The sequence below is a fragment of the Epinephelus lanceolatus genome, chromosome 8, assembly GCF_041903045.1.
Source record: "Epinephelus lanceolatus isolate andai-2023 chromosome 8, ASM4190304v1, whole genome shotgun sequence".
Taxonomy (NCBI): Eukaryota; Metazoa; Chordata; class Actinopteri; order Perciformes; family Serranidae; genus Epinephelus; species Epinephelus lanceolatus.
In genome coordinates, this window is record NC_135741.1 from 6,120,453 (window position 1) to 6,192,541 (window position 72,089).

Genomic DNA, 72,089 nt, shown 5'->3' on the forward strand with positions numbered 1-72,089 from the left:
TGTGGTACAATAAGAGTTATGTCAATGAAGGCTCTGGGGAATAGTGATAGAAATATTATACCATTTTACAGACCAAACTAATTTAATTTAGAAAATGGTCAATATTAAAATCCAAATAAAATACACTAGTCCATACCATACCATGACTTAGTCATACCAAAAAATTAGAAGAAAAAACACCAACATTGGTCCACAGGGGGCGCCACAGTGATCAGTCACATTTTAGCCATTTTTAAGCATTTTTCTGTTGTTATAGCGCCACCCAGTTGCCAATTAGAGTTAAATTTCTCCAGTCACCTTGAGGCGTCCTGTTCTACATATCTACCAAGTTTAGTAAAAATCCATATGGTGCTTAGGCCTAGATAAGAAATGAGCTCTCTAGCGCCCCCATTTTGTTTGATGGGGTCAATAATGGAGGGGTCCCCTCAGATTATGTGTGGTCATATGCCTACAAAGTTGCGTGGTGATGGGTGAAACCCTTGAGATGTTATACACCTTTATGTGATGAGCCACGCCCTCCGCAATATTCATTGCCTTATAGAAGCTCAGTTTTAGTAAGTTTTCCAACTTTTGCCAAGAGGGAACTTTAGATATTGGTCCCTAGATTATGTTCACCCAGTTTCATGCAGATCGCGCAAACTTCCTAGGAAGAGATCCATTTGAAGTGTTTTTTTTTTTAAATTCAAAATGGCGGAAAATCTATATAACTGGAAGTTATAAGTTCTTGAGGCAGATGTGTTCCTCGTGAGGAGAGGCATCTCTGTGCAAAGTTTCATGTCTCTACGACATACGGGGCATGAGATATGCCCATTCAAAGTTTGACATTTCAATCGGTTGCTATAGCGCCCCCCTTTGGCCAATTGATGTAATATTGCTTCATTGGCATCCTCCCATGACCCTCTACCACTGTGCCAAATTTCACATGGATTGACCAAGTCAGTGAGGAGAAAAACATGGAACAGACACACACACAGACACACAGAGTTATCGTCATTATATAGTAAGATAAACCACAATCCACACACTACAATACACATATGCCACAGTACATCCACTACAATAGACATGCCACTATACACATACCACAGTACATATACTAAAGAACACGTACCACAATACACCAAAACATTTACACTGATAAAAGTAAAAAAGTTTGAGCGCATTCAGCTCAGAGTGGCTACAGCTCTGGTTTGCTTTTAACCAGCATTCGACTTTTGTTTTGAAGGATTTTAAATCTGTATTTAGTTTGATTTCAGTTGCCTTTCATGCTGCTCCTTGTTACTCTATTACTGTCTTGTCTTAGAATAAATCTGGAATGCTGTAGCTGTGATATGTAGGCTCGTCACTTATTTATTTTTTAATTTAAATGAGTAAATCTTCTGTACAAATAACCACCATTTTTCTTTGTTCTCAGGTTTATGGTGCAGCTGCATGTCATCAGAGACACAAGTCCACTTACACTGTGAGTGGTGGCTCAGTCGCCCACGCTTTGTTTACCTTATGACCTTCCTAGTGTGATGACCCCACTGTTGTGCACCTTAAAGGAATGCGTCACCCACAGAATGAACATTTGTATGTAAATTATTCACTGCATCTTACCTTGAATTTGTTACGAAACCTTTGTTTTTCTCGCATGCCTTCATTGTGAACGAAGAATCCAAAAACAGAGAGAATTCCTGTTGAATTGAAGTAAAAGGGGTCCGCATTTAAATATCCATTTACAAACTCTCACACAACCTGTGCAGTATAATCCAAGTCTCATTTATCCAGTCAGATGCTCAGCACTTCCCAAACACATGGATTTTTTGCTTGGTATCATAAAGTCTGCCACAATAGGATTCCAATTCGACTCAAGTCAGGGGCCCGTGACTTCTATGAGACAAAATCAGTAAATATTCTCATTGTCTGGGAATTTCAAAATAAAGGTGCATCTTGCAGACAATGATATGAATTGATGCTTTCACTTTGCATTGATGATCACTGAATGAATATATCAGTCCAGATCGATGTATCACTACCCTCCTAAGGAGCAGCGCGCCTGAGCAAGCATGTATTTTAACTCTGCTTGTACATTTCATTGCTCACTACTCGTTCCTGCTGAAGACTGTTTATGCGGAAGGGATTTAAGTAGCAAGGTTCTAGTGAAAATGCATGTGTTCAGAAGTACTGAGCATATGACTGAATAAATGAGACTTGCATTATTTTGGATGAGTCATGTCAGAGTCTGTTAACAGATGTTTCAATATAGTTTTGTTGTTGTTAAACGTGAACTCCTTTTACTTGAATTCCTGACGACCGTTCGTCTTTTTTGGATTCTTCGTGCACCGTGGAGGCCTGAGAGAAAAACAAAGTTTTCTTGACAAGTCAAAAACCACACAGGGTAAGTTACTGATATACAAATGGTCATTTTGCAAGGGAAGTATTCTTTAAAGGGAAACCCAAAAGTACCGGCACTGTTTTGTGTCATCAGTGTGTTTGCGATGGCACCAGGAAGCTGTTGGTCACCATGCGTCTTCTCCTCTTTGTCCTACTAACCTTCCTGTTTTCTCTTCTCCGTTCTGAATCCCCCTTTCCTCCATCCACCCACACCAGACTATAGTGAGTATGGCTGCTTACGACACACACACACACACACACAGATGTGTACATTAAGTCTTAGGATGACAAGTTTGTTTTGTAGGGAATGCATCTATTGTTTTTATGGGAAGGGTTCTGACTTCCTGTATTTGTGTATGTGCGTGCATTGTAGCCTCCACCAGCACAGTATGGAGGCAGACACACTGTGACTCTGATTCCTGGAGATGGAATCGGACCAGAGCTGGCTCACCACGTGTGTGAACTATTCCGGTGAGAATTCACAGACACAGAGTGTTTGAATGAAGTCAGTGACCAGCTCACACAGTGCAGTCACTAAATGACTCGGCTCCATCATACTGAAGTGATCTCCATCTGTGTTTCAATATCAGGTTCTGCTGTGTGCCAGTGGACTTTGAGGTTGTCAATGTGGACTCATCTATGGCGTCAGAAGATGACATCAATAACGCCATCATGGCTATCAGGCGCAATGGAGTTGCACTCAAAGGTTATTTTTTCATTTGTGTGGGTGTGTTTGAAACATGCTCCTAAAAAGGGCTGGGGATATCTGTAAATGTTCGTGTACATCAGAAAATAATCACAGTGACCACAGCAAACTTGCAAGTGTGGCTGAAGATTAAAAGAATAAAAAAGGATTAAAAATCTTTGACCGTGACATTTAATCATGGTACTCTAATTGCAGATGACATAAAAAAAACTTTAGTGCATGAATATTTATTAAAACAAAAAAAAAAGAAGCTAAGTTAGGATTTCAGCACTGACTAAAAGCTGTGTCTTTGTCTACTTTCTTCATTTTAGAGCACGCCATGTGAAATGACTTTTCTCTGAATACTTATTTGTCTGTCTGTTGTCTCTCATCTCGTCTCTTAACTGTGTGCGTAGCTCAGTCACTGACTTGAGTCGTAATGCTTACTGAAATCATATCAGAATGGACAGATTTGATTGGCTGAGCTGCATCACGTGAGATGAATAATGGCACATGCAATGTTGCGCCAGTTGAAACAGAAACACTCCGTCAAAGTTTAATAATTATCAATAATTTATCAGTTATATGTCTGAGTCTGGACCCGGGGAACAGAGAGGGATGGCAGATAAACCATGGGGATGGCACCTTCTGGTGATGTCTCCAATTTAATTGTTAAATTGTTTATCCAGGTAACATTGAGACCAACCACAACCTGCCACCATCGTACAAGTCCAGAAACAACCTGCTCCGGTAAGTCTTTCACTATCTTTCGTTATCTCATCTTAAAGTTATGAGTGTTAAACATAAATGGTGGCGTTGATATGCAGCAGTGGAGTTACAGTGTTCAATCCTGAGCTTCAGGTCTTTGTGTTTGTCCTCCTTTTCACATCTGTCTCCATTTTCCTGTCTCTCTGTCCATCTTATCTATCCTTCCCTCCTCCTCATCCTCTCTCTGCAGCACTACTCTGGATCTCTATGCCAACGTGATGCACTGCCAGTCTCTACCAGGAGTGAGGACACGCCACAGAAACATTGACATCATGATCATCAGGGAGAACACAGAGGGAGAGTACAGCAGCCTGGAGCATGAGGTGCGTGTTCATCATCACTTTGATGGTGAAATACACGAATCATACCAAATCTAGCCTCCATGCATCTCCACACTTTCTCTCTGTCTGTCTCTGCAGAATGTACCGGGCGTTGTTGAATGTCTGAAGATCATCACCAAGACCAAATCTTTACGCATCGCTGACTACGCATTCAGGACTGCTCGGGCCAAAGGACGCAGACGAGTCACTGCCGTACACAAAGCTAACATCATGTCAGTTTCTGATGGCTCAAAGGTCCCGACTGTTTTTATTTACCTGTTTCTCAAACGTGACACATTTTGATGTGTATGTTTTTGTTGGAGCAGGAAGTTGGCGGACGGCCTCTTCCTGGAGTGCTGTAAGGAGGTTGCCAGCGGTTACCCTGAAATCACCTTCGACAGCATGATTGTGGACAACACCACCATGCAGGTAGCTTCAGCTGGGGTCAGGCCGGTGTCAGATTTATTAAACTGGTTTGATATAAAGAGCCGGACCAGACCAGTATACTGAATTTTGCGTACTTGACTCAGCAGCTGCTCCTGAGTGGAACATGACGACAGCGTGTCCTCACAGCAAACGCGCATGTGATTAATATCACGTTACATCATGTAACATCAGAGCTCTTACATCATGTAACCAAACCACGTAGGCCTATCAGCTGCGCGCTGGAGATCAGACTGGATGTGTAAATTACTTGCTGTCTTCCTACATTTGTTACTTTTCCTTTTATAAGAGAAAACACACATTTTATTTTGTGATAACTACTGGGACTTACATACAATTATAGCCAAGAGCATGTAGCCTAGCTTGGTATTAGCGCTCTGGCGATCTATCTCCAGTCAGCCTCCACCTTATGTTGGTTTTTGTCATGGAATAAGAAGGTATCATGTACTTTATTGCTCAATCCAACTTCATGATACAGCCGTTCCTCGTCCATTGTGGTGCTTCCAAAGCAAGCGACAGGTAGCATATAAATAGAAACAGGCCCTCTGACAAACGTTCAGCTCTAAACGGCACACTGCATCGCTTGCAGCCAGTTAGGACATCTCTTTTGTCTGCTTCAAACAAACACGGCATGCACAGCTCTGCCCCTGCCGCCTCTACTGAAACTTGATCTCCTTAATGTTGCCCTGCTGTGGTCACAGCTGTCAAACACTGCTGTCTCTGTTAGTCCGTTTATAAACATTCACAATAATTTATTAATCACATTGTCATATTGTTTATTACTTCAGAAGAATTTCCAGCAATCACCAATGCTTATTACCAATGCTTACAGGTTGGATTTAATGCTGTGATGCTGTCAACTCAGGTTGCTAATGTAGACTACTTTTTAATTTGCCTGGAGGTGTCATAATGAAAAATGTCAGTTCAGCTTAAGCTTGTACACCTTACCAGACCAGCAAAACCGGATATCAACTCAATATCAACTGTCTGTACACTGCCATACTGCTCATCTCTCTTTGTGGTGTTCAAATCATCATCATCATCGTCCTGTTCAGTGCTTCACATTTCTGTGGATATATTAAATGTGATGGTTACAGCTGGAGGCTAACACGGATCATGTTTAAAATATAAAGACTTTCTACTGTTGCATCATAAATTTATTGCACTAACAAACTTCTGGGTTCAGTCTCTTGTTGACTCTTAGTTGAGGAAACAACATTTTTGAAGTAAAAATGTTCTGAGATGTTGTATCTACTTGTGTGTTAGTTGGTTTCCAGGCCCCAGCAGTTCGATGTGATGGTCATGCCCAACCTGTATGGCAACGTCGTGAGCAATGTGTGTGCCGGGCTGGTTGGGGGACCGGGACTGGTGCCGGGAGCCAACTACGGAGAGGACTACGCCGTGTTTGAGACGGTGAGTGGATTCATGTTAAACAAGGCGTAAAGAGACAACAGAGAGAGAGAGAGGCAAAGAGAGGCTCAGAGATGATACACTAAGGGTCTCAAACTTCATTCATTGATTTTTTTGGCTCCCAGGGTGGCGCATAAGGTTGTAAATCCAAATGGGCAGTATAAAAGAAGTGGATGGATCCTGTGGTTCTGAAAAATGAAGCCGACGCTGAAGTGCCATAAAGCTGCATTATTTCAAATGGCCAGCAGGGAGCGACTCCACTGGTTGTAAAAAGAAGTTTGATTGTATAGAAGTCTACAACAGTAGACCCTTACCCTACAACATTTTCCTAATAAGTTTATTGTCTCAATTGCTAGTTTCAAGTCTCCTTCAACACAACACTGACATACTATCACTTGTTCAGTTGATATGGTGACATGTTAGGTGACAGTTGCTTATCTACACAACCAGCAAACAAGGAGCATCATTAACGTTGAGTCAAGTTTTTGGCCAATTGATGTAAGTCCAATATTCACTCTCCTTTTAGCTATGTTTTTGGTCTCCACCAACTCCCAAAGGAAGTATCTGTTTCTTTAGCTGCTAAATGCTTCATTATGTTCATCAGCTCATCTCTAACTGGATCTGCTTGCTGTATGGTGCTGAGCAGGTAGTGTACAGTGGGTGTGGGTTTATCTTTCTTTACCTCCAGCAGCATCTGATAAGTGCAAACAGAAACAGGAAAGTAGCACGCCAGAGAAGTTGCTAAAATGCTCTCTGAGAAGAGGGTGTGTGTTCCTTCACATTACACATGATGAAAAATAACCATTTATAAACTTTGAAGTATTTTCTAAAGAATTGTAAACAATCAGAAGCTTACTTTTTTCAACATGCTGCTCGTGAAAGTAAAAGCCAATCCCAGATTCACTCTTATTTGCATTTTATCAGTGCTGTGTCTCTTGGATATCTGCTGCTTACAGTCTGGCACATGCTTGCTACCTTTTTATAAAGCCCTGACCTCACCTGAGTGCTTTGGGGCTACGCACCACCCATACACGTCCCAAGCGCAGAAAGTAAGAAGAAAATAAGAAAATACAGGCAGAAGGTAGAATCTGCATAAAAATACAGCACCACACACTGAGAGTGGATCATAAGTGAAGATTGAGAGGGATTACCTCTGTATAAGTCTATACAATCCTGCATAGTATATCTTTAGCGCTGATACATCCCTACATGTTCTCCTATTTATGTGCTCTGTCTTTCTCAACATGTTCCTCTATGTGCAGGGCACCAGGAACACAGGGAAGAGCATTGCTAACCGCAACACAGCAAACCCCACAGCCATGCTGCTGGCCTCTTGCCTGCTGCTGGATCACCTGAAGCTCCACGCCTACGCCGGCATGATCCGCAGAGCCATACTCTCCACCGTAACTGAGACTCGGGTACGATCACATCACACAATAACATCTGACTGATGACAGGTCACCAATAGATAAATAAATAATAGAGAATATTCTGCTCACACTGTGTCCTCCAGCTGCACACTGCTGACCTGGGAGGCCAAGGCTCCACCTCTGAAGTGGTGCAGTCCATCATGAAGGCTGTTCAGAGCACCGGGCCACGGACACTGAGCATCTAGAACAAACACACATTGGTGCAGCAGTGATGTGTACATTAGTGTGCCTCTCTCCAGTAGGTCTTCTATGCAATTTCATAATAATAGTTGTTTAACAGTCATACTTAAATGAAACTGTACACACAGTCTATGCAGCTGTTTTTATCTTAAGAGTTTCCTCACCTCCTGATAGTTTTTTTTAAAGTTGTTTGAGCGTTTACATCTGAACAATTCCTGAACTGACTATCGTACTGTTTACTGTGTGAAATATTACAACACAATAATACCTAACATAACACCCAATCTATTCCATGTTTGTTAGTTTTGTTAATTTATTTATTATTAAGTGAAACCAGTTATTCTTTGTGCATTTAACTTATTTTGAACTAAACACAGCTGTTGTTTGTTAAGTGTAACACAGCTGTCTTATTACTGAATGTATCAGACACTAATAAAGCTAATAAAGCTCATGTGTCTGTAGTTCATTGTTCTGTTTCCAAAATTATAATGTGCTGAAACCCAAATGTATTTACGCATGCAGCACTAGCTCGTCCAGACCACAGGGAGGCCACATTGTCTTGTGTAATCAGTTCATTCAGTTTGTTGTGACTGAGCAAAATTGTACTAGTTGTGTTTTAATTAGTAGCAGTAATAATAATAACTTTACTTGTAATATTTTTAACCTTTCATGCAAAGGTGAAGCCTAAAGTGTTTCAGGGTTAAAAATGATATTCAAAACTGAAAATAAATAATAACAACAAGCAAAATGTTGATAACAATACCATAGAACTATCCGTGGAATGTAAGTACATAAACTTCAGTATTGTATTTCAGTACAGTTTTGACGCACTTGTACTTTGCTTGAGTAATTATGAGTAATAATTTTTAATTATCATTCATATTTTAAAATGAAATCAATATCAATATGTTAATAGGATTACCCCTTATTAAAGGTATTTTAAAAATTTCTTTAAAATTAAAGTTTCTTTAAAAAAAAAAAAAAAAAAGCCAAAGCAGTTTTCTGTTATAAGATCCAAGGTGAAGGTATTCCACTCTTTATGTTTATCTGCTGCTCCCCAACACTATTAAGTAGATTTTCCTCACTAAGAACCAATGTGCCACAGACAGACTGAGGAAGTCAGACAGTACTGTGCTTTGTTGGTTTTGGACTTATCCTGGACTTTTTGTATCATTTAATCTCTTCATGATACTGTTAAATATTTTCGGTGCCTCTGCAGTAAAAGTGAATCTATGCGTGTGTTTGTATTGTCCACATATGGAGGCCCATTTCCGCCAATGTGATCCTATCGGTCATTACAATTAAAAACTTTTGCTGAATGACTTAATATCTCAAAATAAGTATCTCAAAACAATGACTTAGTATCACAACATAGTAAGAAACTTTCTCAAAATAATAAGCTAGTATTTTGAGATATTACGTCAATATTTGAGAAAGCTTCTCATTATTTTGAGATACTAAGTCATTATTTCAAGATAAGTCATTATTTTAAGAAACTTTCTCAAGTTGCGATACTAAATCATTTTGTAATACTAAGTCATTACTTTAAGATATTAAGTCATTATTCTGTGATACGAAGTCATTATTTTTAGATACTAAGTTGTTATTTTTAGATGAGTCATTATTTACAAATACTAAGTCATTATTTTTAGATACTAAGTTATTTAGAGATACTAAGTCATTGTTTTTATTTAGAGATACTAAGTCATTATTTACTGATACTAAGTCATTATTTAGAGATACTAAGTCATTATGTTTAGATACTAAGTTGTTATTTAGAGATACTAAGTCATTATTTACTGATACTAAGTCATTATTTAGAGAAACTAAATCATTATTTAGAGATACTAAGTCATTATTTACAAATACTAAGTCATTATTTACAAATAATAAGTCATTATTTTTAGATACTTTGTTATTTAGAGATACTAAGTCATTATTTACTGATACTAAGTCATTATTTTTAGATACTAAGTTGTTATTTAGAGATACTAAGTCATTATTTACAAATACTAAGTCATTATTTTTAGATACTAAGTTGTTATTTAGAGATACTAAGTCATTATTTACTGATACTAAGTCATTATTTAGAGATACTAAATCATTATTTAGAGATACTAAGTCATTATTTACTGATACTAAGTCATTATTTAGAGATACTAAATCATCATTTAGAGATACTAAGTCATTATTTACAAATACTAAGTCATTATTTTTAGATACTAAGTTGTTATTTAGAGATACTAAGTCATTATTTACAAACACTAAGTCATTATTTTTAGATACTAAGTTGTTATTTAGAGATACTAAGTCATTATTCACTGATACTAAGTCATTATTCACTGATACTAAGTCATATTTTTAGATACTAAGTTGTTATTTAGAGATACTAAATCATTATTTAGAGATACTAAGTCATTATTTACTGATACTAAGTCATTATTTAGAGATACTAAATCATCATTTAGAGATACTAAGTCATTATTTACTAATACTAAGTCAATATTTAGAGATACCAAGTCATATTTACACATACTAAGTCAATATTTAGAGATACTGTCATTATTTACTAATACTAAGTCATATTTACACATACTAAGTCATTATTCACTGATACTAAGTCATTTAGAGACACTAAGTCATTATTTACTGATACTAAGTCATTATCTAGAGATACTAAATCATTATTTAGAGATAATGGGTCTGATTCATGAAACATGAGCAGAAGGAATTTGTGTGTAAACTGTTTACAGACGGAAATTTACATGCATGTCCACATTCATCAATATTTTAGTGGCTCCGATCTTTCCGTAGCTACTGACAAAATCTACTCCTGCTCCTGACCACTCGTAGTGCTTGTGTAAATTTAGTAAAGCACATAAATATTGCTTGTCACTATTGGAAATTACAATTTTAATTTGTATTGCGCTCTGTTATGTACACAATACACAGATGCCTTTGAAACACGTAATCTAAACATGACGAAATATGAAAAAATATAACATGCTAGTATTTTGAGATATTACGTGAATATTTGAGAAAGCTTCTCATTATTTTGAGATACTAAGTCATTATTTCAAGATGAGTCATTATTTTAAAAAACTTTATCAAGTTGCGATACTAAATCATTTTGTAATACTAAGTCATTACTTTAAGATACTAAGTCATTTTTCTGACACACTAAGTCATTATTCTGTGATGTGAACACATACATTTAGTTAAATTAGTAGGCAATTATCAGGTTTAAGATCCAGATTAGGTTCATGATTGTGAATTATCTATGTAAATCGACTGGGTTTGATGTTGACTCCAGTGGAGGCATGTCGCTCCCCCCAATTATGCCAGCGATACGCTCGTCTGCAGCAGATAGTTGTGACTGTGAGCCTCCTCCTCCTGTGGCTGCTGTATTTTTTTTTGTGTGTGCTTATGCGTTTCTTTGCCTCCAGTTTCATATCAAACCATTTACGCTTCACCTCTGACATGGTTCTTTGTACTACGGAGACAACATTAACAGCATCTGTTACCTCCCTCCAGGCCTTCGCTTTGCCTGTCCCTGTCACACCACTACTAACTGAAGAAAATAAAATGTTTTTTCTTAAGTCCACTTCACCCAAAATTATTTCAATCTCCACTTCGGAAAAAATTCTTTTTCTTTCTCTCTCTTTCTTTGTTTGCACCATGACTGACAGGTCAACTGGATGCACGTACACCTCCTTTTATGGTGTCCATTGGCTATTCATGGGCGGGGATTTATGCTAATTGCTGATTACCGGGAGCGCGCTGTCAATTTATGATGGATTGGGATTCATGATCATACACATGTTTACGATCAAATCTGAGTTTCCTGCGGCTTACCTGAATCCGGAGTACATTTTTAGTAGCGTAGGCTTTTATGTGCAAATCTGCACACAGATTTACTCACTTTTCATGAATGAGACCCAGTATCTTTAAATAATGACTTAGTATCAGTAAATAATGACTTAGTAAGTCATTATTTAAATATACTAAGTCATTATTTAGAGATACTAAGTCATTATTTAAAGATACTAAGTCATTATTTACGAAGTCATTATTTAGAGATAGTAAGTCATTATTTAGAGATACTAAGCCATTATTTAAAGATACTAAGTCATTATTTACGAAGTCATTATTTAGAGATAGTAAGCCATTATTTAAAGATACTAAGTCATTATTTAGAGATACTAAGTCATTATTTAGAGATAGTAAGCCATTATTTAAATATACTAAGCCATTATTTAAATATACTAAGCCATTATTTTGATGGTAGTCATTACTTTAAGAAAGTTTAAGATTATTTTGAGATATTAATTCATTATTTTCTGGAGGATTATTATTATACTGACTTCCAGGATGTTATATATTTATTAATCACACTGGCTGAAATGGGCTTCCACAGGTCTAACTAATTAAAGCCCACTGATCAAACTTTACACAGACATCCGAAATCTGTTTCACAAATACATCAAAACATGGAAAAGAAACAGCTCTAGCCGCCTCATGTGTGAGTGTGTTCATGTTTTTGTGTGTATGTTTAAGGTCGCTCAGCGGGCCCCTCGATAATTAGAGGCTTCTCCCAATGAGGGAGTAATTGAGGGGAGGCAAACAGATTACTGCAGAACGAGAGGTGGAATGCAGGAGTCGGAGAGAGAGACAGAGGGAGGGGGAGGAAAAACCAGGGAGCACTGGTGAGAAAGAAAAAGGGTAACCCTCCTCTTGTAGCTGCTTTTCATTTCTCTCCAAAACATCCCACTTGTCACAACATCTGATGCCGTCTCTCCGCCCTCTCCATTGCCCGCTGATGCAAAATCACACGTACACATATCAGTTTAATGTGTGTGCATGAAAGGTCTTTGATCATTCTGGGAGGCTAATAACAGAAATCTCATTTGATCTGCTGGTGCACGGCCCTCGTGCGCTCTTATGTACCGCACTGAATGTGGATCAAAGTAGGGCCAGCAGCAACGTGGTTAATATCTAAACAATCAGCAGGAAATTACATTAATTCACCGCTGCAGCCCGGACATCACGCCCTTTGATCAACACTCCCGCTTTACTCTCGAGTACCCATTCTTTATTTTACTGCTGCATTTCATAAATCCAAGAGAGGCGAGAAGAGGGAGGGATGTGTTGGAAGAGGAGGGGGAAAGAAGGGAGGAGATGGGGAGACAGGAGTCAGCAGCGTGAGTTGGCAGAGGTCACCCTCAGAGTAATAAGCCAGGGAGAAACACAGCATGGATGCGGTTATTGTGTGCAACAGCAGATCAGGTTGTCCTGGATCCTACAGATGCTTCACGGGACGCTGAGAACGAGGACGAGGTGAGTGAGACGTCTACGTTTGCTTGTACTTTCTCCTCTCTCTGAAATGGGAAATTAAAATCTGTACAAGTGGCTGTTACTTTCAACGAGGCTGCTGATGTTACAGATGGATGTTTAGTTTTGAGTTGACAGTGAGAATTAATCTGTTTAAGTTTATTTCTGACAGAAACAATATAGACAAGAACGATAAAAACGCTCTTAGAGGTATAAGACGGGGTGACATGAGGTTTGACACTTGTTTCATGAAAAGAAAAATAAGTACTAACCAGCAGGAATTCGGTTTTCTAATTGGATTAACATAGCCAAAAGATGCCAAACTGTTGCTCAGAGACTCTCGTGAGGCGACCATCAGCTATATGGGCTGAAGTCAACTCTGTATTAACACCTGCATAGTGTTTTTTAAAGTGTATCCCCCGGCTGCACGGACAGCTATGAAAGTAATAAGTTTCCCACCTTCAAACTAAAATATTTACATCCTCAAGGTGCCACTGAAAGGTTTTATTCAAACATACTACCTTCAAAGGACATCTAAAGAAAAAAGATTTCACCTTCACAGCTTTGTCATTTTGTAATTAGGCTCATGATTTTCTAACCAAATGGGATTTAATTTTTTTTTTACTGCAGCAACTCAAGTCTTAATTTACTGTGTAACTGTTTCCAGTCTTGTGTTTTGAGGCAGAGTGACTGTCAAAAGCTATTTTCCAAGACAAAACGAATGGATCCAAGGACTGCTGAGTTCACTAGAAAGCCTGTTTTGTGTTTAAAGATGGATGATACTGACAGTACATTTCTTTTATCCAGCTTTTCCTGACGAAATACTCAGACTTTTTTTTACTTAAAAGTGGAAACAGGCAGGTTTTTATTATTAATTTATCATTGTGACGTAAATGTTGATTGCACAATGTAATGGCTATGGAATAATGACCCCCTCAGTGTTTAGACTGGCTCCCCATAAAGCAGGATTTCTACTTGTACATTCAATCGATGCTGTACCCACGGCGTGAGCTCTGTATCGACGTGTAGGCCCTACTGTGTGGAGCCGACACACAACTATAAAGCTGGCTGTAGCCTACATCGTAGCCCGATGTGCATCTCCCAAGAAATGTGACCACGTTGTGACGACGCAGAACCCGTTTATTTTTGTAAACTGAAAACCATTTCTTTTGGTGGAAATAAGGCTTTTATTTACTTTTATCTCACAGATAAGAAACTTGTGAAGACATTTAAGCCACAGAAAAGCATCTGAAGTCTCGTGATGTATTCTTGCTTCATGGGTAGAGAAAAGTCGCTAGGCTAATTTAATGTAAAATATCATAGGCTTATGCTAATAATGTTAGCATGTTGTAAGTTATAATATAAAAGCTGCATTTTGTAACGTTAGCTTTGTTAAATGTTGAGTAGAAGACAAGACTGCCAGCTGCTAGGCTAACTTATACTATGTTACATGCCATAGGCTTATGCTAATAATGTTAGCATGTTGTATTTGTGGGGAAAATGTGTCCAGCAAAAGACAACTGCTTTGTCTGTGAGCCTTGCACATTGTTATGGAGCTGAATTTTGTGCTTGTGTTTAATATTGTCACTAGTGAGCCATGTTTCACTTGTGTTTTAGGTTTGTTAGTTCAATAAATTGAACTGATACTAACAGAGGCACAGAAATCCCGTCCACCAACCAGCGTTTTGGAGGCGTAACTGCAGAGCGAGACAGACACACCACCGCACAAGTATACATGCCCTCGGGTACAATCTCCCGGGAAAATGAACGCTCAATTTAAGGCACAAAATAAGTCCGTCAACTATTGTGCAACGAAAACAGGAAGAGGATAGTGCATTTATTTTCTGTGGTAGTGATCAGTAGCTATCCCCACTTCTCAATGTCAGTGTAAGTTCTCTGCAGTTATGATCTATAGCAGCAGAAATGGTGGATGGTGGAACAACCAAAGCATCTGTGGAAACTGAACCAGACAAAAAGACAAGAGCTCTGCTGACAGAAAATGAAAAGCGATCTGATTGTTTTTGTGACAGTGGCCCCAACAATAATACCATTTGGAAGGTGGAGGTATTTTTCTAACATAGAGGTCGAGCCCCTCCAAAGGGTCACAAGATATATTAATATTTTGGACTATTCTGTAACCCTTTCTTTTGTTTTGGATTTTATTTAAAAAAAAAAAAAAAGTGTGAAGTGTTGAGGGTAAATGTCAAATTGGTTGAACTGTTAACAACTTACAGACATCTTTAGAGACTATTTCATTTTATTTGTTATTCTATTAATCTCTATTTTATTTGTCTTTATTTTGTCATTTTAATCTAGTTTTTAGTCTAGCTTTTATTTAACTATTTTATTATATATTATTATTATTACTATTATTATAATTATTGTAGCTTTAAAATATATTTTATTGTAATTCAATGACACCATTTTTAATTCTTGATTTGTTGTTTTAATATATTTTATCTAGTTTTTGGTCCAGCCTTTGACTAAATTATTATTATTATTATTATAGTTTTTTAATCTATTTAATTGTATTTTTTTTATCTGTTTTTTGTTTTGTTGTTTTAATCTATTTAATTTAGTTCTTTGATTTACTTTTTATTTCACACAGTTTTACTACTATTACTCTCATTACAGCTACAGTTATTTTTTATTACATAATTTTTATTGTCTTGCATGCACTGGTCTCAAAATTTGTCTGTTCTGTTGTTTTTATGGTCTACATTTGTTCTGACTGATAAGCAGCTTGTCAGTCATCTGTGGAGCACTTTGAACTACATTAACCTGAGAGGTCACGAGCCAGAAAGACTGTCGTGGAGTAGAAGTACAAAGCTGCATTAAATCGAAATACCTACGTAAAGTACAAGTACCTCAAAAGCGTAGTGGAGCACTACCTAAATCTATTTCTTCTTGCTCTTCTTTTGCAGGAAGTGCAGTTTTTGTTTGTAGTCCCTAACTGACAGTTGATGTGTAATGTTGCTCGCTGCAGATTGGTCAAACGGCTGTAACCTTTTTAGAGCCTGCACATTTGCACTCAGTAAATACATGAGGGGCCCCTCTGCATGCCTCTGTGACTGTGTGAGTCTCTGTGTGTGTTGAACTGTAAAAGTGTGTGAAAGGCACTACTATAAACATGTTTCACCTCTCATTGTTTTACAATTAATGCACTCGAGGAACTTGACCCGACACATACACGCCTGTTAACTTTAGCGGTGTGTGTTTGTGTGAACGTTAACAGTCTGCAGAGGTCAGGTAAATTAAACATGGTACCAACTCTGTCCAGAAACATGAAGCTACATACACAGTGGTCATTACAAAGAAATTATGAACTGAATAACGCCTGTCATGCCCGTTTCATAATCACGGACATCACAATACATCCTGTGATCATTTCTGGCAATAAGTTCAAGGACTATGGAGAGAAGATGGGGATTGCTAATTGGAGTTCACTAATTGGGTAAACTATCACGCTATACATAAATAAACAATGATGTATTTACATTTAAGTCATGCTTCTGCTCCACTACAACTCAAAGGGAAATACTGTACTTTTATTCCAATACATTTATGTAACAGCTTTAGTTACCGACTACTGAAAACAGAGACTTTACATGAAAACAATAATAAGCTCAGAAAATTCAATATGAAACCAGTGTTTCACAAACTTTTTGGCTTGTGACCTCTCACAGAAAAGCCCAGCTGGAGCCTCTCATCATGTTTCAGACATCTGAGAGCTGTCAGAAGATCCACCAGAGACATTTCCCCTCCACACCTCTTAAATAGTTTCATTTCAATAACTGTTTGGGGATTTAAGAGGTCAAAGTATCCAATTTTTTTTTAAATACAAAAAAAACAGAGAAGAGTCCTAAGTATTTCTGTAAATTTGTGCAGCACAAAAGTGTTTTTACTTGTAGTGAAGTATTTTTACATTGGTGCATTGGTACTTTTACTTTAAGGGGATATATTATCATTATTTTCTGGTTCATATTTGTATTTTGGGTTTCTACTAGAACATGTTTGTCTGCTTTAATGTTCCAAAAATTGTATATTCCTCATAATGTCAGTGCTGGAGTGCCTTTATTAACACTGTTTGAGCACCTGTCTCTTTTATCCCCCCCCCCCAAAAAAAAAACCCCACAGTCTGCTGTGACTCGTCAGCATCCGTGTCTCAGTGTTTCTGCACCAGCACTGACTGTAACAAAGAAAAGTGGCAGTTTGTATTGTAAAAAATCACCAATTAGGGGTGGCAGTAGTTCAGTCTATAAGGACTGAGGTTAAGAACCAGGGGGTCGCCGGTTTAAGTCCCCGTCTAGCCCAAATATGGAGTGTGGACTGGTAGCTGAGATGTCCCTGAGCAAGGCACTGATCCCTCAACTGCTCCAGGCGCCTGTATATGGGCATTTAATGTATGTATAGATCCTGTTTGTGCATGTGTGTGTATTCGAGGCTGTGTGTATATGGCAACTAGGGATGCACACGATTAGCTGTCTAAACGATTAAATGTCCAGCACCTCGCTAGTCAGCACCAGAAATATTAGTCGATTAAAGCAATTAGTGTTTTATTCATGTACAAGGCCGCTTAACTGTCATGCAGCCTCCCGCCACTAGTGGGTGCTACAGAGCCGTCAAGACAGCAGTCCCCCTCCCCACGGTAACGATCAAGCAGACTGGAGTTTTAAAACAGCACGATGGGAAATAAGAGCGATGTCCACACTAAAATTACAATTATAAAAGTGCACGCTCTTATAAACTGACTGACTCTGCATTCAACAGCCAGATCTTCAGAGACACTTCACTTTAATTCTAATGCAAATTTAAATCTCATTGGCTGGATACTGGATGTCTTCCGTGTATCAGGGTCAACAGGGGTGTGTTCTTTCTCCCATATATATTTTTTATGCCAAAATGACAGTAGAAGCAAATATGATATAATATAAGTGACATGTCTCTATTGGATTGCCATGATATTTGGTAGAAAGTTGGTAGGAATTTGTGTCCTTCTTACATATGTATTTGTACATTTTATACATTTTCATTTAATTCTTCATGAATAGATTTTATATTGTTATCATGTCTTTGACAATAGACCGTTGATGCTCACTGTGTTTAGTGCCTGCAATCAAATTTTCTCCAGGATAATAATTAAGTTTTGTCTCTCTCTGACATTTATTTCTTCTCCTCTCCCAGCCAACATGTCAGTCTCCATGGTAACAGACTCAAACCCATCCATCGGCTGGTCAGTGGTCTCTGTGACCCCAGCCGGTACGAATGTCACAGACCGGGAGCGTGATGCCCTTCTGGCGGTGGCCGAGGTCGTGGTGCTGGCAGTCATCTTGGTGATGGCGCTGCTTGGCAACGGGCTGGTGCTGGTGGTGTTGCTAAGGCGGAGACGACATCACAACCCGCTGCACCAGTTCATGCTCAACCTCTGTCTGGCCGACCTGGTGGTGGCACTGTTCCAGGTAACAGTTCAATGTTACATTTAACTTTGTGGGGACCAGGGTTTGAGTGACTGTGAGTGTGTCCCCGATACTGGGACCTCAACAAGACCACATGTGCACACATACACACACACACACACTGGGTGAACCCCCTCCTGTGTCTCACTCATCGTCCTCCTCCTCTCCCTCTCTGAGGTGTTGCCCCAGCTGGTGTGGGACGCTAAAGGCAGCTTTCCTGGCCCAGACTTCCTGTGTCGCCTGGTGAAATACCTGCAGGTCCTAGGGATGTTCGCCTCCTCCTACATGATCGTTGCCATGACGGTGGACCGACACTACGCCATCTGCTGCCCCCTGCAGGCACACCGCAGCGGGGCCACCCAACGCTGGAACAGCTTCATACTGCTGGCCTGGGGGCTGTCGCTGCTGCTCAGCCTGCCACAGGTAGGGGGACACAGGTAGGGTTTACACAGGCAGGACAGCACAGGTAGGGAGACAAGACATGAGTCTGTCTGAAGGCTTTATATTATGAGGGTCTGACTGTTGTTTAAGATAATCATTCAGACTGTCTTGCCTTGAAGTTGAATGACAATAATTTAAAAAACACATATTAAGGCTGCAAATATTGATTCTTTTAGTAATCGAGTATTCTATCGATTATTCTGGCAATTAATCGAATAATTGTATAAGAAATACTGTGTGTTTTCATTAAATTACTTAAGCTTTATTTAAGGTCAATAGTAATATGTAAAAGAGAAAATAAGAAAAGTCGCACTCATGCTACGCTGCTATTCCTCACGCTGTCAAAAATAATCAGTGTTGGACAGTAGCATCACTACAAGTAGCAACGTTATGAATTTGACAACATTCTCAGTAGCGTGGTGGTAACAGAGTCAAAAAGCTTTTCATTGCTGAAGTTGACTGATTGACCGAGTAGCGCAGCAGCATCCATCAAAGTCACAAACTCTGAAATGCAGCGGACTCTTTTTCTGTGGAGGTCTGGATAAAAGTATGGATAATAAAACTGAGGATAAGTACTGTGACTGACGCCAGCGCCACACCGAGGCATGTAGACAATAGGGTTGCTACCTGTCCCGTATAATACGGGATCGTCACATACTGAAATCTAAAATGTACCATCCCTTACGGATTCAATACGGGACGCAGTTTGTCCACAATACTCTACTGCATAAACTATGTTTTCACATGTTGGGAATGACATAAGAAATATTAAACCAAAAGAGTTTCACGAGACATAGAAAAATTAAATCAAGAGGAGAATGTAGTGACCGGTCGTTCACTCAGCGTCGTCGTTGCCATGGTTACAGAGACTCCGCTCAGGACCACTGTTTGCCTGCTCACTGACCCACTGACTAACTGATAAAGTTATTTGAAGGTCCCTATACGCCAAGATGTTACACTTAAGGAGCTTATGGATTTATAAAGCCTCACGTGCACTTATATCTCAGTCATTGTGGAGCTGGGCGCACATGCACGAGCTCCAGAAACACCCTTCAATCAGTTTACAAATCAATATCTGTGCCCGCTCCACCACCCATTAGACCTCTCCATTGAAAATACAGCAGAGAAGAGGTGCAGTTTTACAGACACCAATGTGGTTCTCTGACAGAACAGCTGACATTAAACTCGACCATTACGTACGGCTGAGGGCTGGCGGCCCGGCTTTTGGGCCTACTCCAGGGAAGGAGTAGGCATATCGATATATCGCAAAGCCCTATTTAACACATCAACAAAAATACACATATTTTACATATTACAGAAATATATAATTGTGGGAGAAGGTCACTAGAGAACGTCTTCAATGAATATAGGAAAAATCTATTGTATATATATTTCCGAACAAATAAATAATCCTGCTCATTTTTTCATTGTTATTAAATCTATTTGTATGAACTTCTGTCAAAACACAGATTCCTAAAAACCCCTGAGAAAAACATAGATTAAGAAATAAACACATTTAGTCACCTCCAAGTGTGTTCGCAAACAGACAGTAGTAAGACAGACATTTACAAATGGCAGCCCACACACCTCTTTGCTCCTCCAGGTTTTCATCTTCTCCCGTTCAGAAGTAGCTCCAGGTGTCTACGAATGTTGGGGCACCTTCGCTGAGTCCTGGGGCCTCAAAGCATATGTGACCTGGATGACCCTGGCTGTCTTCATCCTCCCTGCCCTTGTCATCACTGTCTGCCAGGTAGAGCGGGACAGACCAGACCAGCATAGAATTTATTTTTCACAGTGGAGACACAATGATTCTGAAACCAGCTGATGTGTCATGTGAAGGTTTACATCACTGGACGTCTCACTTTCCCTCAGGTGCGAATTTTCATGGAGATCCACAACAATCTGTACCTGAAGTCAGAGCGCCGCCTGTCCCCCTCCTCCCTCCCTTCATCCAGACGGGACAGCCATAGAGGAGGAGGAGGAGGCAGAGGGAGGTCCAGTCTCTCCCTGTATGTTTCACCACTCATGTTCAACAACCCTGGGAGTGACACCATCTATGACCCTGGATCCATCTATCAGCACCTGCCCATGGGTCCGCTCAGGTCCAGCAGCATGTCACATTGTGATATTCACACCTACACTGCTGTTCACCCAGGTGAGATCCACACACAGACACACAGGCAGACAGAACGCTGTCACTTTAGATACTTATTCTGTTCTCAGGTCTATAATCTAATTTTCCCCCCTTCCTGTTCATGGATCCTCATCCTGTGGGTTTCCTGTTAGCTGAGCTGCCACCTGATGTGCTGCCTGACCCTGTAGCTCCCTCTGCTGTCTGCTGCCCCCCGCCCAAAGTCCCCCCGGCCCGAGGTGGAGAGGTATCAGCAGCCATGTCAAAGACAGTGAGGATGACACTGGTCATCGTGCTCGTCTACTCGCTCTGCTGGGCTCCGTTCTTCAGTGTCCAGCTGTGGGCCGCCTGGGACCCCGACCCACCTCAGAACGGTAGTTTACACTCTACTGGTGCTTTAAATCACAAGTTTCATCGCGACACTGTATTATATTAATTCTTTGGACAGCAATATATTTGCTGATCACAAAGTCTGACATTGTACAATTTCAATTCAATTCAATTCAGGTGCCTGCGATTGATTTGAGGCGAAATCATCAAATATTCTCATTTTCTTTTTCTTGGCTTCTCATCTGCCTGGTGCTAGCTTGCTAGCGCTGTTTAAAAGTTTATTAAAGAAGTGTGCTTGGATGGAAATACTGACACAGTTGTGCCAAAGGAATTTCAAAATAAAAGTGTATCTTATAGATGACGATATGTATCAATGTTTTCATTTTGCATCAATAATATTGGATCACTGAATCAATATATCCTTCCAGATTAGTGTTACAAATTGTAATCACATTCCTTAATCAATCACTGGTGACAATAACGGTCAATTAATGTATTAATCGTGATTTAAAAACAACATATAAACTTTGCTTATATCAAAAAATAGTTTTCTCTCTACCTACCTGCCTACCTACAGATCTACAGTACAGTTTGATATATTGGATAAAAACAAACTTCGTGGTAGATTAAAACAGAAAAAAAACTACAAGTCACAGACTTGTATAAATGTAGGAGTTACTACGTCAAAACTACATTATCTGTATTAGCAGAAAAAATATCTATAATAAGTAAAATGAAAGTCTCAATCTATGTCATTTCAAATACTGACTTGTGCATAAACCATTTCTCTATTTTGAGTACTTTAATAAAACATTTTACTGATAACACTTTTGTACTTTCAAGTTAATTTTCCATGGATGACCTTTACTTGTGATGGAGTCATTTCTAAGTGTGGTTTTGAAACTTTTACTGAAGTAAACGGTCAGAATGGTCAGAATGCTTCCGCTACCGCTGTATTTGATCAGATCACCATTTATTTACATGCCTGCCTTTGCCATTACCTCAGTCATGTACAAATCTCTTCGTGTGTGTGTATGTGTGTGTGTGTGTGTGTGTGTGTGTGTGTGTGTGTGTGTGTAGGTGCAGTGTTCACCCTGCTGATGCTGCTGGCCAGTCTGAATTCCTGCACCAACCCCTGGATCTACTCCGCCTTCTCCAGCAGCGTCTCTCCGGAGCTCCGCCTGCTGCTGCTCTGCCGCTCACACTCACAGCGCCGGGGCTCGTTACCGAGCGACTCCACCACCACACACACCTCCAACTATTGAACTATACACACAATCAACACAGTCAACAGCAAAGCATGTTATGTGTCTTGTAACGTCACTCTCTGTAGTATGCTACAAAGTTAATGCCTACTTTTTCACATGGTTGTTAAATGAATAGTTTGACATTTTGGGAGATCACTTACTCGCTATCTTGCATTGAGTTGAATTAGAAGATCAATACCGCTCTCATATCTGTGCACGAATTTAAAAGTTATAACTTTTTATGGAGAAATGAACCTAGCCAGGAGACAGTTGAGCCGTATTAGCTTAAGACCGGAAACAGGGTGAAACAACTAACAAGTCTGGCTCTGTCTAATAAAATCCGCCTACCAGCACCTCTGATTAACAAACTAATCATTATATCTAACATACAACTTTATATTTATCGGTACAAAAACGAAGAGTAGAAACGAAATTCTGACGATTTGGAAGGTTGTGTACCTGACTATTTCTTGGTTTACATGCGTTACTAGGCAACCAGCGGAGATAAATAACTGCTCTCTCATCCAGGAAATAGTCGGGCACACAAAGCGAAGTAAAATGGCGGACTTTGGTTTTAACTTCGACCAAATTCAGGTCAAACCGTTAAAACTAAGCAGTGCTGATGAAATATAAACCAAGAGTCTGTCATTACGTTGCCTATTCTTGCCGAAAACAATTTTTAGCTTACCATTTAACTGAAAACCGCCATATTGTTTCCTTTTACAAGATGGCCGAGCTAGCTCCATCAGAGATATTGGCCCAATTCCAATCCGATCCCTTACAGACTCACTGACCTAGAGGCGCGTTCATGTTAAGTGCGTGAGTGTGTGAGGGCTGTCCCACTGTCAAATCTTCAAGTCAGTGAGTCAGTGAGTGAGCCCAGAGATATTGGATGAAGCGAGATACCCAACTCAGCTCACTTCCTGATTCAGTGACGTCAGCGCCACGCCCCCGTAGGAGACTTGAGGCAGCTCTGAATGTATTGTCGTCAATGAGGAAAATGAACGTGATCACAATTTATGGTCAATTCTTTAGCCCTGTAGTCACTAAAGTAAATATTGGGTTCATTTTCCACAAGCCACACATCTTACCAACATTCTGACGCTAAAGCTGCATTTTTCATCCGCACAGATCAAGAGAAAGTTAACTTTGTTTGAGCCCTGTCCGTCTCAGAAAACAAGTTCTTGCGAGATCTTGTGATCTTGATAAACAGGCGGTAAAATCACAGTTAGCTTACAAACAGTCATTTACCGCTAGTAATAAATAAAAAAATGCCCAAGCTTTGTGCAACAATAGGCTGCAGTAATAGCAAGAATGTATTTTCCTGCTCTTGTCTACTTTTCAGGCGAGGCGCAGTTCATCTCGAACGAGCCTAATATCTCTGGCTCCATTCCTGGGACGCAATGCATTCTGGTAGTTGTAGGTTTTCTACCTCTTGAGCTTAGGCAAATGGCACAGACCTTGTTCCCTGTTTTCTCTGGTCATGTAGCACCAAGTATTTGCTTCTTTTTTATTGCATAGACAGCCTAGTTTTATGAAAAGACACTTTTTTACAGTATTGAAAATTATATTAATACTTAAAGAGCCATCTACCAAGCTCACTAATTGACAGGTTATATCTCAGGTATATTAATCTGAGGAAAAACAAAATTTACATAGTATAATTAGCTTTTTACAAGGGGATTATGTCCTGGCCTGGAGCCATTGTCAGGGCAATAGCAGAGGCTAGGCAGTTACTGCTCCTATCCAAGAGACAGTCAAGTACATAAGGCCACATACACTTTGTTTTTGGGTTGATTAATATAAAGTAATATGTGAGATACAGTACAGGCCAAAAGTTTGGACACACCTTCTCATTCAATGCGTTTTCTTTATTTTCATGACCATTTACATTGTAGATTCTCACTGAAGGCATCAAAACTATGAATGAACACGTGGAGTTATGTACTTAACAAAAAAAGGTGAAATAACTGAAAACATGTTTTATATTCTAGTTTCTTCAAAATAGCCACCCTTTGCTCTGATTACTGCTTTGCACACTCTTGGCATTCTCTCCATGAGCTTCAAGAGGTAGTCACCTGAAATGGTTTTCCAACAGTCTTGAAGGAGTTCCCAGAGGTGTTTAGCACTTGTTGGCCCCTTTGCCTTCACTCTGCGGTCCAGCTCACCCCAAACCATCTGGATTGGGTTCAGGTCCGGTGACTGTGGAGGCCAGGTCATCTGCCGCAGCACTCCATCACTCTCCTTCTTGGTCAAATAGCCCTTACACAGCCTGGAGGTGTGTTTGGGGTCATTGTCCTGTTGAAAAATAAATGATCGTCCAACTAAACGCAAACCGGATGGGATGGCATGTCGCTGCAGGATGCTGTGGTAGCCATGCTGGTTCAGTGTGCCTTCAATTTTGAATAAATCCCCAACAGTGTCACCAGCAAAACACCCCCACACCATCACACCTCCTCCTCCATGCTTCACAGTGGGAACCAGGCATGTGGAATCCATCCGTTCACCTTTTCTGCGTCTCACAAAGACACGGCGGTTGGAACCAAAGATCTCAAATTTGGACTCATCAGACCAAAGCACAGATTTCCACTGGTCTAATGTCCATTCCTTGTGTTTCTTGGCCCAAACAAATCTCTTCTGCTTGTTGCCTCTCCTTAGCAGTGGTTTCCTAGCAGCTATTTGACCATGAAGGCCTGATTGGCGCAGTCTCCTCTTAACAGTTGTTCTAGAGATGGGTCTGCTGCTAGAACTCTGTGTGGCATTCATCTGGTCTCTGATCTGAGCTGCTGTTAACTTGCGATTTCTGAGGCTGGTGACTCGGATGAACTTATCCTCAGAAGCAGAGGTGACTCTTGGTCTTCCTTTCCTGGGTCGGTCCTCATGTGTGCCAGTTTCGTTGTAGCGCTTGATGGTTTTTGCGACTCCACTTGGGGACACATTTAAAGTTTTTGCAATTTTGCGGACTGACTGACCTTCATTTCTTAAAGTAATGATGGCCACTCGTTTTTCTTTAGTTAGCTGATTGGTTCTTGCCATAATATGAATTTTAACAGTTGTCCAATAGGGCTGTCGGCTGTGTATTAACCTGACTTCTGCACAACACAACTGATGGTCCCAACCCCATTGATAAAGCAAGAAATTCCACTAATTAACCCTGATAAGGCACACCTGTGAAGTGGAAACCATTTCAGGTGACTACCTCTTGAAGCTCATGGAGAGAATGCCAAGAGTGTGCAAAGCAGTAATCAGAGCAAAGGGTGGCTATTTTGAAGAAACTAGAATATAAAACATGTTTTCAGTTATTTCACCTTTTTTTGTTAAGTACATAACTCCACGTGTTCATTCATAGTTTTGATGCCTTCAGTGAGAATCTACAATGTAAATGGTCATGAAAATAAAGAAAACGCATTGAATGAGAAGGTGTGTCCAAACTTTTGGCCTGTACTGTATAAGTTTAAGTTTATTTACTTTATTAATCCCCCTGAGGGGAAATTCAATGTTTTCACTCTTGCTTGTCAATTACACACAGGTCCGAAAGACACACACACATGCACAAACAGGACCTATACATGCACAAGGGGGAGAGATGTCAGAGTGAGGGGGCTGCCCTTTGGTCAGGCGCCCGAGCGGTTGGGGGGTTCGGTGCCTTGCTCAAGGGAACCTCGGTAGTGCCCAGGAGGTGAACTGGCACCTCTCCAGTCACCAGTCCACGCTCCATATTTGGTCCGGACGGAGACTTGAGCAGGCGACCCTCCGGTTCCCAACCCAAGTCCCTATGTACTGAGCCACTGCCCCCCAATTTTCAACCTTTTTTAATAAATAAATAAACAAACAAACATGATATACGTTCTCAATCAGTGTGGTGTAGAGGTACTAAATATATTTTGCTTCATTTGGATAGTGCCAGGGTAGCTGTGCCAGCACAGTAACATTAGCTACACCATATTCATCATATTGACCCCTCAACAAGGATATTATATTATATATAAGGTTATGCATATTTCCCACAATTTCAAACTATTCATGTTGAGTACAAAGGGTAGTTACAAACTGCTGTAATAAATTTTACAAAGTGTAATTATTATAAACAATGTGTATGGGTGATTTTTTTGCACTTGACTGCTGATTTAAAAATCAATTTCCCCTCTCACTTGTCAACACATACAATGAGCTTTGTTTGAAAAACAGTTTATTCATTCTCTCAACAGTCATAAAAACACTTCATACATACACATAAAACATCTGCCACGACTAAAGCAAGCACAGTTTCAGAAACGTATGTAATGATTTGTTCTTTTTTTTTTTTTAAACACAAAAATGTGCTGTGGATATACGGTACCATTTTTAAAAACCCCTGCATTGGAAAACACGAACATTCACGTTTCAATGAAATGGTTTAGTTGCAGTCTTCCAAAGTGTCACCTTTCCTTTCCAAATAACTGTATCAAAGGCAAAATAACTGCAGGTTTTAGGCCTGTCTGCAGCTAATATCTCTACTCCTTCCCTCAAATATAAACCTCTCCACCGACATGGACCTCAGGCAGAACAAGAGAGAAATGAGTCTCCCATTTGTACCAACAGACATCTGTCAAAATCAAATTTACTTTTACACAAAACGTAGACTTTGAAATTAACTGGTTTGAAACCTAATCCTTAAATTTGGTCAGTAAAATTACCCCAAATGTTTCAAACAAAACAGGAAGCATATAGTGTATACACTCAACACGTTCAGTTACATTCCCACATAAATAGAAAATGTGAGACCTTTTTTTTTGTGAAGAGGGAAATCTTGGACTGCATGACTGCACACCAGGGAATTTAAAAAAAGTAGTGCTCCATTACAGAAATATGACAGTTACAGCTTTCATCTAAACATGTTCTATTTTCTTCAGAATATAAAAGGATGAAAATGGTCATATTTTCTGTATTTCTATTATCGTCAGCAAATCCCACAAAAGGACCAAAACCAATGATGTTTTATTTCCCTCTCTGTGGCTCTCAGCCCAAACCCCACTGTAATTTTTTTCAAAAATAAATATATACCTTCATTAAAAAAAAACGAAGCCTAAACACACACTGTAATTTCGTCAAATAGCTGGGCACTGAAGTTTTTAATCAAACAGGAGGAAACAGTGTCGTTGTTGGGGACTAGTCTATGTGTCATAAAACATATCAGGCTTTTGAGACACATCCAATACATGTCAGTCAGATAAATTAATTATTGATTTGGGTCTTTTAGTGGGATTTGCTGACACAAGAAAATTATAGAATATCACCATCCTTCACGGTACAGTGGAAAATGCTTACAATGATCACTTCTGACAGTTCACATATATAACTACAAGCAGATTAATATTACTGATTTCTTTCCTTTCTCTTTTTATTTCTCATGCACATTTACATCTAATTGATATTTGTATATTTATTACATGTGTAAAATAATGAAACAGACAGCTTCGCTATTTCCTACAATTTTCAAGTGTTTTAGAAATACAGTCAGTCCCTCCAAAACATTGCGATCGCAATAATTAACGCAAATTCAACGAAAGTCCGCAATATTTGTGGGGGCTTGCAATTTTTCAAAAGTCCCACGATTATTCCATGTTTTTTCCAGCTGACCAGAAGTCAACACACATGCAATGTAATTTAAAACGTCATCAGACACATCATCAAATGCGCTAATGGCATTGTAGTATGGAGAAACACTGTATTGACATAAGAATTTGCACTGTGTAAACGCAGACAATATGTGCTGAATTTATTAAAATGTTATGTTTACAGAAGATGTAGCTTACATGTTGTTTTATAGTCACATTGTCTGGTTTGAAAGCTACAATATTCACTCAGGATTTTTTGCAACTCTTTTCTCATTTTGTAATTAGCTGCAATTTTTGTAATTTACCGCAATTTTTAATCGCAATTTCTGACAAAATTGGCCGAAATTCAAGGTTTTTTTTTACCGCGAGATCCTGGAGGGACTGTACAGTGCTGCGGTTTCATTTTGTGACTGAGCACTATCGCTCCACTTGACGAGGGCGGCCTTTACCAGGGGTGCTTTCCCTGTGTGCATTCGACTACACAAAGTAGAGGAACACTTCGATTCACTTGTGCATCTCATTTGCTCTATTTTGGCTGTTTGTCACGAGCTTTGAGGACACTTTGTTTTTCATTGAGAGATAATTTATTTTTCCTGTCATGATTTCAATGTGCGTGCAGCACCAGCTCAGGTAGCGAGCTGGAAGCAGATGGGTTTATCGCCAAGTGGCGACCTCCAGGGCTGCAAAGTGAAGCCAATGCAGAAGTGCCAAAAAGTGCAGTTTACTGAATGACCACTTGAGGCTGGCTCCAAAACAGTAGACTCACATGTCAGTCTTTAGACGCTTTGCTTAACTAAAGACTGATGTGACGTCTTTCTCCCTGATTTTGTGTTTAGATGGGCGGATACAATTTCAGAGTTTAAAAAAAAACTCCCTACGTTGCAGAACCAATAGTAAATCTGCAGGGCGGTCCTTCGGTGGCTCGCTGAACTCTTGTGCTCATAAACATAGTCTGACTGCGTTAAAAGTTTTAAACAAAGTCGCTGTAAGTCCTTCATTTCCACAATCTTGTGGACTGAGCACATGTTTGATAAAACGGAGTTAAATCTCTCGGCATCCATTTTCAAGCTCTCTGTGTGTTTGTGTCCTTGCGGACGAGAAAAGGGGGAGCGCACATTTCCGGGAGGGCGTGTCCTTTTAAAAAATGCAAGAGGCGTTGCTTTGTTGCCGGCCGTTTTCTCCAGTGTGTTAAACACACTTTAGAAAGGAGTGTCCCCAGACTATCAGAAGGTGGAGATCTCTGATTGTCTGGTGGCGAGACTACCAAAACAGAGTCAGTCCCCACAGACTCCTGTGTTAAAATGCCCAACTTTATTAGAGAAATAAACAGCCTGGTACATAATCCATAAGTAATTTCCTCGTTAAAGACAACTGTAAGGGGGGTGAATTTTTTAATAACTCACCCACTTACATTTCATTAAGGTTTAAATTTATGCATATGTACGGGCGGGGCTGCCTGAGTGACAGGCTGTCTGCAAGGCGTGGCCACAATCTATGAGTCAGATCCAGCCTCTTGTCCAAATATGGTCACTTCTGGCTCCAAAAAACCAAGATGGCGATGGCCAAAATAAAACTCGAGGCTTCAAAACGGGAGTCCACAAACCAGTGGGTGATGTCACAGTGACTATGTCTATTATTTTGTACGGCCAAAGGTTACAGCAGGGCTAAATGTCACAGGAGTTAAGTAAAAAAAATGTTTTACATTTTTTCCCCAAATGTGGTCATGTAAGAAAAGACGACAAAAATTGTCAAGACGACAAAAACACTGTCAGCGTTCTTAGTGATTACTATGAGCATTTCTATAGGAATGATTCCGTCCCAAGATTATTGATTACTATAAGCTGTTTCCACTGTAGTTAAAAAAATAAAATAAAATAAAAATACGGCAAGACATTATTACCACTTTAAGATCTTGTTACAGTCTAAATATTTAAATGAAAAGGTTTGCAGTAAAAAATAAAAAAAGGGTTACAATGTGAACCTTCCTTTAAAACCATTACTGAATTTCCTTGTTGCAAAAACATGCCTCAAACATTTTCCACCACACAATACTTATAATAAAACAAAGTTAAAACATTTAAACCAGATAGCGCATCATTTAAAACCTCCATTCATTTTCCCAGAAGAGAAAATAAGGAAAGCTTATTCAGGCTGAAGAGTCTTCTGTTCCCTTTGATCTGGACACAAAAACTTCTCTGACAAATGTTGGCAGTGAACTCAGTCAACAGTCAACACATAATTAATCACTGAGTATCTGTGATCGATTTAAAAAATAAATCAAACGTTGTGAATCTGATATGACACATTCTGTACAGCTCAGAGACAAACTGTGAGACGCGTTTGAAACTGCAGCGGATGAATCTCAAAACAACTTAAATGATGAAACCTGTCTACACTTACTGCGGACAAACACACATTTCTCTCTCACACAAACTTTCCCTCTCATCCAAATTCATGAAAATCCATTAAAAAGAGTACTTGCTGTCAGATTGTCTTTAAACAGTGAGCTAAAATAGATCCTTTTTTTAAAATCACAAAGGTTTGTTGATACAACAGTAAACTACAATCTGTTATTCACAATTTAAAAAACAACACTATTGGGTACTAAATATAACTATAATCTACGATGATGAAAAATCAGGACTGTGTGAGATTCCAGAGTGAATTTCTTCTCGTATTTTGGCACCACAGCCGGGCAGGTCAAACCTCCACATACGCGCCCAGTGAACCCATCAATCTGGTCCAATCACAGCCTCTTATCATCCCCCCACCCCCCTTCCTTTAAAAAAACAGCATGTGGTGTCATTTAATACTGTGAGTGCTGATCACACAGCAGGTTAAATCTGTGGGGCATAACTGTGTGAGCCGTTTTGTTCAAATGTGTCTTTATCAATACAACGATGCATAATGAGCTGCTCTGGTTGGAGGGTGTATGACACAAAATTACACACACAAAGTGCACACACATATTTATGTACAAGCACATGGTTAACAGTGCCTCCTACACTGCAAGAGCATTGTGACCCTCTAGACCTCTGAAAAGATTCCTACATTAGTTTTCCTTTCTTTCCTATATCTTTGTATTTAACTGATTATTGTGCCTCGTGTCCTCGGCTAAGGACTAAAATGTTCTACTGCCGACATACACACTTGTCCCTGTGGTGGTGAAACTTACAGATTTCTTTTTCCCAAATAGTTCTTAATTTTTTTTGTGCATATATCTACATAAAACCTGGAAATGTCACAACCTGAACAAATAGATTTACTGTATCTACAGTAATATGAATGTGTCCTTTTACTTCATGTCCAGCCCTTGAGGAGTGAAGTGATGCAAGTAGAGCTCTGATCGGGCCCCAAAAAACATCAGGTCCAACCCGACATGAACCCGCGGCTGCTCTTCAAGCGCGACCTGAGCCTGACCCACCGCAGCAGTTTAGGCCCGAGCCTGAATACAAAACCAGAATTTTTACTGTAAAAAAATATGTTTGATATAATACATTTTTTTAGTATTAAAACATGTATTACAAGCTGAGGGCTGACGCGTTTCCCCTAACCACTTCTTCTTCTCTTTCGTAATTTAATGATCTGTCCCTTTCTCAGTTGCAGTTCCCCCCTCTTTCTCTCTGGTTCAGTGAATAAAACCCCTGCTTACACAGCCCAGCCCGGCTCGATACTGGCATGTGGGGTCGGGCCCAAACGGGCTCAGCCAGAGAATCAGAGCTCTAAGTGCAGGTATGTATGATGTGAAGGAAAATGTACAGTACTTTTATGGTTACTGTAACAAAAAAATACACTGTATGTACTCTGAGCCTCAGTTTGACCAAAGCAGAGTCAAGTGTGAATGTGTTTGTGTGTCTGAGGTTCTGAAACTTTACGGCAGCTCAAGACCCTGAGAGTAAAGTCCTCATTAGCTACTGGATTCTTGTCATACAGTCATTCTGTCTGTTGTGCGTCTATCTGGTGTTAATACAAAATATAGGTGGTGTTTGTGCGCTCCTGGAGGACTTGAATTCACCAAAGGCACGTCAAATACCAAAAATCAGAGGTCTCAACTCAGTGAAAAGCTGCTTGACGGGCTTCGCAGGTGCCCAAGCTTCACGTCACAGCAGCACGTTTCAGTTTTCATGATAATTTAGTTGCTATGGCTTCAGGGTAGTTGTGTACAAGGGTTTTATCTAAAGACGGCGTGTGGCTGCTGCAACTCTTGTGTGTGTGTTTCTGTGAAATGTGTGCGTCCCTCTCGAGTCCTTTTTTTTTTTTTTTACATTTTCTACACTGTGTCCTCGTCCATCTTGGCGACTTCATCCAGCGTGACAGCAGCCGGTACGTTGTTCTCCTCCACCTCATCTTCTGATTTGGATGGAGACGGAGGTGCCAACATGGCGGTGCGCTCCTCCTTGGGCTCCTCCTTCTCTTTTCTCTCCGCCTCTTTCTTTTCTCGCGCCAACAGGCGGTAGTTGATGCTCATTCCGATGAAGAGGATCAAACTTGAAACTATGAGGATGATGCCAGAGGAGATGTAGGTGTAGTCGTAGTGGTGGTATATGTTATAGAAACTACCTGGAGGTGGACAAAAGAGAGAGATGACTCAGATTTGACATTTATTTCGACCACTTTTCACACCCCTGCAGCAGGCTGATATTGACACAGAATTATTACAGGGCAGGCAAAACTTATTTTAAATCATAATTCAGGGATCCTAAAAGTTTCAGTATTTTAATTCGAAATGTAGTTTTTTGACAGCGTCCAATATTATTTAAAATTTTATTTAAAAAAATTCAGACATTCCTCTATGTACCACTAGAGGGAGCTATATTTTGAGAACCAGTGCATTAGGCGATTTGACAATTAAAACACGGTGCAGTCACTGGTAGGGAGGCAAAATAATATCATCGGTGTTGGCTGATATTGGCTTTAAAATGAATTATCAGAATGTGCCAACATGCTTTTTCTTATTTTGCACAATTAATAAATATTACATACATTGAAAAGTATTGTATGTCATGTCTCCATCTGCTGGTGGGCCATCACGCTAAAGTGCAACACACACCACCGGCGCGTCGCTGTGGCCGTCAAGTGCCGCCCCCCAACACACACTGGCAGCGGTGCGCAGCGGCACTGTCGACGTGTATTTCCTACCCCAGCCCGCTAGGTGGCTGTACCTACACTAGTTGCTAACTGCTAGTAACGGAAGAAGAAGAGGAAAAACTTTGAGGCAACAACAACTTGAATTTCACGGGTGAGTTTCTTATCAAAGTCGTCTTATTAAAAATTTGAAACAACCAGAGTTGATACTACGGCGGCTGGGACGTACATAAAAGGCTTTTCTCGCAGTGCCGCCATGAGCGCCGGCCGCGCTGGAAATAGAGGAGTGGGCTGAAGCAGAGCGGCGCGGCGCATCGGCCGGCGCCAGTGTGGGTTGGTTCATAGAATATAATGGAGGCGGGCGTTTTGATGCGCGGCGTATGGCGGCGGTGTGTGTTGCACTTAAGAGTGTGCATGAATAATATAATATTAATTCCACTACAGAAGAGACTTGATCATCACTAAAATTAGGTGGGGAAAAAGTGGACATATCAATATTGGTATCGGTTATTGTCCAATTAAGTTGTTAAATATTGGCAAAAAAATCCAATTTCACACATCCTTAGTCACTGGATCACGGTTTCCATGGGAACACACACAGTTCATCTCAATGTGTGTGTGTGTGTGAGAGAGAGAGAGAGAGAGAGAGAGAGAGAGAGAGAGAGAGAGAGAGAGAGAGAGAGAGAGAGAGAGAGAGTGGGGCAAGGAGGGGCTGAGCAAATCAGTCCGCTGGCCCAGCTCTACAATGACTTAAGATTTTAACCATTTAATAAATAAAAAAATGGCAGGGGGCTCAGCAGGTTCTAAAAAAGCAATAACCAGGGAATGGCTGAGTAAAGAGTCTCCAGCAGCCTCTGAATGGACAGAAGTAGTTAAGGAAATTTATGTTATGGAACAACTGACTATTTCCCTGAGACATGCCACTAAAAAATGTGAACAATATTGGAAAAATGGAAATTTTATTTGACTTTGAAGTGATCTGATTTGTTTGGTGAATTTTGTTTTGTCCCCCTTGGCGTTGGGACATACGGGACAGATAGTGGCTCATGAATGACTGGAAGATTTCTCCCTCCCTAGAGGAGCTCTCGATTTCCAGGGGTCAAGGTTGGGGATCATGGGAGACCTTTGTGATCTTGAGAGACAATCATGGACATGGAGGAGCCGTTGTCAGTGGCACTGCAGTGTAGCCTTTGCCTATGATGTCTCAGCCTATTGTTGTTGGTTTTGTCTGTTAGTGGTTTTTGTCTGCTTTTTTCTTTTTGTATAAACGAATAAAAATTAAGCTGAAAAAAAAGGGGGCTCAACACTGTGAAACTGCCACCTTGTGACATAATGAGAGCTCAACAGGCTGTAACCTGCAGCTGTCGTGGTGGCAACAGGTTAGGAGACTGTTGCCACCGCGACACACTGCGACTGCTACGCTTCAGAACAGTTACAGTTCTGGTAACATTGATAGCTAAACACATCAAAATCCGCTCAATGCAGCAAAACAGAAAATATTTACATATACAATGGGTGTGTCTGGCATTTAATGGATTGTCACACAAGGTTAGTATGGAGCTGTTCCTGAACCAACGACTCAGAACATCGATTAGTTAGACTGTATTGTGGGTGTGTAAGTGTGAAAAGAGGAGTTTATTCCGTCTAAATAAGTGCATGTTGGATGTCTTACCTGTAAGCGGCGGGCCCAGCAGCACCGGCCCACACTCCACTATAGTGACCAGACCCACGGCTGAGGAGAACCTCTGAGCTCCTACCAGGTCCATCAGTGTTTCAAACAGCACTGAACTCAGCCAGCCAAAAGCGAAACCAAAGAAGATGGCATACACCACGAATCCAGTGTAGTCGACCGACAGTGGCGCCAGCACGTGACACACTCCGTTGTAGAGGACTGCAGCGGCGAAGAAGTACTGCACCCTGGGCCGGACCCACTTAGTGTTGGCCAGCATGCCCATGGAGGGCCGGGCAAACATATCCACGAATGCCAGCACGGACAGCAGGAAAGCCGCCTTTTCTTTGCTGATGTCCTTACTCTTGGCATAATTAGAGAGGAAGACGAGTGGAGCAAAGAGGCCAAAAAACATGATGACGTTGCCCATCAAGTAGAGCAGGAAACCGCGGTGTTTGAACAGCGTCAGGTCGATGAAAGAGTTGATGGTCTGCAGGACCGTCTTCTTAGGCTGTTGCTGTACTGAATCCACTGCTTTGCTGTCGCCAGCCTCAGCGTCGGCTTTGGGCGGTTGGGGTTTGGGTCCGATGGGGCGCATGAGGGAGCCAGCCACGCAGCAGTTGAGCAGAAGTCCTCCCAGGATGAGGAAGCTGCCTCTCCACCCAAACTGATCGTACAGCCAGGAGTTGAGAGGAGCCAGGGTGGACAGAAACACGGGGCTTCCTGCCATCGCTATGCCGTTGGCGATGGGGCGGCGCTTGTAGAAGTATTTACCGATCATAGTGAGGGCTGGATTCAAGTTGAAAGCCAGTCCCAAACCTGGAGAGAGAGAAAGGGTGAGAAGGGAAATAGAGACAGAGGGTTACATAAGGAGGAGATGACGAAATAATGTCAAACAAAACTGTTTTTTGTTTTGTTTGTTTCTTTTCTAGAACACCCACATACAGATACGAGGATACAAATGAGTGGTGCGATATATTTTAATCACAAAGGCTGCCATTTATTTTTAACTTGTGGAAATGGACATGTGGGGAACAACTTGAAGAGGCTACAGCAAACTGGCAAAACATAAAAATCACTGTGCTGTAAATAAATCTATCCAGTAGGGCTGCCACGATTAGTCGACTAATCGATGACTAATCGACTATTAAAATAATCGGTGACTATTTTAGTAGTCGACTAATCGGTTTGAGTCATTTTTCATAGAAAAGTACTATAAAAGTACCCCAAAATACTCTTACTGCAGCTTCTTACGTTCAGATATTGGCAGCTTTACACTCTCTCCCGTGACGGTGAACTAAAACCCTTTGGCGTGAGTATGAAACAAGACATTAGATGACATAATTTTGGGGTTTGGGCGAGACAGGCTGACATTTTTCAACATTTTAACACATTTTTCGATGAAATGATTAGTCGACTAATCAAAGAAATAATCGACAGATTAGTCGACAATGAAAATAATCGTTAGTGGCAGCCCTACTATCCAGTGGCATCACATTTAATGGAAATTATCGATTGAATATATAAGAAATGAGAAGCTACATTACTGATCAATAGACTAAAAAGCTAAAAGACATCAGCCTGATGAAGGGAAACAGGTGAAAAGACGTGTGTGACCTGTTTCAGTTTAAAAAGATAAACAAAACTAATTTATAGTTACATGTGGCACAAACATCAGAGCTTTTAGCAAGGTCATTTGAACAACTACAGAGCCAGTTATACTCTACTCTTCAAAGGGTACATTTACATTTGAAGTAATTAAAGTACTGACCTCCAATAACTCCTATGAAGAAGTACAGCTGCTCCACAGTGTTGCAGAAGGAGGCTGCGACGAGTCCCGACCCTGCCAGACAGCCACCAAGTAAGATGATTGGTCGACTGCCAAATTTGTTCACAAGGATACTGCTGATTGGACCTGAAGAGAAAGAAGAGAGAACCAAACAGTGAATAAGACAGAAGAAGTGATGTAGTGTTGAATCCTGACAATGATTAATCAACTAGAAGATCAATAAAAATGACTTGGCAACTATTTTTACATCAATTAGTTGTTTGGCATTGTTGCTTAAAAAAAAGACTCAAAATATTTGCTGGATGCAGCTGTAAAGTGAGTATTTTACCTTTTACAATTTCATGACATTTTATGACAAAACAAGACTTATAAAGAGATCATCTTAAAGAGACTGTAACTGTCATTTTATTGACACTGATAAGTTATTATATTCTGCAGATTAATCAATAAAGAAAATACATTTCTCTTCAGCCTGATGCACATGCACAGTTTAAAGGGAGACAAACATAGTGACAACTAGTGCAAGCACAACGCAATTACATCAGCTCCCCATTTCAACTTTCCACCAATAGGTGGTGCTGTGGTGGCAAAAATAAACGCAGGACAATGACTGATTGTGTAACAGCACCGGTTGCATGGATGTTGCATGAGAGAAGAAGGGAGTGAAAGGGTGATGAGGAGGGAGGGGGGCAGGCAGTGCAAGGTATCGCATGGCACACGTCAGAGTGAGAACTAATGAAGGAGAGGAGATAAAATGTAAGAGGGAGGACAGATGAGCATAGAAGAAGAGAAAGGATGAGAAGAACAGAACACAGGAGAACAAGAGGAGAAAAGAGAAGAGGAGGAGGAGGAAGAGAATAACAGGAGAGAGGAGGAAAGAAGAGAAAAGAGGGGTAATAAGAGAAAGAAAAGAGAAAAAACGAAGAGGAGACCGGAAGAGAAAAAGAAGAGGATGAGAAAGAAGGAGAGTTGAGGCGCTCCACGTGTCTCGGCTTGCGTGCCAGCCTCTGGATGAATGAGCCTCACATGGATTCAGGCTGACGCTCTGCTGGATGTGAATACAAAGTAAAGACTGCTGAATCTATACAGCAGCTCTGTGTGCGACACACACACTGCATGACACGGCAGAAAATGTACCAAGACCATCAGTCCTCAGGCCTGACCACTGAATATCATGTGCAGAGCTGATAGAATTACTTCATTAATCAATTAGTCAGATGAGAGGAAAATAATCTGCAACTACTGGATAATGGATAAATCAATTAAATTACAAAATGACAAACATTTTGTATCTTCAGCCTCTAAAATGAGAGAATAAGCTGCATTTTTCTCTGGTTTTATGTAAAGTGAGTATCTTTGACTTTTGGACTGTTGGTTGGGCCAAACGAGACACATGAAGAAGTCACCTTGGACCCTTTTTAAATTCTTTTTAAAAATGATCATCAGTGTAACAGCAATGAATCTATAATCTGATTATTTAATCTTTTGCCAAGAGTTAAATAATATAAATACAGTCCCTTCAGGGGCAAAAATGGCATTTTGAATTTAACAGATATTGACATCACTCTGACCTTTATCTTAAGTTAGCATAGAGACTGTAGACAGGGGCAAACAGCTGGCCTGGCTTCAGTTAAAAAACACGTTCACACCTTATATGTTTGTTTAATGTATACAAATACAGATTTCAGTATGGAAAGTGTAAAAGCATTTTTGTACAGATTACACAAACGAGATTGAGAATAGCTTTGGAGGTGCTGTTAGACACAAGCTAAGATAAAATAAGCTAAGCTAAGCTAAGCATCTCTTGACCCCAGCTTCATATTTAACCTACCAACATTAGATTATTAATCTTCTCCTCTGACTCTCGATGAGCAAACGAATAAGCATATTTACCAAAATGCCCCATTATTCACTACATGCCTTTTTTTTTCAAAAACAAAAGGTTACAAACAGAAATAGCTTCAGTCTGGGTTTTTTTTCTCAAGTTTGTGATGGATCAGTGTGACCTGGCATTAGCTATATGAAGTTGTAGCTTTAAACCATTTAATGAGGTGCATGACGGCTACACTGATTAGAAGGTATTTCCATCAGTTATGTTTTTCTTTTTATAAATTAACCAGTATTTGAGCATTTGACAGTCAAAGCAGACACAAATGTATCAGAGACGGCAGATTTACGCTAACGCTAATTAGCTTATACTAGGTCAGGGAGACACTGGAGTAAAATGTAATGTTATGGAGTTTTTTGGAATATTTCATGCATTAATATACAGTCTAAATCCTTTATTTGACAACAGAAACTTCACCTTAATTTAATTATTTCCTTGTAGCAGTCCTGTCTGCGCTTACTCTTGGATTAGCTTTTCTGAAAGTTGTTTGAAAACATTGTACAAGAAGACAACGAGTAAGTTGTTTTTTGACTAAAATGCTGGAAATAATAAAATTCAGCTTTTTCTTTTGATCCAATTATTGCTTAAATAACCAAAGTAATACTCGACAGAATTGATTATCAATATATCTGATAGCTGCAGCCATACACTCATTCTGATATCACTAGCATGGTGCTCTCATCTGGCATCCATTTCCCCACAACCCACCAGGGCCCTTCACACAGACTATGGTGGCTTTGCCCTTGAAACTTGGCAGCTGACCACAGTGGCCGGGGGCAGATCTGCATGCACGAGCATTCAATCACGCACTCACTAAATACCTTTCTAGCCTCTGTGTTGTGTCTGTCACTGAGGGTCTGACCACCTGGCACAAAGCCTTTCTCAGTGGGCTGCTGTGTTCGGGGTGGTGGGTTTCCATGTTGTTGGTTAGGCAGGAGATAAAAGAGGCGAACACAGAGGCTCACGCTGTACCAGGACACACACCGTACACACAAGACTACAGCATGAATCTGAGCTTGTTTGAAGCCTCGTTGTGAACAAAAGTGAACCTGTACAAGGACAGGAATGAATCTGCATCCACTCAACACTCACGCACACATAAACAAATCAGTAGTGACAGTCTTTGTTGAGGTCTGGCAAAACACAAAGAGGGCAGTGAGTAGTGTTCTCAGAGATATTATATAAACGATCTGTTCTCCTCCCTCCCTCCATCGCTTGCTCTCTTTCTCTCTGTGAAAGAAAAGAACAACACTGGTTGGAGGGAAGAGAAGACCTGTCCTCAGTTTTACTCTGACACAGCATCCACAAAGGAGTTAAAAAAACACACGTCCAGAGTGAAGCCAGCTGTGACGAGCTATTCCTCTGTCTAATTTTAGCAGAGACGCTTTTGGCTAACACTGTGCGGCGCTGTAGATTTTATTCTATATAACAATGTACTTGTCTTTGTTCATTACACAACAAATGTTCAGATTTAGTGGCCAACTGAGGAGTAAGAAAGAGAGCCTCAGCTGGTGATGACTCAGTCCTACCCAAAACAAAATTGAGCAGAGGAGGAACAGGAGAAACAGCTGATTGGATTTGCCCCAACAGTTGAATGCATCACATTACTCACAGCACACAACGCCCCTCCATACAGACAGAGCCTTTAAAGGAATAGTCTGACATTTTGCGAGATACACTCAATCACTTTCTAGCAGCGAGTTGAATAAGAAATAGGCCTGGGTGGTATCAAAGTACTACAGTATACCAGGGTATAAGGAATCTGGACTAGGGATGCAACAATTGTAAAATTCTGGGCCGATACCGATGTTTAAAATAACAATTTGGCCAATAGCCGATGCTGATGGCTTTATTTAATTGTTTTTGCTATTCATTGATTGTCCATGCCTGTGTGTCCTCCTGACTGGACCTCCCGACTGTAATTCTCTTTTTACTTGTCTAGCCAAAGCTACTCTGAATCAAATAATCCAGAATGCTGCTGCTAGGCTGTTAACCAGGTCCAACAGGTCATTATCCAGTATACTGAGAGGTGTTTCTAATGTTTTATCCCCTTAGTTTCATACATGAGCAGGACAGAATTGAATTAATACTTCTATGGCATCATGAAAGTCAAGTTTATGGCAGAGCAGTTGCACTGGATTGCATTAGATGGTGTAGGTGTACCTAATAAAATGGCCACTGAGAGCTTTGTGTCTATTGCACTCTAGAAAACCAACTTTGACAATAATTTCACATCATAGTGTTTTTACATTCATTGGCTAAATCGGCTTAAATCTAAAATCTCCCTCTCGAGCTTAATCATATCAATATCCTGTAATCCTGAGCGCTTATTGCATTAAAACAAGCCGGTGTGCACTCATGCACAAATTCTCTCTCTTTGTCACACATACACACACTTTCTTCAGACACCGGCTCTTTTACCTCCCACACAGGAAAAGAGAAATCACACAGATCATAAGAAAAGTCGGCTATCAGCGCTCCCACTCAGTGAGGCACAGACCAGAGTTCCATGAAGTGACAAACGGCCCTTTCTCCGACACGAAGTCCTGAAAGTACAGGACCTGAAGAGATAAGTAACATGTTTTTGTTTGTAATCCCATCACACCTCTGAAGACACAAGGATTAGACTAATTAGGAGCAAGTGACGCGCTAATGTTTGAAAAATAATCCTCAAATCCTCCTTTACACAAGTTATGATCCAGTTCTGATGAATTTTAAATATGCTTTTTCATTCCAGGTACAAAGGTGTTTGAATCTGAGTCAGAAGACAGGGAGTTAGGCTTGTTAGTAGTCTGTGTTTGTGGTTTCTGAATCTCCTTTTTATTTTGTTTGCTGGCCTTAAAATGGCATTCAAAGAAAAAGCACTATCACAGGCAGAAGGACTTTTTTGGGGAAGGAAACTATCACTATGTGACCAAACAGGTTCCTTGTGTAAAAGAGACTAAAGATCTAGAGCTCATGTCAAAGGTCAAGGAACGTTTCCCCAACCAGGAAAATGGTGGAAATAATGACTGCAGCGCACTATATGACAACTTACAAAACAAATTATTAGTTTTACTTTACGACAAAAATAAAGATTACCTGCTGGCCGCCTCTCAATTTTTTTTCTCCTGGGTTTAAAATTTACATTTTGTTGTTGTTTTATTTCTTTTGTACAACTAAACTGTTGCTGTATTTCGTGGCATTGTAGTTTACATGCATCTGAAGCACCTTTCATGACTTTTATCCTTATATCTTATATCCACCGAATCAAAAACAAGAACAACCAAAAACCACAAGCTTGTGTTTTATGTTTAACTTGTTTACAGTGTGGTTTGTTGGTTTGTTGCAGGGATGTATTGGCAGCTTAAAATGATGCATCTTTTTCATTTTACTGCAGTTTGTTTCATGCCCTGACTCTTCACACTAGACATCCTGTGCATTTATTACTGCTTCACACTATTACTCAGCATTCACTGACGTCATCCGGCCACAATGAATAAATATGTGTGATTTTTTTTTTCCCCCAGTGTGTACGTGCATTGCCTCATGTTTAACCAGCGAGTAATATATGGTTATGGTAATTCATGTGCCATTACTTCTCCCATACAGTACAAGCAGGCATTATTACACCACTCACTGGTGTTCTAGCCAAATTTCGAAACAGGGCAGAAGAAAATGAAAAAAAAAAAAACTGTTAAAAAAAAAAAAAGAGAAAGAAACTACTTTAACATCTGGCCCTGTTATGCAATTTCACTCCGCCTTGTTTCGCCCTCAGCAGTTTCCTCTCCTAAATGGTCAGACCTACTGAAGGCTGGCACGTAGCTCTGAAGAGGATGAATGAGTAAGTGAAGGGAACAGAAACCATTTTTAGATGTGGATAAACAGAGAAATGGAGATGATGGTGTTTTACACGTTGACTGTGCCGGTCATCTCATACACTGAGGGAGAAGAAGAAGAGAGGAGCCGTGTACAAAGGAGGGGGGAACTTGCTTTGTGTGAATTTGTGAGACAGACAGAAAGAAACCTGATCTGAAACTGGATCTGAATCTTTAGTTCTCCTGCCTTAGCATGAAAGCAGGCTTTCCATTAGCAAATGAACGGGCCGTTGTTGCAGCAGTGTGAATGAAATGGTCACTGAGTGCACAAACTGGCTGTGTTCAATTTGTTTTGAAAAGGTACAACTAGTTATTTCTCTTAACTTGAGATCCTCTGTTGGGGCCTACGGTTCTAGTAAGTCAACTTTGGTCCTGGCAGAAATATCTCAACAACGATTAGATGTACAAATAAAATTTTGTGCAGACAACTATATTTCCTTGACAACGTATCCCACTGACTTGGCAATCATCTAACTTTTTTCTAGCGCCACCAACAGGCTGTGTGATCAGGGCCTAAGCCACTTTTTCCTCAGATTGCAATCCCTAGTTTTGTATTTTTAATAGTGCTCTGCTACATCATGCTGTTAACACTGTGGTAAACATTAATTAGTCATTTATTCAATATCTGCTTCCACTTGTTTATCTCTAGCGGCTGTATTTAGTTTCCAATCAGACAAATATGTGCTTGTTTTCATATCTTGTTTGTAATCACTCCACAGGATCCGTTTCTCACATTGTCTCCTGCTTTCCCTTCAGCAGTAAGTGTTATTCAAGCTGTGACTGAATGGGCAAGATAAGGACTGATAGTGGAAGTGCAGAGAGGGAGAGAGAGGGAGTATAAGCAGAGATAAAGAGGCTTGTGCTTGCTTTTGTTTTGCTTCAGTGAACGGTGAACGATGAAAAGACAGCCTTTAAAGAAGCCAAAAACATGTCATGCTCCTGACAGGAGAAACACAACTGGAAATGTCAACACACACTCCCCCAGCAATCCTGTTTCATTCACAAGACTTTCCCCATTTCTCTCTGCAGGCGAGGACACACTCCAACCAGCCCCCACCTCACAGAGAGCAGACGTAGGCCCTGATCACACAGAAAGCATTTCAGCAGCTGAAGGCGCCTTTTTGTAACTGATTTTTATGAAGATCAAGCTTTTTGCACGCATCCTTTGTGTTGCGACACGCCTCGTGTTTCTGCACTATAGGCAACTGGCGCTTTTGCCGGAGCACTCTGAACTCTTCAAGTTTAAAAAACTTCAACTCAAAGCAGAAAAACACCCCACGGCATCTCTTTTTTGTCATCTTTTTTCCCATTGTCCAATCAGATGATTTGAGAGGCAGGCCTTCTGTGGTGGTCATGACAACAACTTAACAGTTGGTAAACAATGGAGGACAAACTGGTGGTAGCAGCTGCAACCTGCAAAACGTTTTCTGTGTGATCAGGGCCTTATGTAGCTCAGTCTGCAGAGTGTGCAGTCCACTGCATTCTTTTATTGTTTATAAAACATTCTCTTAATATTTCTCACGCTTTTTATTGTAAACTAAGTGACATACTACTAGCTGCTTTTGTTCATGTTCAAGCGAGTGTTGCTTAATCTTTTAGATGTTGAGCTGTGGTTGGATTTGACATTCCACAGACATTTTGACTGTCGGTGTCGATGACTTCCCGGTTAAGGACACGCACACAACAAACACAAGGGCTGCATTATATGGACAAAATGTGTTATAGTGCGTGCCATTTATCATATGAATCACTGAAATGGAGTGGAAAAAAACAAACACAGTGCCAGTCACATTGTTATTTTCCTCAGATTATGGTTCAGATAATTTATTTGACCCTTCTAAAAAAAAAAACAGAAATATACACAGATTTTCCTGCCTGTTTAAATCTCAAGTGTTTTGTGAACTGCCAAAACAATCAAACATGTCTAATGGGAATAAATGAACAGTGGCAGAAAACACACCAGGACCAAATGGACCAAAAGCACTTTCAAATACACAAACGCCACTCACCTCCAGCGTACATGACCGCCAGCATGATGGATGAAATCCAGGACACCTGACTGGGTGTGACCTCGAAGATGGACTCTATCTCTTTGAAGAACACAGTGATGGACTTGGGGAAGGCGTAGGAGAAGCCAATGGAGATGAAGGCCCCCACCACCACCGCCCAGCCCCAGCCACCTTCAGGAGGGGTGTACCCCACAGGCCCACCTGTTGCTGGAGGCATGTTTGCTCAAGAGGAAGAACAAGAGTGGAGAACAGCTGGGTTCAGAGGAGAAGACAAGGCAGCAACAAGTGCACTGGGATCAGGACTCTGCACCTGTGGGAGAAACAGAGCAGAGAGCTGGTAAAAAATGGACACAGATGACGTAGAAAGGTGAAACAGATAAACACATACTTTATCCTTTCCTGCTTTTTTGCAGTTTTATCTAATTTGCTGTCAGCTGCGAGATGAAAAATGTAGGAAAAGAGGGAGGAGGAAGCAAAGAGGGAGGACAGCAGTGCAGTGCAGTGCAGGAGAAGATACACACAGAAAAATAAGGAGGAAGGAACCAAAAACATTTATGTTTGTGCTCATTTCTCAAATCGCAATGCCGAGTGCTGTCATGGTGAGAACAAGCATCTGTGCCGGGCTGCATGCCAACATACCAGCAGCAGACAAACAGTAGACATATTTAGAAGATTAGACCATGAGACCTTTGGTGTAAAATTCTGATTTTCCATGTTGTAGATTGGAGCTGGTGTGGCACACTAGACTTCCTGTAATAACAGCGTTCTCTGACATTTTAACCAGTGCACGCACATGCCTTTGTCATCATAGCAAACCAAAGACTACACTTTTTTAAAGGCTATGGGGAGGCTACTTAGACATCTGCCTGCAGCTTGGGAAGTCCCGAAATCTGTGTCTTTGCAGATAAATGTTGAATTGGAGACAGAAAATAAACACCAAGTACTGGCCGGTTCGTAAACCACTGACTCTAAATAAATAACTCAATATTCAAATGTTCAGAAAAATATGTTTATTTTGAAGGAAACGTTACTAATAACATTAACGGTATCTCTGTTCTGGGGCGTCGGTGGCTTAGTGGTAGAGCAGGCGCCCCATGTACAAGGCTGTTGCCGCAGCGGCCCGGGTTCGAGTCCAGCCTGTGGCCCTTTGCTGCATGCCTCTCTCTCTCTCTCTCTCCCCCCTTCACGTTTCACTGTCCTGTCAATTAAAGGCAACAAATCTAACAAAAAAAAAAAGATGTCTCTGTTCTGTGTTCAGTCAGCCATGACAGTGTGACGGTGACAATACCAAGCTTTACCTTCACTCACAAAGATAGCTTACTAAAGTTGCACTTCTCTTCTACAAAACTAGAGATTCAAGTTCTCAATAAACGTGCCAGGTAATAAGATACCTGCCAGTGTTGACTGGCAATCAAAATGGCCTGATGGACCAGTTCTTTTATGGCAGCGATAAAGAAAAGTAAACCAGCCCTGACGATTACAAACTTATCCAGTGACTGAGCCTTAGGAATGACACCAAACTGATGGGTTATGTCTAATACTGAACTAACTGCAGCATTTGATTAATCATTTTAGTAGCATAGGCCTTCATTCACAGTATGGGCGGAGAAAAAAACGATTCATTTAAGTATCACGATTTATTTTTTTTTACAATTCTTTAATGACTGAATTGATATAACTCAAATGTGGAGGTTGAAATAAGTCTTATTGTGGTAGTCTAGTCCAGTCTAGTCCGATTAACATGACGTTATACCTGTCAAAAAAACCCACAAAGCCAAAGTGAGAAAGCAGAATATGGCAGACGGTCCGAGGAACCTGACCTTCAGCTGCCTGATTAGCAACGCGGCCTAAAATACTTTCTGTGCTGCTGTTACACTGATTAGACTCAGCCCGCTGTGAACTCCGACGCTGGGTTTACGCCAGCTGAATTCAAGTTGCTTCTGCCCACCCTCCTCCTCCTCGCGAGTATTCTTCTAGGGGGCAGGAGGGACCCCGGGCTGCACAAAAAGACCATAAATTAAGTTTGTTATTAGTTAATTACTCACTTTTTTGTGATGTGATGCTACTGAATAACCTCTCGGACAGACTATGGTAGGTGATATGCCTTGTTTTTGGACATATGCCTCATAAAAAACAGATTCCAGAAGTAGATGATTCAACTATTTCCCATGATGTAGTGTTAAAAAAAAATCACCATTAATCGTAATCACTCTTCAAAAGACTTGCAGGACTCACAGCTACCAAAACATCTGGAAATCCCAGGGTTTCCTCAATGAACGCATCCACCTAATTGTCCTCTTTTCCCATTTAGGCCACACATTACCAGGCTATTTTTGGTCGGCTCTTACATCAACTCTGCTACTGTTTGGGCCAATTACCTTAAATGGACTCCAGGATACAAATCTACAAACCACACAGGGACTTCACACTAAATCTGTACAGAGGCTGGCATTAGTGACATAACCGTATGACGTACAATGCTGACAGAGGATTCACTAACTTTGTAATAAATAATTAACAGCCATGCGTCTTGCACTCCTATATGACAGTTAGCCTGGATCATGCTGTAAACAACCACGCGCCGCCAATCAATACAAAGAAAATAGAATACATTCAAACAGAATACATTCATTTGAAAATATAAATGAAAAGAGAAAAGATAGAAAAAAAGAAAACGCAAAAGGAAATACAAATCCTATCATGACGCCCTTTTTAGAAAACTCTACAATTTTTTTTATTTATTTATTTATTTTTAATAATTTTTGAGTCCATATGTCCGAAAAAAAAGGGGATAGGGAGAAGCACTAAGCTTGTCGTGCCCTACCCCTAGTTTATACCCCTGACCAGTTAATATTTAAAGTTAAATAAGCAGCATACTGACTTTAGATTTGAGCTTAGATGGCAAAGAACATTAGTAATGCATCTATATAGATGCTTTAATATGATACATAACAATATCAAATTCTACAGTTTGGTGTATGCAGTGTAGCATGATATGGCATAGTAATTAATTAGATCATTTCCCCTTCTGCTTCATCTCTGTACCTGTTGAGAATTGATTGTTTAAGTCTGTTTTTGAATTGAATGATGTTTTTGCTCTGTTTCAGTTCTTCCTCTAGCCCATTCCATAAGGTTACACCATAGGAGGAGATACTCATTATTTTAAGGGTTGGATGCATTACAGGTTTTTTAAAGTTCAATGGTCCCCTGAGGTTGTACCCCCCCTCCTTTTCCATAAATTTATTTTGTACATTACCGGGTAGTTGATTGTATCTTGCTTTGTACATAACTTGCAAAACTTTAAATGTAACCAAATCAGTAAACTTCAAAATATGTGATTCCAGAAACAATCTGTGTGTGGTTCCAATAACCTGTGTTGTGTATCACCCTTAGGGCTCTTTTTTGGAGTGTAGTGATTGAGTTTGTTGTTGTTTTATATGTATTGCCCCAAACCTCTGAACAGTAGTGCAGGTATGGGAGGATCATTGTGCAATACAGTGTGTGCAGTGATTGGGGACTGAGAATATAATAGAATATAGAATATAATAGCCCTGACATACTCTATATGGGGTTTCCAGCAGAGCTTATGGTCTAAAATCACACCTAAGAATTTGGTTTCATATACTCTTTCTATTTCAATGTGATCTACTATCAGCTTGATGTCTATTTTGTTCTTACAATTTCCAAAGACCATACATTTTGTTTTATTTAAGTTTAAAGATAATTTGTTTCTGTCAAACCACAGTTTTACTTTATTCATTTCTGATGATAATACCTTCATAATCTGCTGGATGTCCTCCCCTGTACAGAATATGTTTGTGTCATCTGCAAACAATACATATTTCAATACTGATGACACCGAACACAAATCATTGATATATAAAACAAACAATTTTGGCCCCAAGACTGACCCCTGTGGTATACCACATGTAATTTCCATACACCTAGATTTACATTCTCCCAGTTGTACCTACTGTTCCCTGTCTTTTATATAACTACCAAGCCAATTTGAGACAACCCCTCTAAACCCATACTTTTCCATTTTTCTTAGGAGGATATCGTGATTTAATGTGTCAAATGCTTTCTTCAAGTCCACAAGGACTCCCACAGTGTACATTTGTTTATCAATACTAGTTGTTAGTTCCTCGGTTAGTTCTATTAATCACATGAACTTTTTTCTTTCACTTCTTTCTGCTCGTCATTTTACATCCTGTCTTTTCACCACAAAGAACGTCTATCACCATTTACAAACACTAATGCGTATGTTACATGTGTAACATACGCATTAGTGTATGCGTATGTTACATGTTTAACTGTATGCATGAAGAAACACAAATTTAAACCTGACTGTTTGTTGCTCTGCGTCTGTCCTCTAACATTTAAATAAATTTGTCTCCTGTTAGAGAAATCTGGTCAAACACAGGGAGACAATTGTAATATGTTAAAAACCACATTTTGCATGTTTTAGGTCATGGTTTGTTATTGCTGAGCTTTATTTCCTTCCTTCAAGACAGTTTCACTTCATGCCTGTTAGGGATGTCCCTTTCAGTAATTTTGCTTTCCATAGCCAGACACATTAATTAATCGGTAACTAAGTGGATTATTTTTGTGAAAAAATAAATAACTTGAATACAACAGGCCTTTCCTTTAGTCCAGCTTTAGAGTCGCATTTCAAAGGTGGTGGAATTTAAATATATTGTGATGTAAATGTTTTGCCTTTTATTTCATTTTCTGTTGGCTTTGCAGACAGACAGCTGGCTTGCTAGTATGTGAAATGCAGTATGCCAAAAATACCGTCTGGCAGTGCAGCTCATTTGGCGAATACCACTGGTAACGCCATCCTGAACTAAACTGAAGAGTAGCAACATTAACCTCTAGACTAACACTCGTAACCCCGTCAAAAACGTTCTCAGTGATTAACCATTGACATCCCTAATGCCAGTATATTATTTTGATGTACACCAAGTGATGTCTTTTCGATTACAGTTGAATTATTGGTCTGTTGAATATGAGATGCTTCTCAGTTTTAACCCACTGAGCATGATAACCCACCTCTCCAGCTCTACGCAGGTTTTCTTTCAGCCTGCACACAGGCTTTATGTTAGAGTCACATGATTAGTCTGATAGCAGCTTGGTTAGCCACACAGCAAGCGTGATAGCTGGTGGATTCAGCCTCAGGATGTTGTGGAGGATTTGGGCGTCTCTCATCTAAGTTTGGTTTCAGTTTAGCTAACAATCTAAACAGTAGCTACACTTATGAAATATGGGATCTTTGCTGTGTGTTGTAGCATCTCTGCACTTGTTCCCTTGAGGCTCATGTTGCATTTCACATGAGTGGATTTTTTTGTCCAAACATTTGCAGGAGCCAAGTTTATTTCAGTCAACATAACACGTCAACTATAATAAGCTGCTTGATGTCCAGTATACATTTTTCTCAGGAGTTGGCTGATGAAGCCAGACCGTAAAAGGTGAGTGAATATTGGACTTGCTGCACAAAGGAGGTGTACTGTTGGTAGGCTGTCGCATGCTAACACATAAGCCACAGCAAAAGAAAAAATTACTCATAGAAGCCAAAGGTTTGCTTAAGATAGGTGGTCTAATTCATCAGCAACATTTAGTATGCTTTCTTTCTGTCACAGTTGTGTTTCTGTTAAGCAGCAATGCAACAGTAAGCAGGGACTGATTAGAAACTCCTCATGATGAAGATTAGGCAATCAGAACTGGAGTAGACTGGAATGGGTACAAATATTTATAATGGGGAATTCACTGAGAGGCAAGTGTTTGATTCAACTCACACACCCAAACATAACTATGAACCTTTATGTTGGTTTGGGTAAGTGTGTGGTGTCACTTATGTGTGGTATGTGTGTGAGAGTTACCACATACATTTCTGAGCTCCACTTCAAGACTGCAGGAGCTCAGGAGGAAGACTATTACAGCCCTGCTGATCTGCACCCTGCAGAGTGCCATCATGTGGCGCACTTCATCTCCTGGGCTTGGCACATGGGTTATATTACCACACACACTAAAACAATTCTGTGCCACAGCTCTGAAAAGCCATCACATTCAGGCCAAAACTATCCAGTTTTACCTACAGAAATGATTTCATCTTTTGACATATTGCAGTATGAAATTTTGCAAAAACATTAATCCACAGACACAAAGATAATCTGAAACTCGCACTGACACACTGCAGACAGGGTTTACATTAACCAGCATATGCCGGCTTTAGTCAGTGTCACGAGTAGTTGTCCAGGAGATGGAAATATAAATGGCCAAAATGTCTGTTAGTAAATATGCCAGAACATAAATATATTCATTAATAGCATTAATAGCCAAGTACTGTGTGACCTATAAGATATGTTGCCGAGACAATTGTGCAGATCAGATTTTAATAACTAATCTATTTATCCACCAAAGCTGTAGAGAGTGCGTCCCTGCCTCTTAAAAGCACAGACCACATCCAAGGTGGTGGTGGTTCTCATTTTAGATCAAACCAGATCAAACCTCTGCATTTTTAACCACAGTTGGCTAGATGGTGGATAGCAGCCTCAGTGATTCACTGGCTGTTATCACGGAGGACTTTTCGGTGACCATTTGCCTCCTTTGCCTCTCCCACTCATCTTCTCTGATTAGTCACTCAATTCAAAAGACAGCTTCCTCATTTAGCTTATTTTCAATTTATTTGAGACATACACTTAATACAGGCTAATATCATTATTTAATTGACAACAGCAAAGCTATTTATTTCATTTTTGTAGCCTATATGCTAAGTTCATAAGGTTTATGAGGAGCTCATTCTGCTGTGTGTCTCCTGACTATTCCAAAAATAAATAAACCATCAGTAGGTGGTAGGGCCTTCTCTACCCAAGCACCTCTTCTTTGGAATCGTCTTCTTACCCAAATTCATGAGGCTAGCTTAATCGACTCATTAGAAAGCAAACTCAAAACACATCTCTTCACATTAACATTTAACCTCAATTAGTCTGCCCTAAATACTAAACCACAGTTATGCAACTTATACTCCGTCTATGTGCTCATGGTCACACACATGTTTCTGTCTGGGTTTTTCATGTGTGTCTCACTTCTGTACGTTTTTAATTTTGCTAATGCCGTTCATTACTATTTTATTTATGTATTATATTGCATTGGTAATGCTTTGTATGTAGTTTGTTGTAATACTGGGCTAGAATAAACTTTGACCTGACTTGACTTTGTGTTTAAATGTCGGCCATTATGTGGCTATTTCAAAAATGTCTGGTAGTTGTTGTATTTGGAAAAATAAAGGACATAGTGATCTTCAAATAAGAAAAAAGTAAAGTGATTGTCAAAAAAAAAAGTCTTGTGGAAACTGACTGTGGAGTCATGATAAACTGTGAGAAGTTCATGATGACTAAAGGAATGATGCAACATTGGAAAAGAAAGATATGATTCACCAGAATTTTGTCTTTTGGGCTTGATCATTCACGTTTTCAAGTCCTTTTGATTTCAGATTATTCATTCTATTACACAGGTGGATTATTACCTCTTTACACTGCACATACACTTGATACTTCACACTTAAAAAACAGGTACCAACTTTTTAGATTTTGTCACATTATTGTATTTAATGTCACCCGTTTTATATTGTATTTCTGTTTTTAATTTTTGCAGTTCTTGCTTTTTATATTTTTATTTTCTCTATGTTTGCCATTTTGCACTAAAATTCCAAAGCAGATTGTTTGTATGTGAAAACCTACTTGGCAATAAACCTGACGGTGTTGGCTCGTCTTTCCTTTTGTGTACCCAGTGATCCAGGTCAAAGACTAATAGTCAACAAATGACAGACGTGTGTAGCACCTAAGATAAACAAAGAGTCAAACGGATGACATCAGAAACCAAAAAGTCAGCATATCCGGGATTGTGTGAGAGCACACAGGTGGCTCCACTTCCTCCTCACTTATCTGTTCTGGCGGTGTCAGTTCACACACACACATTAGCAACCAACAGTTGGTTAACACTCAGCAAAGACCTTGACATGAACCCAAGAAGTCATTAAACAACTTTTACTTTGTTGGCTCGTCTTCAGTAAGACAGTAAATGTCTGAGCACTCACGCTCAAACGAAACCACAGCACCACCACTCAAATCAACGCTGCCTATGGGAGGTGTGTGCATGGTTATGTTGATTTATTTAGGAGAAAATATTAATGGTTAGTAAGCTGGGAGATTTTACATCACAAAACTTTCAACAGACACTCAACACTGAACCCAGTCCAGAGGCTTAATTTTATCCAAGAGAGCAAATCATTGTTTCTGTTTAACCTTCCTCTCAAACTCTACACAAGCAACTGACCACCCTTGAAATCCCAGAGGGTGGCGGCTGAATCCAACTAAATGTCAAACCACTCAAATACTACGGCCTTGGTCTTAAATTATTACGACCTTGGCAGAGAGTGAATTACGCGTGATGACAGGTCATCGAAGGGCCAGAGAGTCCAACTGGCAAAGACCTGCTGCCTGGTCCTCTCATGTTGCTCACAGAATTGTTTGCAACTTAGCTCTTCCTCCGATGACCCCACTGACACACAGCCATGCATACTCTCACATGCTTGTGCAAACACTCATTAGTTATCTCCTAACCAGTCACTGGACGTCTGCTTAACGCTATCTGTGATCTGGTTCACTGAAACTACAATCTAAAGATCTAGCGTGACGGGTTTGGAGGCAGCTTGCAGCGAGGTTGCAGACTGCGACCAAATGATACTTCTTCCGTGTGCTGAGCGTGTAGGAGAACTATGTCTGTCTGTTCTGGGCTACTGTAGAAACATGGCAGACAGACTCTGAGGTGTAGGTATCAATGGCCCATTCTAAATTTAAACACTTGATGTGATTATAAACTATTGAAAACATAGATATGGATATTACAGTCAATATATTCCCCTAAATCCTACACACTGGACCTTTAAGAGAAAAAAAACACGTACCTTAACGTGCTACTGATTAGAGCTCTGTTCAGAGTACATCAACTGACAAAAACAAATCCCAAAGTAGTCGTGACAAAGACAACAGTGCTAACTTGACCTCAGTTGCAGCATGGTCTTCCTGTATGGAGGAATGTGATGATTACAGGGGTAATGTTGCAGCAAGCCCTCCTTTAGTTCTGACATGAATCACTCAGAACCAGACTGCATTACTTAAATTCAAAATATACTTTTGGAATAAGCTTTTAGATTTCTGTTCAGTCTCACGGCAGCACAGTTACACCAAAAAAAGCACTCAAAACAAATAATCAAACTAGCTTGCAAAGCTCGTCTGTAAATGCATTCTCTAAACTGTTATGTATTTGACACTGTGGTTTAATAAACTGAGACAGACAAATCAAACAAAGGATGCTGGATGACGCCACGACATCCAAGTTCCTCTCTTCATTACGGCTCACAAGCAATGTGCTCACTGTGCCCAAAGGAGCAACTTCGCTGCTGGTCTCAGTGGCCTGATCACGCCATCCCTGTGACCTCATTTTAGGTCACACAAGGAAATAGGGCAAACACAAACACACCCATACAGACGTTTATTTCACTTCTTATGTAATGTTTTTACAAGCCCTTGTTACATTTATGTGTGCTGGGACAGATGAACAGCTGTCATTCTACCATAACTGAGGTTATGATGCTGAAATAAAACTGTTAAATGTTTGTCAAAGAGAGACTCGGGGCCAAAACCTGGACTGGGACTAGAATGAGCTGGACTGAATGGCTCATACTGTGCTCCTGTATTATTCATCACAAACTGGTGCTGAAACCTACAGTCTTCAAAAGGCTTATATAAAGGTTTCATGTGACGTTTCAATCTAATTCATTTCAATCAGAATTTAAAAACTAAAATGTATCATATAAACACATCTTTGTCCACACATCAGTGCCACCAAATAACTCATGAGCACACATCTACAGCACCTCCTTGTCCAGTGCCAGCAGACTATTTGTCCATTTCAGCAACCTGCAATGTCGTCATGGACTGACCGGGAGTTGAATCTGACGTTGGGAACACAAAGGTCATCTAAGCTCCAAAGTCACATGGACAAAACCAGCTCTCTCAATAACTTATGGGGCGGGGGACAGGGAGGCGATGGAGGCCATAACCAGATATATCTTCACAGGTTACAAAAAGATTCTGAATTCAGCAGCATTAACGGAACAAGATAAACTTACGCTTCACAGAAAATTTAAAAAAGACAACGTGACATTCAACACAAAGGTGACAACCTTTATTCTGTGGCCCTAAATTTAACTGACCGTTCCACGAACAGCGATTGTTCAATCATAGCATAGCAAATATAACTCAGCTTAGCAGGCCTGTCAAGCTTTGGATCAAATCAACATGCTGAAGAGGCGTGGATGGAGCTGTAGACAGTTAGATAATCTGTGTTTAAAGAGGGTGGAGGGTGTGTCTTTTCTCTCAACCTCCCAAAAGCAAAAAGACAACAGCAACATTGTAAGGACTGTAAACAGTGTGTTTGTTTGTACAATGTAAAATGCAGCTGTTAGCAATCTGGCCAACTGGTTTACTTCCTAAAGTAGTACTGCAGTGTGGAAGCTGGTCCAGGATGCTACTATATCAGGCTGAGGTTTAGGCTAGCTGTCTTGCTCTTTATATTTGGTGGAGTTTATACTCCAGCAACTCTATCATCAATTTCGCCGACAACACACCAAGCAGCAGCAAAGTGCAGCTTGCGGTGAGCTGCCATTCAGTGTCTATGGAAAACTGCATCAGCCTATCTGAGGTGTGGCCATCTGATTCTGCAGCAAAGTGGGGACAGAATATTTGGTTAAACTTTTACTGGCAAACTGCAGCCAGTGAATATCCACAGCCAATCAGTTAACAGAGTCCTGTGACTCCTGTGACAAGTTGACTCATGTGACAAAGATTCTCTTCCTGGGTGAAACACAAACACGCCTCCTGGCTGCAGAAAAATGTATTTGGACTACATTTTTGGACATGTAGCTTTAGTGTGATATTGTGTATGAGGATGCAAAGTGCATATTTAGGATCCCTTTTACAGGATTCTTGTTTTAAAGTCAGCCAGAGACAAGTGTTTTCAACCAAGTTATGAATCTAATATTTGCCTTATTAGCTAGCTAGCTACTGCTGATAGATGACAGTTGTCATCCAAGATGTCAAAATCACAGTCACTGGCAGAAATGAAAAGCCAGCTAGATTGTTAACTTCGGAAATCAGGGACCCATTGTTTCAAAAAGCCAATGTTATCACTACAAACTGAATGCACGCAGTGTGGGAACAGAAGGCTTGACGGGCTTAGCAACAGTGAGAAACTTTTTAGGAGTTTTGTGTGCCAGTCACAGAGGGAACCCATATCAGCTGCACCAGCTGATAAAATGGAAAAAGGACGTTGGAGGAATGCGACATTCAGTTTAGGGTCTGGACTTTACGGGAAGCAGACTTCACCACTCGGACTGGATTTATGTTTCCATCTCCCCTGAGGACCCACCGCTCTGTGCTGGAGCTTAGTTAGGTGTGTGTGTGTGTGTGTGTGTGTGTGTGTGTGTTTTTGTGGGTGGGTGTCTGTCTGTGTGAGTGTGTGTACCAGCAAAGCAGGACAACTCCTGAAGGAGTTATCAATGAGGCCATTCATCCTGCCTTAACAAACGCTCCCTTCACTAAAATGTGTTGAAGGGCCAAAGTTACCTGAAATTTCTTAGACAACAACAACAAAAAAGTTTCAGCTGATGAAAATGTTTCAAGTAATACAAATGTGCCAAAACCTAACTCTGTGGCTTTCTTACTGTTTCTGGGATAACAGACTGACCTTACCATTAAAGGTTTAACACCAGGACACATACTGTCACAACAGTAATTAAAGATACTGTCTGGTTAGCTGGATTTCCCGAATTCTCATCATAGCGCACACAAAGACAGGATACTAAAGCTTACAAAAACCTGTGATGAGTGGGAAGGGAAGAAGGAAGCGGAGGTTAGCAAGGGCTCTTATTCCTTTCCTGAATGTGTGAGTGATTTTTTACAGTCATCCTGGCCCCGTGAAATATCCCCCACCCCCTAAAACTCAACTATAAAACACACAAATACTAAATAAAAGACATGAGGAAAAATTAAAGAGCATAAGAGAAAGTTTGTTTTGCACAGTGAGCCTCAAAGAAAACCACTGATATCATTTAAAACCCACTACCATGCATTATACATTTCTTCTCCACAGCTATATGGCTGTGAAGTACTTCTCAGATTAGCACTAATGACCACTTAAACCTCGTCGGCATGGACTAATGACAGCGTCACCACGTATATCTTATCTCAAACATTCAAAATGTGTGCACATACAGTCAAACATCCTTGCTTGCTCAAACATGTACAGCTGTGCCTGACCTGTACATACATACATACATGAAGAAACTTGCTCAAGGACACCACGTTGCACAGTTTTAAATGTTAGTTTTGCCTTGAGGCCATGTGAACAACCCGTGGACCCAAAAACTTGTGCAAATGTGCATGAACTGATACAGAAGATTGAATTTGTCTGGGAAATGTGTCTGAACAGAAAGGTTACTTGTGTTCATGTAATCAAACGCAGTACAGCACTTAATTTTCCAGATTTTGACGAGCATGTGAACCAGCCCCTCCCCACAACAAACAACAGGTCTTTTAAATCTCTGATGCGGCCAATCTATCAGGTAAAACTATGGTTTGAGAACTTCTCCTTCCAGAACCCAAATTAAAAATGGTGTAAAATGATGAAATGCGGCTGCTTAAATTTGGGATTTCAAAGCCGACAAATGAATGAAGCCAACCAGAGACTAACGACTTCAGGCATAAGCTCGCCCCACATCTGCTTCTACTTGTGGCTTTCCCTCTTAACCATTACCACGCTTCCTTTCACACACACATGCACACAGTATGAAAGACCTGCAACACACACCACTGACATGTCTCCACTCATTTTCTGTCCCCTTCCCTAGGCCTCAGGCTCACCCAAGATTCCTCATTTATTAGCCTGATTTTCTGCAGAATCTCTTAGATTTGTTAAAAAACTACCGCTCTATTCATTCACTGATATACCTCCAAGGTTAAATACTGCCCACGTGATCCTGTGCTTCCCATATTTATCTGCCAAAAACGCCCACAACAGTAGTAAGCTAGGAAAACAACAAGTCATAGTGGTGAAGGTACACTTGTGTGCCATGAACCACTTGAGCTTTCCCTTCCAAGTCACAGCAATAAAGTTCATGCATTACAATAAAGATTGCACAATGGAGGCAAATTTTCTGCCACAGCCAAGATTGGGCGCCAGAGCATGTCCTGAGAATAAAAGCACAAAGAAAGCTACAACTGGATGGGTTAGTTTTGGAGCAGCAGCAGTAACCTGATGAGCCAATTCCTGAGAGCAGTCATAGGACCCTTTTAAAGCACGATTTTATTACATAATACACTTAGATCAGGCGTAAAGGTCCAAATACTGATTCAACACATTGATTTAACTACTCTGCCATCTAGGAGTGATGTTTTACTGACACCCAGAGGGAAACATTCAACTGTCCGTCCTCCAGAGAGGTCACAGATTAGAGGACAACACAACTGAGGCTGGTACATTCAAGCGCTCACCTGAGAAAACTTCAGCAGGGTGACTGCATGAATCCAGCTCCTGTGACTGTGCTTTCTACAGGTCACGCTGCCACCACACTGATGGAAAATGACATAGCAATCACTCACATTTAGAAAACACCCCCCGGTTACACACATATTATTAATAGACCAGCGGTGGAGTTCTCAGATCTTTTACTTGAGTAAATATAATAATAATATTACCAAAGTAATAATACCAAAGTATAAAAATACTCTGTTACAGTTAAAAAAAACTGTATTCAAAATTTTGCTTCGATCAAAGTACAAAAGTATTAGCATCAACACTTAATTAGAGTACCAAAGGTAAAAGCACTCATTATGCAGAAAAGACCATGTCAGAATAATGTGCATTATAATATTAGATTATAATTATCGATGTATTAATGTTTGCATCACTTTTATGTTGCAGCTGGTTAAGTGAAGCTATTAATTATATAATGTCTGGTAGTTTTATTCATGATAAAAATAGGGCTGTACCCGATTCAGAATTCTGTTAGTCGAATCAGATTTGGCTGTTGAACACAAATATTCAACTTTATTTCCATTCAGAGTTTGAGGCTTTGAATGCTCAGCGAGACATTAAGTGTGAAAGTGACATTCATGTAATACAGTAAACATGCTCTATATGCTATTGACTGATCGGAAATGCTCACAACATTTTTTCTGACACTAGACAGACTGAACTGTATGAGTTCCTGTGATATGCAAATCCACCACTTCTAAGCAGAAAGCAGAAGATAATGTATCTTGATGCATAACCGGGCAAAGCCTCTATTCCTCGGTGCAGCTGCCTCCATGTCCGCAGCTGCCCGAACCGAAGACCAGCATGAAAGTGAGAAGTGCTCACTTTGCGATTAAATCTGGGGACCAAAACCTCTCCAGAAGTGAACTGCACACTACACAAATAAAAACTGCACAACTTGAAGGAATCTCAGTCAACTGAGAGGTCTTTAACTGATGATTCAAATCTCTGACCTTCAGGGGGCAGCCCGTAAATAAACATTATTTTTGATCAGATTATGTATTAATAATCTGAATCTGCAGACTAGCTATAGTAACTACAGCTTCATAGTGGAGTAAAACATACAACCACGTCTTAAGTATAAAGTAGCATAACATGTAATTACTCATGTACAAGTAATCTAAAATTGTATTTAAGTACAGCACTCGGGCAAATGTACTTAGTTACTCCCCACAGTGTAACAGACAAGCTGTGACAGTTCTGCAGGGACCATGGGGACTGCATGGCAGGCAGCGCGTGTGGCTGTCGTGTGATCTTTCCATTGAGCTTTGACCCTCAAAAAATCCAGCATGTGGAGCTCACTCAGCTCTGTGCAGGACAGTAACACATTAGGCCGCAGTCAAATGCACTTAAAGTTTAAATCAAAGCTCAAGATCACCTCTCCTCCTCTTCGTGTCTGAGAGCTGGCGGTTCTGGCTCCGTGCCGACGCCGCTGAGTGACCCGGAGCGACGGGCTGTCACACAGCACAGCACCGGGCAGTCAGATGCGGACAGCTCAGCCTCACTGACTTCACTTATGAATGTAAAAATAGCGCCAGCATCACGCCACGCTTAATTAAACTACGTCGGCTGAAAACTGCCCTATAAAGCCGGTTGTTCTGAATCATGTGCGCCCTTTCGGAATGAGAGGAAACTATAACGATAGCGGAAGCAAAAATAGAGGATAAAGTGGTGAAGCTAACGGAGGAGCGGAGCTAGCTAATTACAACTTAAGCTAGTCATTCAGCACAAGTTCAAATGTGAACAGAGGAGAAAAGAGCTGTTTTAATTCAGCAGCAGTGTCTTTGTCTCGACGGTTAGTCCAACACACGCACGTTCACTCACCGGGGTCTTGTTCGGCTGAGTCCGGTGGAGGCTCGGTTCGGCTGAGAGAGTCGGAGTCTACCGGGGTGTCCTTGCTCTTGACAATGGCCACACGTTGATACAGCAGCAGCTCGGGGTACCACAGACTGGACAACTTCTGGGATGGTGATGATGACACTACAACCAGCGCGCATGCGTAGCAGAGCATGAGCGGCAGTAGAGGAATCTGATGAAACACACGTGCGTAAAGAGGTGGAGAAGCACGCGCAGTTCAGTGACGAAAGCAGCACTTATCTATGAATCACAAACTGTTGGGCATTTATTTTGGCAGTGCCCTGATGTCTCTGTGCTGTCATTATGCTGATGAGAGGTTTTTTTTCTGACTTCGGTGGAAGTGCTGTCTGGTTCTCTGGAAAATATCACAGAGGACAAACCCCTCGTGGACACGATTAATCTTACTATCATAATATTATCATAATAATATCCATAAATGTAAAAGAATATGCTTTATTGGCTTTAGCAATGGGCTCATATATTAATTCAATTAAACACTCTAAAGCAACAGCTAGAATTTTTAAAACTGAATTATTGTGTTGCCATTTGTGCATTTTATATCCTTATAAGACATCTATAGAAAGATAAATCAAGGGCCCATCTCTTAAAAATGGGTTTGCTGGTAAAGTCCCTTGGAAATGAAGCCTTTATTTGTATGTGTGTGTATGTATGGACATATGTGTACATGTACAGTACAGGCCAAAAGTTTGGACACACCTTCTCATTCAATGCGTTTTCTTTATTTTCATGACTATTTACATTGTAGATTCTCACTGAAGGCATCAAAACTATGAATGAAAACGTGGAGTTATGTACTTAACAAAAAAAGGTGAAATAACTGAAAACATGTTTTATATTCTAGTTTCTTCAAAATAGCCACCCTTTGCTCTGATTACTGCTTTGCACACTCTTGGCATTCTCTCCATGAGCTTCAAGAGGTAGTCACCTGAAATGGTTTCCACTTCACAGGTGTGCCTTATCAGGGTTAATTAGTGGAAATTCTTGCTTTATCAATGGGGTTGGGACCATCAGTTGTGTTGTGCAGAAGTCAGGTTAATACACAGCCGACAGCCCTATTGGACAACTGTTAAAATTCATATTATGGCAAGAACCAATCAGCTAACTAAAGAAAAACGAGTGGCCATCATTACTTTAAGAAATGAAGGTCAGTCAGTCCGCAAAATTGCAAAAACTTTAAATGTGTCCCCAAGTGGAGTCGCAAAAACCATCAAGCGCTACAACCAAACTGGCACACATGAGGACCGACCCAGGAAAGGAAGACCAAGAGTCACCTCTGCTTCTGAGGATAAGTTCATCCGAGTCACCAGCCTCAGAAATCGCAAGTTACCAGCAGCTCAGATCAGAGACCAGATGAATGCCACACAGAGTTCTAGCAGCAGACCCATCTCTAGAACAACTGTTAAGAGGAGACTGCGCCAATCAGGCCTTCATGGTCAAATAGCTGCTAGGAAACCACTGCTAAGGAGAGGCAACAAGCAGAAGAGATTTGTTTGGGCCAAGAAACACAAGGAATGGACATTAGACCAGTGGAAATCTGTGCTTTGGTCTGATGAGTCCAAATTTGAGATCTTTGGTTCCAACCGCCGTGTCTTTGTGAGACGCAGAAAAGGTGAAGGGATGGATTCCACATGCCTGGTTCCCACTGTGAAGCATGGAGGAGGAGGTGTGATGGTGTGGGGGTGTTTTGCTGGTGACACTGTTGGGGATTTATTCAAAATTGAAGGCACACTGAACCAGCATGGCTACCACAGCATCCTGCAGCGACATGCCATCCCATCCGGTTTGCGTTTAGCTGGACGATCATTTATTTTTCAACAGGACAATGACCCCAAACACACCTCCAGGCTGTGTAAGGGCTATTTGACCAAGAAGGAGAGTGATGGAGTGCTGCGGCAGATGACCTGGCCTCCACAGTCACCGGACCTGAACCCAGTCGAGATGGTTTGGGGTGAGCTGGACCGCAGAGTGAAGGCAAAGGGGCCAACAAGTGCTAAACACCTCTGGGAACTCCTTCAAGACTGTTGGAAAACCATTTCAGGTGACTACCTCTTGAAGCTCATGGAGAGAATGCCAAGAGTGTGCAAAGCAGTAATCAGAGCAAAGGGTGGCTATTTTGAAGAAACTAGAATATAAAACATGTTTTCAGTTATTTCACCTTTTTTTGTTAAGTACATAACTCCACATGTGTTCATTCATAGTTTTGATGCCTTCAGTGAGAATCTACAATGTAAATAGTCATGAAAATAAAGAAAATGCATTGAATGAGAAGGTGTGTCCAAACTTTTGGCCTGTACTGTATATATTATATATATATATATATATATATATATATATGTATAATTCTTAAATTGCATTCTTTTACTTCTTTGTGTTACGTTGAATTCAGCAAGGAAATTGTTTTTCTATGTTAAGAATCCAAAAACAGAGAAAGTTCTTGATGAACTGGAGTAAAAGGAGCCGCATTTAACAACAAGAAACTAAGCTGTATCAAAAACTCTATTTACAAACTCCCACACATCTCATGCAGTATAATCCAAGTCTCATTTATCCAGTCCTATGCTTGGTACTTCCCAAACAAATGCATTTTCTCTACTGCATAAGGCAGCATGTACCGTGACTGCCCTTACCGTAAACAGATGTTTTCATATAGTTTTGCTTTTGCTTACCATGATCCCCCAGGACTCTGTTTTATCAATTCTTTGTTCACACGGATTCATGCGAGAAAAATATTTTCCTCCTGACATTAATATACAAATGATCATTTTTGAGTGAGGTATTTCTTTAAATTAAAGTACAAACGTATTAGCATTTAATAAGTACCAAAAGTAAAAGTACCCATGATGCAGAAAATTTTAGAATCATATACTGGATTCTAATTATTGATGCATTCATGTGTTCATCACTTTAATGTTGCAGTTAGTAAAGGTGGATGTCATTTTCTTTACTGAATAGCTGGTAGTTTAGTCTATAATTACACATCATAATCTCAATTTATATTCAGATTCAGATTCATTCAGATTCAGATTCAGAATACTTTATTAATCCCCGGGGGGAAATTGTTTTTGTTCCAATGCTCCGTGCAAAGTAGAAATAGAAATACAGCATGAATGGAAACAAGAGATAAAGATGAAGATATAAATAAGATACTAAAATAGACAATGAAATAAATAAAATAAAATATTAAAGTAGACATTAAAATAAAATAAAATAAAATATTAAAGTAGACAATAAAATAAAATTAATAATAAAATAGTAAAGTAGACAATCTGAAATATATACAATATACAATGAAATGGTTGTATATTTTGTATATGAGTTCTCATAATATACTTTTATCATGGCAGAGATTTTGACTTGTCATAGGAGGAAAGGCAAAGGAGAAATTAATAACATTAACCATGGCTCAGTTCCACTAGGAGTCCCAGTAATCTATTCCAGTGAGCCAGCACCCACAATACCGCGGCCTACCCAAAGTGAAATGCAGCTTTACTTAATGCTATTAAATACACCTGTGCTTTTTCTACTATAACAGGTCAAGATGTTTGCCATTAAAAAATTACAAGAAAATTTCTCATAATTATGAGATATAAAATCATTTTTATGAGATACCAAGTCAAAATTTGGAGTTACAATCTCATCCTGAACTATTTAGAATCAATAATAGGGACAAATATTCAATAATGAAAAAAACATTGTAGGTTTTTTTCCAGTGGGCTTCCATATTCAATGGGTATATGACTGTAGCTGAGAGTAATCCCCTGAAACTTTGTTGAAACCCGTGAAAGGTTCATTACAGACATAAAAGGCTGGGTACAAGAATTAAACACTTCTTTTCCAGACAACAGACAAGCACCATATAACAATCACATATAAAACAAAACAACATAAATAAGAATAAATAAATAAATAAAAGGAGATGAGCTCTAGTGGTTCTCTGCTTAAGTTTAAGTTCCTCAATTAAGCTACATAGTTTCAAAACATTCTTCTTCCCTATTCATTTCAGTAATGTGAAAAATGCAGAAATTCAGTTGTGTTTTCAGAATCTATTCTCAATAAAAATAACCATGTAAATTGCAAGTTCTATCTTTCAAAAATATATATATATGAAAAAATAATTTTCTTTTGTTAATTGAGAGAATTTGTCAAATTTAGGAAACAGCCAGTCATGCACATCTTCCCAAAAGGCACTGGCAAATATGCATTCATAAGATAAATGTTGTTTCAATGTGTTCATTGCAAAATGAGAAGATTAAAACAGTTCGCACACTGCAGGGCTCCAATGCTCAGACGAATTTATTTGAACAGAAGTAACATTTCGAGCGTCAGGCTCTTCATCAGACTTCATTGCAAAATGAACAATTGTTGTGAGCTAGACAAAATCGACTTCTTGAAAATGCTCTGGAAGGATACATCAAGAAACTGTAGCTCAGAGTTATTAACAGGAAGAAGAGTATTAACAAACAGGAAGTCATTTATGCAGCATAATGCAATCCAGGGAAACAGCCCTGTACAACATTTGTGAAGCTTTAAATTCTGCTTGTGTTGTGAGAGATGTTGATTCAACTCTGTGGTCCCTTTTGAGACCATAATTTGTAGTTTTCATTAAACAGCACTTTAAAAAAAAAGAAAAAAATCAGAATATTAATCGTAATGATTTCTTATTTATGTGGTTTATGTGGTTAACTATGTATCACTGTGCTGTTAGTACAGCTAGTGGTGCTAACATAGTTAACAGTGATAAAAGGGGTTTTGCGGCTAAAACTGAGGTCGCTTACTCACTAGGGCTACCTGGAGGGGAGACCAGCAGGTGGGCACAATGTTTCCACAGCAACCCGTCCTGCCACTGGGATAGCATTAAGAGCGGTGATCACAGAAAGTGCAGCGCAGCTAACAGCTCCAATCCGACCTGGGTGGTGTGCAGTGCAGAGTGGCAAAGGTTAGCAAGCCAGTGGCGTTTGGAAAGTGGGTAATATGTTTCAGCATGTTAAAACAGGCTGTCTGTCAGCAAAACCAACTGAAAATACAATAAAAGGCAAAACACTTACATCACAAACATTAAAACTTTACCACCTCTACATGGATTGTGCTTTGAAATGCAGCAGTAAAGCTCACTGAGTCGATGAAGTGACAAGCTAAAAGGAAAGGCCTCTTGTATGTCACATCATTTTGTGTTTATTTTTTCCTTAAAAATTAACCACTTTCTTCCTGGTTAATGAGTGTCACAGTATCAAAAGTACAATTAACAAAAACCGACATCCCTAATCCAAAGTCTGTTGACCTTAGGAGGCTCAATCACCGTTGTATCTCACTCTAGATCTGGAACAATAAAAAGAGAAGTATATAAAGGTGTCAGGAAGTGAGAAGAAACATGACACTGTAACCCAATAAAATGCAGCTCAGCACAATGACTGAACTGAACATGCAGTTCAATCAGTCCGTTTCTGGCACAGACTCTGTGCTGGGAAACTTTATAAGCTTCATAAGGCAGTATTTCTTTGCAGGGCTGTTTTATTTAATTGCATTATATTATGCAGAAATATAGTTTATTGTGTCCACACTCACATGCAAGATCGACACTGTCAAATATAGTGTTGAACTGACAACTGCGTTACAGCTGTAGAGAGATAAGTGACACCCTCCTTTACATCCTGCACTCTGACCCTTTATTATCACTAATATCTGCTACTGTAATCTCAAGGAGAACAAAAGATATGTCTGCTGTATATACAACCCACATCATTTTCACAAGAGTAGACATGTGAAAGATGTTTTTCTTGGGCGTGGATTAACTTTCTAGCGTTGTTTCTCCTGCTGTACATTGCCGCAGCATACAATAATCCACTCTCAAGCTAAAGCACAGTTCTTTGAATTAACATTCCTCATCCTTCCCTAAAAAAAGAAACCACAGACAGCAAATGCAGTCGGACCTGCCTCTGCAAGACCTCCGATACTCTCAGAAAAAGATGAACTCTGTGCTCTTCACTTGGGAAGTCTGGAACGGCTCCACCACTTTTATGTGCTTTTGTTTGATTACTGCAACCATCACCAATCTTCTGTCAAATGTTTCCAGCTGACAGCATGTGAGGATGCTTTTGGCACTGCGATGTGACAGTCCCTAATTGGAAGATTCAGTTTGTTTCTGCTAATGAGGAGGAGGAAGAAGAAAGAGGCCGGCAGTGGCAGAGTCTGAATGAGTGAAATGAGAGAGAGAAGATACTTTTGTCTTTCTGTGAGGAGTGTGGACTGTCCTTATATCCCAAATCAGACCTGAACTACTGAACTACTATCCATGATTTAGCTCCAGTGGTGGAAGAAGTATACAGATATTTTACTTAAGTATAAGTACTGATACCACACTGTAAAAATATCAGAGTACAAGTAAGAGTCCAGCATTGAACACGTTACTTCAAGGAATACTTCATCTGCAAAATTACCATTTGTATATCAGTTACTCATCGCGTGTTTCCTTGATTATGTCAAGTGAACTTAGTTTTTCTCACATGCCTCCAAAATGAATGGAGAGTCAAAAAAAGGCAAACAGTCTTGATGTATTCAAGTAATCAAGGACCGTGTTTAACAGCAAAACTCTCACACAACTCCTGCAGTATAATCCAAGTCTTATTTATCCAGTTGTATAATCAGTAATTTCCAAACAGTACTTCAGTACAGTACTTGAGTAAATGTACTTAGTAACATTCCACCAATGTTTTTAGCTCTGAGGGGCTTCTGTCGGACTCTCTGCCAGCAGGCGTCTGATTTCTCCCCAATATTTATCTGACCTCGTATCCAGCAACAAGCAGGACGTCCAAGATTGTTTGTTTAATGGGTGTCTCTGTCTGCTCACAGGGCTCGCTGAGACAATAAACAGCTTGAGGGAGATGGAGACACGCACTCCCATTTTGTTGCTTCATCCCAGAGGGGGGAGCGAAAACAAAGACATGAGGGGGAGGCCCTAAAGAGAAAAACTGTAACGTTGAGGGGGATGGGAACAGTTACAGGAAAAACTGAGAATGAGAAACAGATTTTGTTTTGGGGGGGGGGGTACAGCTGGAGATTTTCGTGGTGTTAAGGAAGCATGTTGTGAGCGCAAACAGTGTTTGTGTGTTCAGGGTGATCTCCTCTTGTTTTCATAAGCTTCTCTCTGCACTTGAGAGGATCTCAGTCATTTTAGCACCCTGGGAACAACGACCCCATCGTCAGTGTTTTTATCAAAGACGGACAAACTTTGAGACCATAAAAAGCCGCCGATGTGCAGAGTCCACTGTGTCACCGCATAAACACTTTCATCAAAGTAACAGACACACACAGATAAGATTCCTGTCAGCGTCTTTTTGCTGAGGTTTGTCTTTTCGGGATTCTGTGTGTGTGTGTGTGTGTGTGTGTGTGTGTGTGTGTGTACCTGGTCCCCACCCATTACAAGTGTATTTGCTCACTTACTTAAGAGACCGGATTTCCTTCTGATATGCAAACACAAACATGCACACTGCGCTCACACTGTGCAATGTGCATATTCAAGGTTATCACAGCAATACAACATGTAAATTCCTTTCATTGTGATTTACCACTCCAGCATCATGTCCCGTTTTTACTTCAGTATATATGTTGTCCTATGTGAGGATTATATTTTGCCCCCTATGAAATACCTGGACAAAAGAACAGGAGTCTACGTTCATGCTAGCTGCTCTGTAAGGCTGCACATACTGACTGCACAACAGTGCTTTAAGCTAAATGCTAACGTCAGCAGCACACTAATAACTCATTAGCTCACAATGACAGCGGTAACATGCTGATGTTTAACATGTACAGTGTTTAACTTGTTGTTCATTGTCTTAGTTTAACATGTAAGTGTACTAATGTTTGCTAATTAGCATTAAACACACAGATGAAGCTGAAGAGTGTGTTATTAGTTTTGCAGGTATTTGGACAAATTAAAATTTTTATCTTATGGTAATGAAAAGTCAGGAAATCAAAGCCACTTACTCAGTGCTTCCTGTGCTTGCTGTTAAATGTGAAAAGAGCAAAAACAGATTTAGGTTCACTTTATTTTTTGGGCTACTCAAAATATTCCAGTAACTTGTATAATTGCTCACCGTTCTCTGGTCTGAGTTTCAGACTGACTCTTACCGTCCTCCTGAGCTGAGTCATTTGGCTGGCTGGTTTAAAAAAAAGTGTTTAGTCCATAAGAGACGCTGACTGGATTCAACTTCCCTTTATGGAGTTTCTGTCCTAGTCTGTCCTAGATGTCCTAAAATCTGGGCATGCATGACTTAGCATTTTTGCACTTCTAGTTAGGTAGATGCCTGAAATAAGCTCTGTGATTAACACAAGCTTAAGAGATTTTTACATTGTTTTTTTCCAACATAAAATACACCAGTAAATACCCGACTCCTGATTTTTGAAGCTTTTATTTGTCTTACAAAAGAGATAATAGAGATTACAAAATGTCATCACACTGAACACGGCTTTACAGCCCCGTTGGCGTAGGGATGACGAAGTCATGTGACCATAGTTTAGTTTGTTTATAACCTAACTTTAGCTTTTTACCTCTGGCATTTGACCCTTCGCTAAGTCCCAACCCTGTGCTCCATTGACTCTAATGCAATCGTTTCAGATTTCCTTCATTTTCAGGCTGGTTTTGTGGATTTGGAGCTAAATGTTGTGCCTGGGGCACGTCGTGTATTAATGATACTCGTTACCTGGAGAGGTTGGAAAAAGATATACGTTTCCTCCCTGTTTCAAAACCAAAATCAAACCCTGAAAAGTGTAGGGTTAGCTAGCTAGCTACTGAAGATATAGCCTACTGAATGTATACACATGCTGCTTTTGCTTTTTAATGATTATAACAGTGAAACAAAGACCGAACCTGCTGTACAGGAACCAGTGAAGGGAAGCAGGGAAACTTTGTGATATTCACCAGCTGTGTGTCATCACAGTGTGTGCAGATGAACGTTGTTTGACGTCCCCCGGAGATCCCTGCCTGTCCGGCGGCGGAGGCACGGGGGCAAAGCCAAACACCATTCATCTGCACACACTGTGATGCCACACAGCTGGTTCAATATCAGCAAAGTTTCCCTTTATATTCATTGTCTTCTGTGGCAATCAGCAGTGATGTGGTGGTTCACTTTTACACTGTGATCTGTAGCCTATAGTTCAGCTTTAGCTTCTAACTATCTTTGTCTTTTTAGCCTGTTGTTGCTGCTGAGGGGACAAGGTGACCCTAACTTCTGGGTCAGCCAACAAAAAAAAAATCATCCCTGCAGTAGTCCATAGTCTGTCATCTATGTCCTACAGGCTTTTTGTTAAAGAACGCCGTTATCTTCTTCATTTTAATTCTGGAAATTAAATTTCATGTTATTTCATAATTAGACATCAGTGACAAACAAATGTGTTAACTTCTCAGGCTGGTTATTGTCTGAAATTTTTGATATTATTGGTAGAAAGTAAACAAAAACTGCTGTATGAGCAATGACTCTGGACTTTTTTATTAGTTAAAGAGATGAAACAAGAATTTCTTTTTTTTTTTTTTAAATAATCCGTCAAGTACCAGCACTCAAAAAGTAACAGGCTACTGAGGTTTGACATCAAATTTTATTTACTTTTAGAACTTACTTTTACTTGTAACTATAAAATAGGTCTATCTTCCACCACTGAATGACTGTGGAGGTAAAACCTACCCACAGTACGGACTACTTACAGAGTGCACATGCAGTCGGGATAGATTTAAAATTCAGAACTATTCCTTTAAAGTTGGACAAGCCATCTGGTTGTGGTCATCTGAGGATTCAGACCTCAAAAAAAGGGTACAAAATTTACAACACAAAAACTGAGTGTACCATTCGTTTGTGTTTGTACAAACTGACTCATGTGCTCTGGATGGATCCAACAAGTCATGACGTCCACAGTGCGAAAGCGAAGGGAACTCTGAGTTTTTTAGGTCAGTGCTGTAAACTGGTTTACCCCCCCAAGTATTGATCTGTTTGTCTCAGCAGCTGTGCTGTTGAACTTTTTGGCTTCCCTCACCTTCGTCCTACAGATAGTCTCTGGCCTCTTACCTTTGTCCTACTTCATTTTTGTCCACATTTTACTGTGCACCTCCTACCCTAAACTTTATAGCATGAATCACTCCGTTTAATACATATCCTTCAGACTCTCAGATATAAAAAAGCTTTTCAGTTCAGTCTGGGGTCGAGGCCTGTATCTCTAAAAGTCATAAAGTGACTTCCTTATAACTTGACAGATATCTTGGAGTACTGAAAGGGTATCCACAGTATGAAGAAATACCGGCCCACTGTTTTTTGTGTTTCATTTAACCGTCTCATCAAATAAAGGATAAAAAGGTTTGGCTGTCCTTGATGAGTGGTTTAAGCAACGCATCATGTAATTGCATGTTACTGGTTCAACCGGTAATCATGTGTCACATGTCATCACCCCCTCTCTTATGAAGAGGTTTAGATTTTATTCTCTTGCACTTCACTCCTTAATTAAATCTGCTCCCAGACGTGGAAGGGGAGGTGTTTATGTGACATTTTTAAAAAGTGCGACATTATGTTAGAAAACTGTGTGGTAGAGGAGCAGCATGATAAAATGACTGGATCCTACTCTTTCTACATATACACTGAATTAAGGGTTGTGACTGTATTATAACATACCAGGAAGAAAATTGTGGAGTCAAACTGAGCACTTTTTTCCCACAGCAGAGATTCTGACTTGTAAAAGACAGGGTTAACTAATAATAACATTAACTGCTGCATTGCATTAGTGATAATGATATTAGTAACATGTGCTTTCCCTGCTGACAAGAATCTCTGCTAAAAAAGGACTTAAAATCAGTGCTAGAAGTATTCAAGTAGCGCTACCACACTGTTAAAATACTCCACTACGAGTAAAAAATTCCGCAGTCAAAACCTTTCTTAACTTGTCAGTATTATCATATCAGCACAAGCCACACGAAGTATCAAAAATAAAATGATCCCTGTCAGTGTTTTATTACATGATGTATTTCGAATAATAGCCTAATATTGCTGCATTAATATCTATGTTGCATTTTAATGTGGTAGATGTTTATAGTTGTGCTAATTTTAAAGCTCCTCTCCAGGCACTGATTCAACCCCCAACAATTATCTCTGTTCACAACATAATTTAGACTTTTTGTTTTTAATTAAAATATTTTTATGTCTTTAGATGTAACTCATAATCTTTGTCTCATATAGAATGTGCAGATCTATGAATATGTAAATGAGCCCCGCCCCTCAGCTGCTCACCTTCCACTCTGCTCATCAAACACAAACCTCTGCTTGTTATTAGCCTAATCCATAACCTCAGCCTTCAGCTTGACTACAATATCAATCTATTGCTAATGTTAGATAAACCTTTTTCCTGATCACCAGCTGTGACAAGTTGAAGTGAAAGTCAAACTTAAGTTGCAAAATACCTTTTCAAAGTTACACCTACCCTTTCCCCTCATACCCCTTGTTTCACCGTTTATGGGACTGGTTCCTTTAGTTTGTGATGTAAAGACCAGTTCAGACCAGAGTCACAACGAGACAAGTTGAAACGGGCAACTACTTGCAATGTGCTGGTGGCGATGTTCCAAAACCTGCCGGTTCACACCAGTGCAACTAGATGTATCGTGTATCATCTCTGTGCAACAACTCCCTGTACTTCGGCTCTGATTTCCAGCTTTGAAGGCTTATTTTGTGTCTGAATATGATTTGTAGCTTCTTAAAATATGAATGAGGATAGTGATAGTGAGATACTGCCTACAGTTGCAACAAAACGAGCATCAGATGGACTGTGTTCATAATAAATACACCACAACAATATAAAAAAACAGCGCTAATTAATCAGTCAGCGATAATGTGTGTGTGTGTGTGTGTGTGTGTGTGTGTGTTGGGGGCACAAGCAAATACAGCAAGCAGCAGCAGCAACCCACGGTCCGACACTGGCACACCTGCCACAGCAAGTGATCATTTTGCCTGAGGTCATTTTGACTTTAACAGTGGACTTCACTACAAGCTGATTGGCTGTAGAAACAGGCTAAGTTTACGTTCTAAAACCAGCCACCGGTGATTTGACCAGCTAAGCTGCATGTGACACTATCAGCCTGCTTGAG

At 40.2% G+C, this 72,089-nt stretch overlaps 3 protein-coding genes across 4 annotated transcripts; 2 read left to right on the forward strand and 1 right to left on the reverse strand.

Annotated features, from left to right (window-relative positions):
• The first annotated feature begins 2,755 nt into the window (after positions 1 to 2,755).
• On the forward strand, positions 2,756 to 8,064 carry LOC117257953 (isocitrate dehydrogenase [NAD] subunit gamma, mitochondrial-like). The gene is made up of 9 exons (XM_033628375.2): positions 2,756 to 2,847; positions 2,967 to 3,082; positions 3,751 to 3,811; positions 4,020 to 4,152; positions 4,249 to 4,382; positions 4,476 to 4,578; positions 5,860 to 6,006; positions 7,266 to 7,421; positions 7,517 to 8,064. Exons 2-9 carry the CDS (start codon positions 3,016 to 3,018, stop codon positions 7,616 to 7,618), a joined length of 903 nt encoding a protein of 300 aa, XP_033484266.2. The 5' UTR covers positions 2,756 to 2,847; positions 2,967 to 3,015; the 3' UTR covers positions 7,619 to 8,064.
• A 4,769-nt stretch (positions 8,065 to 12,833) lies between these two features.
• Positions 12,834 to 24,465, forward strand: LOC117258614 (vasopressin V2 receptor-like). The gene is made up of 7 exons (XM_033629658.2): positions 12,834 to 12,950; positions 18,129 to 18,403; positions 18,578 to 18,823; positions 20,445 to 20,591; positions 20,714 to 20,996; positions 21,128 to 21,346; positions 22,383 to 24,465. The coding sequence occupies exons 2-7, from the start codon at positions 18,134 to 18,136 to the stop codon at positions 22,565 to 22,567; spliced, it is 1,350 nt and encodes a 449-aa protein (XP_033485549.1). The 5' UTR covers positions 12,834 to 12,950; positions 18,129 to 18,133; the 3' UTR covers positions 22,568 to 24,465.
• A 2,256-nt stretch (positions 24,466 to 26,721) lies between these two features.
• LOC117258371 (monocarboxylate transporter 1-like) lies at positions 26,722 to 60,097 on the reverse strand. 2 transcript variants are annotated; one of them, XM_033629210.2, is made up of 6 exons: positions 59,924 to 60,097; positions 58,057 to 58,134; positions 44,444 to 44,753; positions 36,672 to 36,815; positions 34,904 to 35,719; positions 26,722 to 32,706 (listed from the first exon to the last, which is right to left on the reverse strand). In XM_033629210.2, exons 3-6 carry the CDS (start codon positions 44,658 to 44,660, stop codon positions 32,417 to 32,419), a joined length of 1,467 nt encoding a protein of 488 aa, XP_033485101.1. In that variant the 5' UTR covers positions 44,661 to 44,753; positions 58,057 to 58,134; positions 59,924 to 60,097; the 3' UTR covers positions 26,722 to 32,416. The 2 variants fall into 2 exon arrangements, with proteins under 2 accessions (XP_033485101.1, XP_033485100.1); XM_033629209.2 differs by lacking the exon at positions 58,057 to 58,134.
• Between the last annotated feature and the right edge of the window lie 11,992 nt (positions 60,098 to 72,089).

Coding starts and splice junctions, on each gene's coding strand:
- LOC117258371 (XM_033629209.2), bottom strand. CDS start 44,660: ATGCCTCCAGCAACAGGTGGGCCTGTGGGGTACACCCCTCCTGAAGGT. Junction 35,720..36,671: donor CTTCATAGGAGTTATTGGAG/GTCAGTACTTTA, acceptor CTCTCTCTCCAG/GTTTGGGACTGGCTTTCAAC. Junction 32,707..34,903: donor GCTGGGCCCGCCGCTTACAG/GTAAGACATCCA, acceptor GTCCACCTCCAG/GTAGTTTCTATAACATATAC.
- LOC117257953 (XM_033628375.2), top strand. CDS start 3,016: ATGGCGTCAGAAGATGACATCAATAACGCCATCATGGCTATCAGGCGC. Junction 3,083..3,750: donor CAATGGAGTTGCACTCAAAG/GTTATTTTTTCA, acceptor TTGTTTATCCAG/GTAACATTGAGACCAACCAC. Junction 7,422..7,516: donor CCACCGTAACTGAGACTCGG/GTACGATCACAT, acceptor TGTGTCCTCCAG/CTGCACACTGCTGACCTGGG.
- LOC117258614 (XM_033629658.2), top strand. CDS start 18,134: ATGTCAGTCTCCATGGTAACAGACTCAAACCCATCCATCGGCTGGTCA. Junction 18,404..18,577: donor TGGTGGTGGCACTGTTCCAG/GTAACAGTTCAA, acceptor TCCCTCTCTGAG/GTGTTGCCCCAGCTGGTGTG. Junction 18,824..20,444: donor TGCTGCTCAGCCTGCCACAG/GTAGGGGGACAC, acceptor TTGCTCCTCCAG/GTTTTCATCTTCTCCCGTTC.